Source organism: Triticum aestivum, chromosome 7D (genome assembly GCF_018294505.1).
Source record: "Triticum aestivum cultivar Chinese Spring chromosome 7D, IWGSC CS RefSeq v2.1, whole genome shotgun sequence".
NCBI lineage: Eukaryota > Viridiplantae > Streptophyta > Magnoliopsida > Poales > Poaceae > Triticum > Triticum aestivum.
This window is the reverse complement of record NC_057814.1, coordinates 520466564-520529850: the sequence shown is the minus strand read 5'-3', so window position 1 is coordinate 520529850 and position 63287 is coordinate 520466564. Positions and strand designations below refer to the sequence as shown.

The window sequence follows — 63287 nt, the reverse complement described above, 5'->3', positions numbered from 1 at the left end:
AAGTACTGATGGCATGAATCCTTTTGGCGAGCAGAGCTCCAGCCATAGCACCTGGCCCGTGACTCTATGCATCTACAACCTTCCTCCTTGGTTGTGCATGAAGCGGAAGTTCATTATGATGCCAGTGCTCATCCAAGGTCCAAAGCAACCCGGGAACGACATCGATGTGTACCTAAGGCCATTAGTTGATGAACTTTTACAGTTGTGGGCCAGACCTGGTGTACGTGTCTGGGATGAGCACAAAGGAGAGGAATTTGACCTACGAGCGTTGCTTTTTGTAACCATCAACGATTGGCCTGCTCTCAGTAACCTTTCGGGACAGACAAATAAGGGATACAATGCATGCACGCACTGCTTACATGAGACTGAAAGTGTACGTTTGGTTAATTGTAAGAAGAACGTGTACCTGGGTCATCGTCGATTTCTTCCCCGAAATCATAACGTAAGAAAGAAAGGCAAGCATTTCAACGGCAAGGCAGATCACCGGCCGAAGCCTGCGGAACGTACTGGTGCTGAGATATTTGATATGGTCAAGGATTTGAAAGTCATCTTTGGAAAGGGTCCTGGCGGACAATCAGTTCCGCGGGGAGTTGACGGGCACGCACCCATGTGGAAGAAGAAATCTATATTTTGGGAGCTAGAATATTGGAAAGTCCTAGATGTCCGCTCTGCAATCGACGTGATGCATGTTACGAAGAATATTTGCGTGAACCTGCTAAGCTTCTTGGGCGTGTATGGGAAGACAAATGATACAAAGGAAGCACGGCAGGACCAGCAACTTTTGAAAGACCCAGATGACCGGCATCCGGAATGGTTTCAAGGTCGTGCCAGCTACGCTCTTACCAAAGAAGAGAAGGTCATTTTTTTTGAATGCCTGAGCAGTATGAAGGTCCCGTCTGGCTTCTCGTCGAATATAAAGGGAATAATAAACATGGCGGAGAAAAAGTTCCAAAACCTGAAGTCTCACGACTGCCACGTGATTATGACGCAATTGCTTCCGATTGCTTTGAGGGGGCTCCTACCGGAAAATGTTCGAGTAGCCATTGTGAAGCTATGTGCATTCCTCAATGCAATCTCTCAGAAGGTAATCAATCCAGAAGATCTACCACGGTTACAGAACGATGTGGTCCAATGCCTTGTCAGTTTCGAGTTGGTGTTCCCACCATCCTTCTTCGATATTATGACGCACCTCCTGCTCCACCTAGTCGAAGAGATTTCCATTCTCGGTCCTGTATTTCTACACAATATGTTCCCCTTTGAGAGGTTCATGGGAGTATTAAAGAAATATGTTCGTAACCGTGCTAGGCCAGAAGGAAGCATCGTCAAGGGCTATGGAAATGAGGAGGTAATTGAGTTCTGTATTGACTATGTTCCTGACCTTAAGCCGATTGGTATTCCTCAATCGCGGCACGAGGGGAGACTAAGTGGAAAAGGCAAGATCGGAAGGAAATCCACGATATGTATGGACGGTCATTCTATGACTGAAGCACACCACACAGTTCTGCAAAATTCCAGCTTGGTGGCTCCGTACTTCGAGCAACACAAGAATATTTTACGCTCGGACAACCCGGGGAAGCCTGAATCCTGGATTAGAAAGGCCCACATGGAGACTTTCGGCAGTTGGTTGCGAAAACATTTAATGAATGACAATGATGATGTTGGAGATCAGCTGTACATGTTGGCCAAGAAACCATCTTCGACTATAACGATTTTCCAAGGGTACGAGATAAATGGGAATACATTTTACACCATCGCCCAAGATAAAAAGAGCACCAACCAAAACAGTGGTGTCCGCTTTGATGCAGCAACCGAGAATGGGCGAAAGGTCACATATTATGGTTACATAGAGGAGATATGGGAACTTGACTATGGACCCTCCTTTAAGGTCCCTTTGTTCCGGTGCAAATGGTTCAAGCTAACAGGAGGTGGGGTAAAGGTGGACGAGCAATACGGAATGACAATGGTGGATTTCAACAATCTTGGTTACCTTGACGAACCATTCGTCCTTGCCAAAGATGTCGCTCAGGTTTTTTATTTGAAGGACATGAGTAGCAAACCGAGGAAACGGAAAGATAAGAAAACGATCAGTACATCATGCGATGATCCAAAGCGCCACATTGTTCTTTCAGGGAAAAGAAACATCGTGGGAGTGGAGGACAAGACAGACATGTCAGAAGATTATAATATGTTTGGTGAAATTCCGCCCTTCAAAGTGAACACTGACCCAAGCATTAAGTTAAATGATGAGGATGCTCCATGGATACGGCACAATCGTAAGCAAGCAGGGACACAAGGGAAGAATTGATGTGTAATAATTTATTGTACCAAACTTTGTTGAATGGATCATGTGAATTAAAACGTACGATGGCGAATCCGGATGATTTGTATTTGGTCGATGAACTGAATGATGTATCAAACCTTTTGTCAAACCTTCAAGGGATCGATGAACTGAATTTTTTGATATATTATTTGTATTTTTAAGATTTTAAAATGAATTAGTTTTATTTTTCTGATTTTTTTGATATATTATTTGTATTTTAAGATTTTAAAATGAATTAGTTTTATTTTTCTGATTTTTTGATATATAATTGTATTTTTAAGATTTTAAAATGAATTAGTTTTATTTTTCTGATTTTTTTGATATATTATTTGTATTTTTAAGATTTTAAAATGAATTAGTTTTATTTTTCTGATTTTTTTGATATATAATTGTATTTTTAAGATTTTAAAATGAATTAGTTTTATTTTTCTGTTTTTTGATATATTATTTGTATTTTCAAGATTTTAAAATGAATTAGTTTTATTTTTCTGATTTTTTGATATATTATTTGTATTTTTAAGATTTTAAAATGAATTAGTTTTATTTTTCTGATTTTTTTGATATATAATTGTATTTTTAAGATTTTAAAATGAATTAGTTTTATTTTTCTGATTTTTTTGATATATTATTTGTATTTTCAAGATGTTAAAATGAATTAGTTTATTTTTCTGATTTTTTTGATATATAATTGTATTTTTAAGATTTTAAAATGAATTAGTTTTATTTTATATGAAAAAGGACCTTTAGTCGCGGTTGGGGAGGCGGACCGCGACTAAAGGTACCCTTTAGTCGCGGTTGGTGTCCCCAACCGCGACTAAAGGCTCTTTCTGCGCGGGAACGAAAGCGGCGCCAAAAACCTTTAGTCCCGGTTGGGGAGGCGGACCGCGACTAAAGGTACCCTTTAGTCGCGGTTGGTGTGGCCAACCGCGACTAAAGGGTACCTTTAGTCGCGGTCCGCCTCCCCAACCGGGACTAAAGGTCTGTCTATATATACAACACTTAGCAGTTTCCGCCACCTCCCATTCTCCTCTCGACGCCGAAGCCCTGCCCCGACGCCGATCGACGCCGAAGCCCTGCCCCGACGCCGAAGCCCTGCCCGACGCCGACGCCCTGCCCCCAGTGAGCTCCGGCGGCCCCCACTTCCCCTGCCCTGCGCGCCCCGCCCCCGCCCCCAGTGAGCGCCGCCGCCGCCCGTGCCCTGCCCTAGCGCGCCGCCACCGCCGCCGCCCCTGCCCTGCCCTGCCCTTGCTCGCCGCCCGCTGCCCGCCGCCCCTGGCCCTGCCCCTGCCCGCCGCCCGCCGCCCGCTGCCCCTGCCAAAGAAACCAAAAAGAAAAAGGAAGAAGAAGAAAGAAAAAGGAAGAAGAAGAAAGAAAAAGGAAGAAGAAGAAAGAAAGAAGAAAGAAACCAAATGAAAAAAGAAGAAAAGAAAGAAGAAAGAAAGAAGAAAGAAAAAGGAAGAAGAAAAAAGGAAGAAGAAAAAAAACAAAAGAAAACAAAAGAAACCAAATGAAAACCAAAAAGAAAGAAGAAAGAAAACCAAATGAAAACCAAAAGAAATAAGAAAAAAAGGAAGAAGAAAAAAAGGAAGAAGAAAAAAGGAAGAAGAAAAAAAGAAAGAAGAAAGAAAGAAGAAAGAAAAAGGAAGAAGAAAAAAAGAAGAAAGAAAAAGGAAGAAGAAAAAAATGAAAACCAAAAGAAAGAAGAAAGAAAAAGGAAGAAGAAAAAAAGAAGAAAAAAGGAAGAAGAAAGAAACCAAATGAAAACCAAAAAACAAAGAAAACAAAAACAAAAGAAACCAATGCAAAAGAAACCAAAACAGAAGAAAAGGAAAAACAAAATAAGAAAATGTTAAATGAAGAAAAAAAGAAGAAAAAAGGAAGAAGAAAGAAACCAAATGAAAACCAAAAACAAAAACAAAGAAAACAAAACAAAAGAAACCAATGCAAAAGAAACCAAAACAGAAGAAAAGGAAAAACAAAATAAGAAAAGGAAGAAGAAAAGGAAGAAGAAAAGGAAAAAGAAAAGGAAGAAGAAAGGAAGAAGAAAAGGAAAAGAAAGGAAGAAGAAAAGGAAAATAAAAGGAAAAAGAAAAGGAAAACAAAATACTTGGCAGTGCTCAATAATCTTATTTTTTAATTCCTCCTCCTCTATGTCCCCTTAATCTTATTTTTTAATTCCTTTATACTTAAAGAATTTTTACTACATGCAGGAGTGACATATGGCGGACGATAGAGCCGAGCCGCTTAGGGATCCGGAGGCTGAACGTTATTTAATGGGCATCATCAACAACGAGATTCCTTATGTGCCGGGCTCAGAATATGAGCAAGAAGAGGATGTAGTCTCTTCTTTTCTGAACCTTGACGGTGATCAAGAAGGCGATAATCAAGAAGGTGAAGGAACGGACATTGTCGACGGAGGTCAACCGTCAACAAACGACGATCTCGAATTGCAAGTAGCAACCACCTCCGGCGAGGTATATATATACATTGAGCCTCTCGTGATACAAACTTACTGAAATGTGAATACATATGTATTAACGCGCGCGACTCTCTTTCTTTTTTTAGCCCTCGGCCGGATCGAGTACGACAAAGCGTGGCAAATCCAAGGCGATGAAAACAGGAGAAACATATGCCATTGAGTTTGTCAGTGAAACCGGCAAGCCCCTACAGCACACCTCAAAGTTTATCAACCAATGCGGAGTCGTTGTTAGAGACAACGTCCCGATCACCGTCCAGGAATGGAAGGAGCCAAAGAAGGCACGTCTTGGTTTCAGTTTTGTCGACAAGAGAACGAAAAAGGATTGCTGGAGAAAGCTTATGGAACATTTCATTCTACCTCCGGAATACAACAAAGTCGATGAATTCGGTAATGAGGTTCCGGGTGGACGTGAGAGGAGGAGGCTAGTTAAAGAGTTCGCTCTTCAGAAGATGGGCGAAGCATTCCGGAACTTCAAGAAAAATTTAACCCGTGACTATGTCAACAAGGGCAAGACTCCGGATTTCAATGGACAACATGAGAAACTGAAAGATGATTGGCCAGAATTTGTGAGGCAAAAGCAATCGGAGCATTTCAAGGAAATATCGAAAAAAATAAGGATAATGCGAGTAAGAAAAAGTTCCATCATATTATGGGGCCAGGAGGATACCGCCTTTCGGAGCCTAGGTGGCAGAAGATGGAGGAGGACCTGAGGGTGCGAGGAATCCCTCTAGGTACAGAGGGATGGGACCCAAGGGCCAAAAGCTGGTGGTACGGGCATGGGGGATCGCTAGACCCGGAGACAGGGGTGTGTGTTCACCGGCAGAAAAAGTTTGCTCCCACCCAAGCCCTTATTGACGCAATGACCCAAGCTCAAGAGGGCTTGATCAAGTTCAACAGAGAGAAAGACGCACTGACAACAGCCCTCGGGAATGATGAACACGGAGGACGTGTACGAGGCAAAGGCAAAGTTCCGTGGAAAGTAGGGTTTTCCCAGGACAATGACCCGTACTGTTACAGAAGCCGTAAGAGAAAGACGGACCGGGATGCAGATCTTATGGCGAAGTTTGCATCGGAACTCCATGAGTTGAAGCAGACCGTGCATGAACTAGTAAAAGAAAAATCGGCTGCAGGGCCGCATGAAGATCATGAAGCGGATCGCGGAAGCCAGCAGCGGAGAAGCAGCGTGGCTTCCACGGATGCCCCGCCTGGTGCTAGTGCACCGATGATCGAGATTCGTGCACCGGAGCCTCACTACCCCGTGGATGATGTAAAGGAGATGAAAGAATGTGATCTGCATTATCCCGTGGGGAACGTTTCCACGAAGGTAGCTAGCGGCAGTGCTTTACCCTGTACACCTGGAGCACTCCACCACAACAACCCCATTGCATATGGCTATGCTCGTGTCACGGTGGAAGACATAGTCCAAGGGTTTGAGGACCTGGAGATTGACAAACCTACACCCGAAGGGGAGAGAAGACTTGGAGATGTCAAGCGCCAGATCATTCTATGGAAAAAGAAGTACATAGTGTTTCCAGGCGAGGCGCCAAGGCTAGCAAGTCCACCCCCCTCCGATGGTGGTGGTGGTGGTGGTGGCGGTGGTGGCGGTGGTGGTGGTCGTGGTGGTTCACCTACACCTCCTTCACGCCATTCGACGCCGTCCCCCGATCCACAACCTCCGGCGGGTACGACGCCCCCCAATCCTCCTCCGGCGGGTACGACGCCCCCCAATCCACCTCCGGCGAAGAAGCAGAAGCAGGCGGACAGCAAGGAAACCCGCTCCTGGACTATTAACCCGGACCCTTATGTACCTAAGACCACAAGGGTACCGGAGCCATCACTGAAGCCTCTCCTCCCAAGGCCTTGGGAACTTAGTGAAGCTGAAACCAAATTGGCCGCGTCTGCTGATTATGAGAAATGGAAGGCGGATATGAAGGCGATAAAAGAGCCTGAGCCCAAGCAAGTATTCACTGAGAAGCAAAAGAAGTGGGCTAAGGATTTTTTGACGACACCGTCCCAAGCCGAGCTGAATATGCCTGACGACTATGGACATGAACTTCGTAGGCAAGCAAAAATATTGAAGGAGGAGAAAGAAGAAAGTAAAAAAAGCGGGAAACAAGTTGACCAGCTCGGGATGCAGAAGAAACAATCGATCCCCCCGCTCATAGTGAAAGCCGGTCCGGAAGAGGACCCCGAGATCATAGCAGCTGCGGCAGCACTTGGATTGACTGTAGCGAGTGCCATGAAACAAGCGTCCGAGATGGGTTTGACTCTTCGTGCCTTCTTAGGCCTTGAGGATGCGCCAGTATGTGAGATAGCATTACAATATGTGCGGAATGGGCCTCTCGTCGAGCCTGCGCGGGAAAAGAGTCTACCACCACAAATGCGAAATCTGCTACGTTGGTACAAGCAATTCATAACATGGGCCGACAAAGAATATGTTTATGCGGATGTTACAGATGAGCATCACACCAAACGGTACTCTGTACAAGTTCATATGAGTGAATTGTTCCAGCTGTTCAATCTGCGCGACCTCGACAAATCTATGCTGAGTTGCTACGTTCTGTAAGTGATTTATTTCTACCTCATCTCGTTCTTCATTGCCTGCACTATATATATATATATTGTCCTAACTATATTGTTGCGTACGCTATTATGCAGATTGAAGATTTGGGAATGCAAAATAAGAAACATCCATGATGTTGGGTTCATTGACCCACATATCGTTAATGGACATGTGTTACAAAATCACCCCGAAGACGTGGAGAAAGACTTGTACAAGTTTCTTAGAAAGCATCAACTCAAAAGTCATATTCTATTTCCTTACCATTTTGGGTGAGTGTTTCTCTCTTGTGCCCATTCTCTTTTGTTTACTCCATGCATGGTATGTCTAATCGATGAGTTATGCATGACTGTGCATGTAACGTGTCCGCAGGTTCCACTGGATTCTGCTAAATATTGAACTTCACACCTCCAGAGTTCTAATCATGGACTCTATGGATTCGGATCCAAAGCGTTGGGCCGACATGAGAAAAATGCTGCAAAAGTAATTATTTTCAATCATTTGAGCTCTATATCGATCGGTCTCTTTCGTTCATTTCCTAATATCAAGTAACTAATAACTCCCTTGTTCATTTAATTTTCTTTGCCCTGTAGGGTTTGGAGACGGTTCTCAGAAGAAATTGTCGGTGAATTCAAACATGAGCTAGATTTCAGAAGGTTAGTTAATGTGGATAAGCAGCCACCGGGGACCAATCTATGTGGATACTATGTTTGTGAGAACATCCGGAGACACACCTCTGAGCGGAAGGCATCGGATAGCGTGCGGAACGCGACGGATAACTTGCGGAGGAGGCTTAGTCCAGAAGCTCGCTTCCGACCAATTCAAGAAGAATTAGCAGGATTTTTCATGAGGGAAGTCATCAATCCTAAAGGAGAACACTATACCGAGGACGAAGAAATTTATATGCATACCCGAGATTGAAACTTGTTCGAAGTTGTATATGGTCATCCATCCTAATTGTGTATGGAAACTTGTTCGAAGTTGTATATGGTCACCCGAGATTGAATATATATTATATATTCCTCTTGAATTCTTCTTGTTTGAAATTTCATATGCATGTATATAGTAGCGTAGAATATGTGTACTGAAACTTCATCAAAATTAAAATAAAACACAAAATAAAATATAAAAGAAATAAAACACTACAAATTAAAAAGAAACCAGGTTTAGGGGGGCTAAAACCCTAAACCTGCGGAGGAGGCCTTTAGTCCCGGTTAGCCACGAGAACCGGGACTAAAGGTCCTCCGCCCCGACGGACCCCTGGCGTCCACGTGGACGGGCCTTTAGTCCCGGTCAGCCACGAGAACCGGGACTAAAGCCTTTAGTCGCGGTTCGTAAGAGGCGCGACTAAAGGGGGGGGGGGTCTTTAGTCGCGCATATTTAGTCCCGGTTGCACAGCCGGGACTAAAGACTGTTGCGAACCGGGACTAAAGGGCTTTTTTCTACCAGTGGATATCATATCTTAATCTAGATACACTTCTTAGCAGCAAAATCAAAACAATCCATACTTTCTCTCTCACAAATACATTAAATCACAAATACATTAAATGAAAAACCTTTAGATACAACAATGAAATACTCCATCCTCCTCATTTTCTTTCCTGCCTTCGCCGCCGCTCCACCACCCCTGTCGGAACTCTACGTTCCCGTCACCTCCAGTGTTCCATCCGGGCTCCACCCTGCTTCTCCTCCGCTGCCATTTCACCCCTCTCCTCCGACCGCCCCGCAAGGCACCATCCGCTACTGCTATACTCACCATGCCCGACAACTGTTGTTGAATTGCCGGAGTTAAAAAAATTGTCCCTTCTTCTTTCAAGCAATGTATTCGGATTTGGTGTACATATTCAAGCACTATGTTGAGTCGTCGACGGCTCGTTTGACGAGGAGGACTATATGGATGAGACAGCGATGATGCAGGCAGTTCTTGAGGTCGTGGAACGTGCGAAGGAGCATGTTCTCAATTTCAAGGGTTCCACCAAGGGTCATCAAATGCTCAACCATAACAGGGCGCGCGGCCATTTGACACGGATGGACAACTACTTTGCCCCCAATGCACTCTTCGCTGACCATTTTTGCGGCATTTACGGATGCGCAAGACTATCTTCGATCGTTTGTACCATGGCATCCGGTCCTATGATGACTACTTCATCTTGAAGAAAGGGCACCGCGGGAACGATTGGGTTCTCTGGTTACAGAAGTGCACAGCTGCACTGCGGATGCTTGCATATGGCACGCCCGCTGATTCGTGGGACGAGTACATACGGATGTCTGAGAGCACATGTGGAGGTGCAATGGTCAGGTTTGCAACTACCGTGGTCGAGGTGTTTGGACCTCAGTACTTGAGAGAACCAACTATGGCAGACATCAAGAGGCTCTTGGCAATATCATAAGTAAGAGGATGGTCAGGTTTGCTTGGATCTCTTGACTACATGCATTAAAAATGAAAGAATTGCCCAAAAGCTTTACAAGTGCAATATCAGGGTCATGTTAAGAAGTCCACCATCATTTTTGAAGCAGTTGCACCACATGATCTTTAGATTTGGCACGCTTTCTTTGGCATGCCCGGGTCTCACAATGACATCAATGTGATGCAGCGATCACCATTGTTTGCGAGGCTAATTAAAAGAAAAACTTCTTGCCACTATACTGTCAATGGACATGAGTACAACATGGGCTACTATCTGGTTGACGGTATCTATCCTCCGTGGGTTACCTTTGGAAACACCATTTTAACCCAGTTAGCCAGAAAAAGTTTCACTTTGCCCAAAGACAAGAATCAGCTAGAGGATGTCGAGAGGGCATTTGGAGTTCCGCATGCCCGTTTTGTAGGTGTTTGTGGACCTGCTAAACAATGGGATCTGGAGGCCCTGTGTAAGGTGATGACATGTTGTGTGATCGTGCACAACATGATCGTGGAGGATGAGAGTGAGGATGTTGCCGCAACTCTAAAATTTGAGAACATGAGTGATCCTATTGAATTTCAAGACCAAAATCTGCCCACATTTGAAGAGTTTATTCAAACGCGTCAACAAATTCGGCATCGAGTAACTCACGAGCAGATGAAAGAAAATCTGATTGAACATATGTGGACGGTTGAAGGGAACAATAATCTTGGAATGTAATATTTGAACTTTTTAAAATTTAAACTACCGCTGTATTCAAACATTTGAATGTGTGTAGTCTATGTATACGGCTATTGAACGTGTGGACTTTTAAAATAATTAGGGAGACCAGATATATGCCGACAACATTGAATGGCCGGCTTCCGCATTCGTGTTTGTAGACTGGTCTCCTTATTCGCAGACGGATGCGGAAGGAAATTTGTGCATGGGCGTTGGAGATGCTCTAAAGCTGGTATGCTGCTTTTGAAAAGCATCTATGTCACCCGCAAAAAAGAAAAGAAAAAGAATAGCATCTATGTGCACAAGCTACGAGAGTTCACTGAGTGTATTTTTTTACAGCGATCCATCGAATTTAGACCATGTCCCTACATATAAAAGCTACAACAGTTCAGAATTTCAATCTTTTAGGTGACATTTGGGTGGTTCTCGCACACATGAAAACCAAATTCAGCATATCCGGCAGCTGAGAAATAAGATACTCCCTCCGTTGCATAATGTAAGACGTTTTTTGCTTGGACTTTGAAGGGCTGAGAAGACCACACGTTAGTGAACCTGCACACATCCCTCCCGCGCTGCCACCCGCGAGGCGGCCGGGGAGGGCGCCCCGATCTCCTCCGCTCGGCCCCCTCTCCCTCCCTACTCCCCCTCGCCGCCGCTGGAGGCGCAGCCGGGCGAAGCCCGGTCTGCGCAGGCGGCGGCGGGGCTTCCTTCGTCCCCTCGCGCGGGTGGTCAGGCGCGGGCCAGATCCGCCGGGCCTGGGCGCCGGACTGGTTGGCGGGTGCGGCGGCACGGCGTGCTGCGGAGTGGTCGGCGACGAGCTCCTGGCGGCGGTGCGGCGGGCGTCATGGTGGTGGTTCTCGCCTCTTGGCGCGCGGGGCTGACTCCGGGGCGGCGGCGCGGGCATGGACTCATCATCTGTTCCTGTGGGCGCGGCCTCGGCCTCCCCTGCTCGGCCGGCGGGTCTCGGTGTGGGGGGGGGCTTCTCCCTACTGAGATCTGGCTTGCGGGATCTTCCAGATCCCGGCAAGGATGGCGGCGACCCGTGCACGAGAGATGGAGGTCTTCGATCAGATCTGGGTGAAAACCTGCTATTGGCTATTGCCAAGGCCGGCGATGGCGACGCTGTCTGCGTCGTTCCCTTCCTGAAGGCATCGTTGTGGAGAAGTTCAAGGCCACTCTCTGCTACCTCCGGGGGAAACCCTAGATTAGTAGATCGGATGACGGCGGCTCTCTGTTGTCGTTTCCCCCTGGGGGCATCATTCTTGGAGGTGCACACGGGCTCGAGGGACTAGAGGACGGCGACTTTGGTGGAGCGGTGCTTCATCTTTCACATTGATGGTGGCGGATCTCGGCGGCATGGTGCTATGGAGACTCGGCGTCTGATGCGCGGAGATGGACTCGTGCAGGAGGAGGAAGCTGTCTGGCGTCATGGGGACGTCGATGGCAGAGTGGCCAGACAAGGTAGAAGCCTCAATATGATCTGAAGACGGACCTGTGAAAGATGGCGACGACGACACACGAGTGCGTCTGACCGGATTGTGCCCCAGACCCGGTATGTGGCTCGGCTGGGGCTTCCGAATGAGTTTTGGCTTCCGGCTTTTGATGTTAGGCTTAGGTGAGTGGTTTGGGTAGTGACCCAGCTAGCACCCCCTCATCATGTTGGATAGGAGTAGCGGCATATGTTGCCAAGATGGTGGATTCAGACACATTGTTGTAATACTTTGTACGGTCCTCGAGAATAATCAATAAAGTGGCCGTATGCATCTCCCAGATGCAGAGGCCGGGGGTCATCCTCCTTTTCTAAAACTAGTGCATTATGAGACGAAGGGAGTAGTAAAATGGTTAGTGTCCTCCATGGCGATAATAAAATGGTTAGCATTCCTTAATCTACGATTTTTCACAAAATTTACACGTTATCGTTTCATAGCAGTCTCTTGACCTATGGAATGTTTGATCACACCTTTGTTTCACATGATCAGCTATTCAAGGGCCAGAGGAAGCATTTCGGAATAAGTTTTTTGTTTCCATACCGGAGGATAAGATTTTCCAATTCAGTGGCCACTCTTGAAATCCTAGGAGCAATTGAAGTAGACATGCAGTTGGATCGAACAAGTGCGTGTAATTCAACCGCAATACCGTACTCATCGTATATATACTAGGGTTGTCAAAGTGACTGATGTGGAGACACATAGGACTGATGGCATGCATCACCATTCAGTTGACATTTGCAGTTAATGGGCAAAGCTTACGACATATAGTTCAGTAATGACCAAAGGAAAACTTTAATTATAACCCCGCGCCGAGGTAAACCATTTATTTTCTACAAAAGCAAAGTAAAAATATCTACATACAATATTTTAGCAGCTTAGGACATCACACACTAGCTGCTCTCCCCCACAGAAAAGCAGCATGGTATTGCTGAACACAGTTGATGGAGATTCCAACAGATCTGGAAAACATTAAAAAACAAACAAGATGTGTTATAAATAAGCTATCACAACTCCCACATGCCTTAATCAGGAAATAACCTTCTCTGACACTACCAGTTGCTGGTCAATTTTTAGCAACAACTAGGTTTCCTTTTGCAAAAGTGATGAGATGCGTTAGCATGCAGTACTACCTAGTACCCCGTGATTTGTTTAAAAACTGGGACCATTGAGTGATCTGTGCACTTCCTTCATATTCTAACATCATAGTACCACTTGCTGCTGCATGCATGCTTTGGCCCTAAACCAATGGATGTGATGAGAGAGAAAACAAGTGTATAACAAAGCCAAGATCTTTAGAGGGTATACAGTACAATAAAAGACCCAACTTCACAAGTGTATAATACGAGCATTTTTTTAGAACAGAGGCTCGAGATGAGCTCAGCTATAAATTAACAAAGCCATCAACCAGCCAGGTTTACAACGACCAACAACTTACGAAGAAGCAAACATGACGGCCAAAAGATACGAAGTGTTGTGCAAACTGCTAGTACTCCTTCCGTAAAGAAAAATAAGAGCGTTTAGATCACTAAAGTAGTGATCTAAACGCTCTTATATTTGTTTACAGGGGGAGTAACAAACAACAATCAGACAAGCAGCAAAAATCTGAAGGCTAGAGGACAAGCCCAGCTTGAAGTCAATGAAGCCTTCCACCGCGAACAGACCGCCGCGCAAAGACGGAAGCCGGGTCTTGAGGAGAAGAAACAACCAGCAGGTGAAGAAACGCCCTCGTCAGATCCATGGGCTCAAGCCGACTCAGTAATAACCTTCTCCATCTCCAAAGTCGGCTCTGGCATGAAGGGCGCCGATCCGTCTATGTGTCTGTACAGAGTTGTATAACTCAGACTAGTCTTTTAGAGTTGTATACAATCACTCTATAAGTACAGAAAAAATTGTATAATCCAGGCAAATCCTTTAGAAGTGTAATTCAGTACAACACAGACTTCCAGAAAAAAGATAGCCTTGGCAGAAAGATATCTTATGCAGCGGTCAGACAACTTTTTCTTTGAACATGATCAGACCACTTTGAAATGAACATACTAGCTGGCTGTCTTATTCAAGTTTATGCAAAACCAACTGAACATTAATAATGCATATAAAACAATATGATATGTTAATGCTTGACTACTAGGGTGGGAAAATATCAGGCAATTTACAGCCATAAACTGCTACAAGAGCTGTCACCAAAAGTTTGATACATGACGCCGCGGTTTTTAGTAGCAATACAATAGAGTTGCATTAGCATGGACTACTACCTAGTACACTGTGATTTGATTATGAACTGGGACCAGCAAGTGATCTGTGCACATAGTTGGCTGAAGTATTTTAAGAACATAGTACAGCTGCTGCTGCATGCTTTGGCCCTGAACCAAAGAGAAAAAGGTGTACAGCATAACAAAGTTCTTTAGAATTGTACGACAACCAACTTGTCTCTCTCACACAGAGAATGCAACTCAGTACAAGAAAAGAGACATCTATAAAATATAAAAGAGAGACCCTGGGCAACAATATTGACTATACTATGATTCTTTTAAATCCTTTGTGGCATGAATTTTCAGGGTAATTGCAAATGAAAACACTCGGTGAGGCAAAATAATTGTGGAAAGATCAGCTCACTTCGCAACAGGAATACAGCCATAAGAATGAAGTTAGGAAAATAGATGGTCGAGTACATAGAGCTCCAAGGGAAGTAAGAAACCAAACAATTTACAAACCTGTGTTGTTCTTTTTTGAGGGGGAAATGGCAGGTGCTCTGCCTTTGCATCATAGATTAGGAATGTACAAGAGGAAAACACAATGGAGAAAGAGAGGGAGGAAGCATAAGAAAAACGAAGAAGCAGTCACCCCAGGCGCTGCCTGTACATGGATGTTCAGCTAATGTTCCGCTACATTCAGCCGGATCAGCTGCAGATCACTGATAAGACCACCAACAACAAAGGCTGGGCATGACGCCTTGTTTGTGTATCTGTTCCTTCAGCAAAGTATGCCCCTATATTCTAAGGGCTTGCTTAACAATTATTTTAGCCTTGACCAATTTACACAAACTTAATGTTTATATTGAAGGTATTGTGCAACGGTTACATAGATGGATCCAGTAGACCAGTACCGAGCTAAGCTGTTCCATTTAGATGGGAAACCAAAGTGCCATTCACAATGGATCTCTTTCAACTTTACGTCATCATTGCAGGAAAACTTTCAACAAGCTCACATACACCTCCTCAAGTTTACAACATAGGAAGAGTAAAAAAAATCTAAAAGCAAACTGCTACAGATCAATAGGCCCTCCTCAGAGAACGGTAAGCAAAAGTTTTTGACGTAAGAGTGAAAGAAAATGCAGGCACAAGTTTCACTGGTGACAAAACAAATATAAGGGAAATAAAATCTCCCCTAGCGTCGATCGCATGCCTTATGCCTTTCGTAACAAACACACAGAGAATACACCAAAGGAGTATCATATACCAAGCTGCAAAGTCCTGGTATGGAACGAAGCAGCAGCTGGCCATCTCAGTTTGGTGGACTATTATGGCCAATGCTAGGGCTATGACCTGGAGTTGTCGACTCGACTTGCTCCGCAGGCGCCCCCAGAGTGCTCCTTCCAGTGCAGGGAGGACGCACGCTGACGATAGGCGCCTTCACTTCTAGCCTCCTTGCATCAGCTGGCACAGGAAGCTGCATGAAGGCAGTACTGAGCAGCAACATGAAAACCACGACCGTATTTGATGAAATGGCCATGGTATCGATGAGAGAAGTAGCTAGTGGTAGCTAGCTTGAACAATGGATGAGGGCAAGAGTAAGAGCTGAAGACACAAGTTACTCACTCACTACTAAGATGGCTTACCTCTAGAGCCAGCTCCCTTCTTTATATATGCAGATTGTGTCACTATTTTAGTTCAAGAAAGGTACTTTTGAAGGAGTCGAGTGATGGGAGGACCAGGGAGGTGATAACAACAATCTCCAGCCCATTGTTTACAATTTGGATGTCTCAACATATTTTCTTCTTTCACGAATTATATGCTAAAGGGAACACCTTTTCCCAATCCAGTTTTATTCTAAGAAACATCTAAGCTTCTTCTACCTGGATAAACACTGTATGAAGCGAGGGCAAAGGGCAGCCCGGTGCATGTAGCTCCCGCTTGCGCAGGGTCCGGGGAAGGGTCCGACCACTTTGGGTCTATTGTGCGCAGCCTTTCCCTACATTTCTGCAAGAGGCTGTTTCCAGGTAGTGAAGTGAGGGTTATTAAAAAGAGCAATGGCATGTGAATATGCCTCAAGTTTGGCCTGAACTCTGTGACAGCCTGACAGGTATCAGTGTGATATTGTTTCCATGACCAGTCGGAGTGATACTTTCATGTGAATTATCCTTCTTACCAGCATGGTAATTTACTAATCTTTTTGCCAGTGCATCAACCAAACAAACAGCTACTAACTTTTCTTTATTTAGTGTTACCAAAGACTGAAGAGGCAGTTATGAATCATCTAGTCACCAGCATATCATCCGTTATTCTAACGAAAGATCTCCTCGACAACCTAAGTTTAACGCACAAGTTGACCCAGTTGTACTAGTATGGCATACTTGGGGTTGGGGGGTCATGGAAGCCTCATTAAGCATGCAACTTGCAAACTTGAACTATCAAAGTGCCTCACTTGACATGTTCCAGTCAAAGTTTAAGGAAGAACAGCAAGTTGGATCTTCTATCAGAACTCATCAAGTCTTAGGTGGAGGGAACAAACAGCAAGTTGGAGCTTCTAATTGTGTTGCTCATAGCTGCATATAGAAAAGAGTAGCAAATGCCTAAAGCTATCATATATGTATAGGATATTGCACCACCAAAAATTGTTCCTTTTCTGTGGATCCCCATTTTCTAAAATTTCGGAAGCTTTGATTTGCATTTGGAAAAGGTGCTTTGAAGTCTTCTTTTGATTTGGAACCTTACTTCCTACTGGTTGGCTTGGAATTTAGCAAATAATTTATTTAAGGTTCTCTCATCCTATAATTCAACCAATCGCATTTTATTCACCTCCTTTAACTCAATAACCCAAAAAGTGTTGTGAACTTCACCATGTGACATAAAAGCATGGGAATTTTCATCATCATTGGCACAACTTTTTTTTTACAGTTGTTAGCAAACAGTAATAGCAACCTCTGTTCCAAAAATAGGAACTACCACGCCTTCTAGAAAAGGAAGTGCCAACTACCAGTAGTCATCAAGTGTGCAACCAACAGGATATGATTGAATGATGCTAAGAGTAGCAAATATTTAAGGTGAGAAGCACACCTCGCTAGATGCCGCAAAGAGTTGTGAACTTGGGGCCTCTTTGATTCACAGGACTCTGAAAACACATATATATGAAAAATGCTGGATTCCAATGGCATGCCTTCCTGAAACCTGCAGGATTAAAACCAATGGAAGTGACACCAAAGTGTGTTTATTTACAGTATTACACCATAGAGTTAACACAATAACTCGTCAGGTATATGAGTTCTTCCAAGAGCTTAGACTTGATGTAAAAATTTCTGTGGTATTTAATGCAAAGTGGCTCATACTAAAAATTCTAAAATTTCTCATTCTACAAATCAAACAAGCACTACCGGAAAAATTCCTCAGAAATGAAATCCTAAGAATTCCTTTTGATCAGAGAGGCCTTTAAGGTCAGAAACAATGAAATATATCACAAAAGCAAAGCATTCACAATCTGCATCTAATAAAGATGTCTTGGTCTCACAAAAGTTACAGAACTACTAAATAGTCCATATTAGTCTATTCACCGAATTGTAATATCAGATATTATTTTCCTTGTCAAAACTACAGTTAGCGCATAAATTAACCTAGGCTCTTATTCAAACTAAGTATATTGTAGTTTGTTTTGCCAGATAGTTACCTGAATCAGGCTACCCTAATTTATCACTTAGTAAGCAATTAGCTTCTGCAGGTTCATTTCATTGACAATACACATACACAAGAACAGGATACGCCAGCACCATCCATACATTAAATATGCACCATATTACTAATTTGATAAGCATCAACAGGGAGTTGTGAACTTGTGGTCAAATGACAGACCCCAAAAAGTGAGGATGTAGGAGCACTTCCATATCACTAGTGTTAGGAAGACCAAAGGAGAAACACATGTGTTGACTTACTAATGATTTGCAAAGCCAAGCGATAGTAATGATAATGATTTAAAAGCAGACGACTAATTCCAGTATTTTGCAGAAGACAACAGAAAATGTAACAAGAGGTTCCTTCTGACGTAAAACTAATTAAGTACTCCCTCCGTCCCAAAATAAGTGTCTCAACTTTGTATAAACTTTAGTTCAAAGTTGTACTAAAGTTGAGACACTTATTTTGGGACGGAGGGAGTACTCGAGTTCTCCATTTGTGATGTCAACATAAATCTTGACAGGCTAATCAGTTCAGAGGTTGCTATCCCTCTTTTTTGATTTGGAACATTGCTTCCTACTGGTTGGCTTGGAATTAAGCAAATAATTTATTTGAGGTTCCCTCAGCCTTGGTGACATAATACAGGTAATCTCATTTTATTCACCTCCTTTAATTCAATAACCCAGAAAGTGTTGTAAACTTCACCATATGACATAAAAGCATGGGAATTTTCATCATTATTGCCAAAACGTTTTTTACAGTTGTTAGCAAACAGTAATAGCAACCCCTGTTCCGAAAATGGAACTACCAGGCTTTCTAGAAAAGGGAAATACCAACTCCCAGTAGTCATCCATATGACATAAGAGCATGGGAATTTTCGTCATTCTTGCCGCAACGTTTTCTTTTACGGTTTTTAGCAAACAGTAATAGCAACCCCTGTTTCGAAAATGGAATTACAAGGCTTTCTACAAAAGGGGAATACCAACTTCCAGTAGTCATCAAGTGTCCATCCAACTGGAAATGATTGAACAATGCTAAGAGCCACAAATATTTAAGGTGAGAAACACACCTCGCTAGATGCCAGCAAGAGTTTTGAACTTAAGGCCTCTTTGATTCGCAGGATCCTGAAGATGCAGATATAGGAAAAACGCTGGATTCCAATGGCATGCCTTCCTGAATCCTGTAGGATTGGAAACCATAGGAAGCGGCTCCAAACTGTGTGTGATTACAGTATTACACCATAATAGAGTTTAACATAAGAGCTCATGAGGTACATGAGTTCTTCCAAGAGTGTTTAGACTTGATGCAAAGTTCCTGTGGAAATACAAAGTGGCCCACAGTGAAATTCCTAAGTTTTCTCATCCTGCTAATCAGACAACCACTATAGAAAAAATTCCTACGGATTGAAATCCTAGAAAATTCCTTTCACTCAAGGAAGCCTTTAAGGTCAGAAAAATACCTCAAAAGCAAAGTATCAACAATATGCATCTAATAAAGATGTCTAGGCACCTGGTCTCACAAAAGTTTTTGTTTTATACTGTCTCACAAAGGTTGCAGAACTGGTAAATCAGCTATAGTCTTTTCACCAAATTGTGATATCAGATTTTTTTTTTCCTTGTCAGAACTACAGTTGACGCATAAAGTAATCTAGGCTCTTATTCAGTAATCGCAAACATAGCAACCTCTGTTCCAAAAATAGGAACTACCAGGACTTCTAGAAAAGGAAGTGCCAACACCCAGTAGTCATCAAGTGTGCATCCAACTGGATATGATTGATCGACGCTAAGAGAGCAAAAATTTAAGGTGAGAAACACACCTCGCTAGATGCCGCAAAGAGTCGTGAACTTAGGGCCTCTTTGATTCGCAGGATTCTGAAAACACAGATATATGAAAAATGCTGGATTCCAATGGCATACCTTCCTGAATCCTGCAGGATTGAAACCTACGGACGTGGCACCAAAGTGTGTTTGATTACAGTATTACACCATAGAGTTAACACAAGAACACAAGAGGTATATGAGTTCTTCCAAGAGCTTATATTTGAGGTTTATTTTCTGTGGTATTGAATGCAAAGTGGCACATACTAAAAATTCCTAAAATTTCTCATTCTATAAATCCAACAATCACTACAGGAAAAATTCCTCAGGATTGAAATCCTACAAAAATGCTTTCAATCAGAGAGGCCTTTAAGGTAAGAAACAATGAAATATATCACAAAAACAAAGCATTCACAATCTGCAACTAATAAAGATGTAAAGTAATATAGGCTCTTATTCAAACTAAAATCTGTTGTAGTTTGTTTTGCCATATAGTTACCTGAAATCAGGATACCGCAATTTATCACTTAGTAAGCAATTAGCTTCTGCAGGTTCATTTCATTGACAATACACCTGCACAAGAACAGGATACACCATCACCACACAAGCACCATCGATACATCAAATATGCACCATATTAGTATATATTACTAATTTGATACGCCTCAACAGGGAGTTGTGAACTTGTGGTCAAATGAACAGACCCCAAAAAGTGAGGATGTAGGAGCACCTCCATATCACTAGTGTTAGGAAGACCAAAGGAGAAACATATGTGTTGACTTGCTAATGATTTGCAAAGCCAAGCAATAATAGTGATAATGATTTAAAAGCAGACGACTAATTCCAGTATTTTGCAGAAGACAACAGAAAATGTAACAAGAGGTTCCTTCTGATGTAAAACTAATTAAGTACTCGAGTTCTCCATTTGTGATGTCAACATAAATCTTGCCAGGCTAATCAGTTCAGGGATTGCTATCCCTCTTTTTTTTATTTGGAACCTTGCTTCCTACTGGTTGGCTTGCAATTAAGCAAATAATGTATTTGAGGTCCCTCAGCCTTTGGTGACACAATACAGGTAATCCCATTTTATTCACCTCCTTTAATTCAGTAACCCATACAGTGTCGTGAACTTCACCATATGACAGAAAAGCATGGGAATTTTCATCATTATTGCCACAACGTTTTTTACAGTTGTTAGCAAACAGTAATAGCAACCACTGTCCCGAAAATGGAACTACCAGGCTTTCTAGAAAAAGACTCCCAGTAGTCATCCATATGACATAAAAGCATGGGAATTTCATCATTCTTGCCGCAACGTTTTCTTTTACAGTTTTTAGCAAACAGTAATAGCAACCCCTGCTTCGAAAATGGAACTATCAGGCTTTCTAGAAAAAGGAAATACCAACTCCCAGTAGTCATCAAGTGTCCATCCAACTGGAAATGATTGAACGATGCTAAGAGTCACCAATATTTAAGGTGAGAAACACACCTTGCTAGATGCCACTAAGAGTTGTGAACTTAAGGCCTCTTTGATTCGCAGGATCCTGAAGACGCAGATATAGGAAAAACGCTGGATTCCAATGGCATACCCTCCTGAATCCTGTAGGATTAGAAAACATAGGAAGTGGCTCCAAACTGTGTGTGATTACAGTATTACACCATAATAGAGTTTAACATAAGAGCTCAGGAGGCACATGAGTTCTTCCAAGAGTGTTTAGACTTGATGCAAAGTTCCTGTGGAATTGAATGCAAAGTGGCCCACAGTGAAATTCCTAAGTTTTCTCATCCTACAAATCAGACAACCGCTATGGAAAAAATTCCTACGGATTGAAACCCTAGAAAATTCCTTGCACTCAAGGAAGCCTTTAAGGTCAGAAAAATACCTCAAAAGTAAAGCATCCACAATATGCATCTAATAAAGATGTCTAGGCACTTGGTCTCACAAAAGTTTTTGTTTTATACTATCTCACAAAAGTTGCAGAACTGGTAAATCAGCTATAGTCTTTTCACCAAACTGTGATATCAGATTTTATGTTTTCCTCGTCAAAACTACAGTTGACGCATAAAGTAATCTAGGCTCTTATTCAGTAATCACAAACAGTAATAGCAACCTCTGTTCCAAAAATAGGAACTACTCTTCTAGAAAAGGAAGTGCCAACACCCAGTAGTCATCAAGTGTGCATCCAACTGGATATGATTGATCGACGCTAAGAGAGCAAAAATTTAAGGTGAGAAACACACCTCGCTAGATGCCGCAAAGAGTCGTGAACTTAGGGCCTCTTTGATTCGCAGGATTCCGAAAACACAGATATATGAAAAATGCTGGATTCCAATGGCATACCTTCCTGAATCCTGCAGGATTGAAACCTACGGACGTGGCACCAAAGTGTGTTTGATTACAGTATTACACCATAGAGTTAACACAAGAACACAAGAGGTATATGAGTTCTTCCAAGAGCTTATATTTGAGGTAAATTTTCTGTGGTATTGAATGCAAAGTGGCACATACTAAAAATTCCTAAAATTTCTCATTCTATAAATCCAACAATCACTACAGGAAAAATTCCTCAGGATTGAAATCCTACAAAAATGCTTTCAATCAGAGAGGCCTTTAAGGTAAGAAACAATGAAATATATCACAAAAACAAAGCATTCACAATCTGCAACTAATAAAGATGTCTTGGTCTCAAACAAGTTACAAAACTGGTTAATCGTCCATATTAGTCTTTTCACCAAACTGCAATATCAGATATTCTTTTCCATGTAAAAACTACAGTTAGCTCATAAAGTAATCTAGGTTCTTATTCAAACTAAAATCTGCTGTAGTTTGTTTTGCCAGATAGTTAACTGAAATCAGGATACCCCAATTTATCACTTAGTACAAAAGGATGGTTACAAGCAAGTAGCTTCTGCAGGTTCATTTAATTGACAATATATACCCGCACAAGAACAGGGTACGCCACCACCACACAAGCACCATCCATACATCAAATATGCAAGAAGTGAGGATGTAGGAGCACTTCCATACTATTGTGTTAGGAGGACCAAGGAGAAACATATGTGTTGACCTGCTAATGATTTGCAAAACCAAGCGATAATACAGATAATGATTTAAAAGCAGACAACTAATTCCAGTATTTTGCAGAAGACAACAGAAAATGTAACAAGAGGTTCCTTGTGATGTAAAACTAATTAAGTAGTCGAGTTCTCCATTTGTGAAGTCAACATAAATCATGACAGACCAATCAGTTCATGGCACAACATATCTGTAATTGATCATGGACACCATCTAGCAGCAAGTTACAATATCAGACGATGTACATCACTATATATACCACTATATAGTGCCTAATGTCAATCCATACAAGCAGTACATGAGGCATACACAACCTGAAGTGCCGAAAGGACACACAACAGATCTATCTCTTATGAAGAAGATTTTCTGTTTCAGGCATGACTCCCTCCTTTGGTGCTACCGAGCTTGGATAGTAGGTAGAGGCAACCTGAAGAGAGGAAGATAGATCCAGCGAAGCAGAAGAGGTCAGTACACGACGTGATAGTCACCCTCTTGCTCTTCTCGGAGATGCCAACCAGCAGAACCAGGACGATTACATGACCCAGCTTTGTCTTGAGGTCGCTCACCGAGCGGATTTCCAGCCACTTGGGCCGTTCCTGCCGACAGAATCAGAGATATAAGAACACTGAATCGACCACATTATCTCTATGATAATTGAGAGGAGACCAACCGGAAGCTTGAACAAGCCAAAGAGGCTGGAGCGGTCATGGGACTGTTTTGCGATGTCCATGTTACTGATGAACAGCTCGTACAGGCCCGTCCCAAAGACAAACATGACCGTGCCGATGAGATACATATCTGAGGTGAGACAAGTAATGCACAATGGTCAGGCATCACAACTATATAAACTGATGGTATGCATCTAGTGATTATGTAAAACTGGTGACAATTGTGCCGACATGTAAAACTTATGCCAGTGGTGAACTTGAAGGTACTGGTGGTGGATTGTGCAAAGATTAATGAGATGAAACAGTTTGGTTACCAATGGCTTCAATCAGCATGAGCACGACCTTCGCATCACCGCGCAAGTAGTATTCCACGAAGGCGTCCATCACAAAAGTGCAGCCCTGGGTAACCAAAAGTGCACGGGTTAAAAGATCAGATGGGGAGGCACGGAGATGAACTTGTCGGGCTGATAAATTAAGCAGGGAAAGCACCTTGAGGAAGCAGAGGACAGATCCGGCGAGAGATCCGGCGATGCCGAGGAAGGCCATGAAGCGGCAGGCGTAGATGACCTTCTCGATGCCCGCCTCCAGGTCCGACCCGAATCCCGCGCGGGGCAGCCCGAACGGGCGGAACCGCTCGCCGTGGTGGGGCTCCGCGTGCACGGCGCTCGCCGCCGCGGCCGCGTGGGGGGCAGGCTCCCCCCTGACCCTCACGCGCTGCCCCGGCCGCGCCCTCGGCCTGGGCCTCCACGCCCAGCCGCCGCGGCATCCCGCGCCCACCGAAACCTCGGCCGCGGCCGCCGACGCCACACCGGAACCGAAGGGTCTGGGCCTCATCATCACTGCCGCTTCGATTCAGCCCTTCAGCGGCGCGGAGCTGGTGGCTAAGTAGGCAGCGGCGAGCGAGGGAGCGCCACAAGTGGGGCGCCACGTTCGGCGCACCGTGTCGGGTGCGGACGCGGAGGGCGACGGCGACGGCTCCGGCTCTCGCTCGTCGGGTTGCGGGCCGACGAGCCGACGTTGGCGAGGGACGGAGGGGAGTCCCCCCTTTCCCGCGCCGTGCATCCCGTCCGGCCGGTTGGTGAAAGGGACGGAGATAGTTCCGCGCTCGGGGCGATGATCTGGCGGCCTCGTGTCGTCGTCGTCTTCCCCGGCGAGCCTCGGCCACTCCTTTCCGCGGACTCTCTCGTCGGCGCCACAGGCGTGCACGGCTCGCGTCGTCACTCGCGAGTTCTTTTTGGTTTGTTGGGCCACGCCCGCGGGCCAAATTCCAACGTCGCAATTTTAAGAAGCTTTGTTCAGTCCGGCAAGAATGGGGGAACTCCCATACCGCGACTCAAATGGGCTGGGTCCAGCAGTGCAGTTATTTTTCTCTTCTTTCGTTTTCTTTTTTCTTTACATTTTTTGTATCTTTTTTCTCTGTTCTTTGAGTAAAATACACTAATATTTATTTTCACATAAATGAACACTGATTTTTGAATTATGTGAATATTATTTTTCAAATCATGATCTATTTTTCAAGCTATATGGAGATATTTTATGTACATCTGTTTTTGTAAAAAAAAATGTTTTAAAACATAAAGAACATTAATTTATATGAGTGAAAAAGGTTCATAATATAAATTTATTTAAAAATGCATATTTTTTTAGAAAAATACACTAAAATTTTAATACGAGTGAAAAATATATGAGCTTTATTTAACATTTTTGGAGGTGTTGGAAAATATTTAATGCATTTCAAAATTGTGTTTTTATTTGTTTAAAATGTTCATATATGTCTTGAAAGACATGATTAGATTTTCTAAAATATTAACATGTTGCAAGAACAGTGTTAATGTATCTCTAAATAATATGCATGCATTACTTATACCAAAACATAAAGAAAATAAAACATAAAATACACGAAAAGGGAAAAGTAACATCAAGGGAAAACAAAGCAACAAAAATAAAGTAAAATAGAAAAGAAAAGAAAGCAGAAACATAAAAAGAAAAACTATTATAACAACAGATGGAAATAGGAAAATGAAAAATGAAAAGAAAGGGCAAGGAAGAAACCCGGCACTACCCGGCGGACCAACGATGGAGCGTGCCTAGGCGACCGCTTGCTATTGCTCACAAAGAGTGGTATACAGAATTTGCTGCAAATAGATGATTTCTCAATGAAAGAGCTGGAGCCTGCTCTACCATCCTTCTCCAGGTTCTCAACAAATCCTGCATCGAGGTGCAGGTTGATAATGTTCCTAGCTGCCGGAGCTCCCCCCCCCCTCGCGTCGCCCCTGCTAGGGCGACTCGGGGGCCCCAAACCCTAGCTCCGCCGCCTCCCCTTTCTTCTCCCCTCCTCCTCGCCGCCGCCTGAGGCCGCCGCCGGGCAAGCCCGGGGTGTCGCCGAGGAAGGTGGCGGCGAGGCCTTGGCGCCCCTGCCTCTGCTGCGGGGGGCCGTGTTCCCTAGGGCGGCGGCCCTGGTCGGAGAGGCGTCAGCGGCCCGGCGGCAGGCGGTGGCGCGGGCGTGGGCCGGCGATCCTGGCCGTGTGGATGGCGGGTGCCCCGGTGGACGGGAGCCCTGGCAGCGGCTGCTGTGGCTCACGGTGGCGCCACATCTGACCGCCCCTGCCCCCCTGTTTTGAGAGCTCCGCCCCGGCCAGATCTGTCCGGCTTCTTTGCGGGCCGCCGGATCTTGCGTCGTTGGGGTGGTGGAGGCGGGGATTCGAAGACCGGGAGAAATTCCAGGCCGGCCTCGTCGGTCTTGGCGGCGGCGACGCTCGTGGCGCCGTTCAGGTCAGATCCGACGCCCCCATCCCTCTAGTCTCCCGGGTGAAAACCTCGACTCTGTTGGGCGGCGGCGCCGCCCTCGGCGTCGCGTCCTTCCTGAAGGTGCCGTTTTTGGGAGCTAGGTGGGCAGTGGGCTTCTCGGCGATGTGGTGGGTGTGCAGCGGCGGCAGTAGCTGGTCTTCTTTGTCGGCGGTGAGTTCTTGTGGCTCAACGCCTACAGGGACACTATGCTACTGCTCCTCCGTCCGTTCCGTTCCGGCAGCTCTTTCTCATCCGTGTCCCGTCCGTGGGTGTTGGGTGGTGCTCTGCTCCTTGAGATCATTCCGTGGCTAGTCGGGTGAGCTAGGTTCCTCTCCAGATGCAGCCTGCAGGTGTCTCTCCTCCCAGGTTCTAGGGTGAACCGCTACACTGTCAACGGTTCGGCGCCTTCGAGCCAGGCGAGGAGACAGGGGTCTTCTTTGATAGTGGAGCTGGGAGGACATGGCAATCCGGGGCCGCTGGTGATTTGGCGACGGCGTGCCCTTCCTCGCCGTCCGAAATGCTGCTCCTGTGCTGACATTCTCCTTCTCCCGGGTGATTGTATGCGAATGAGGACCTACACATCCCCGAGCTGCGTGTCTCCATGTTCGATCTTTTAGCTGGGTGTGTGTGAGGCTTGTGTGCTGCTGTCCAGCGCCTCTGTATCTTGTCGTTTTTTCGCTTTCTTGTGTTGGTTTCGAGTTTGTAATCCTGGCCGGTTGATGGCTTTGTTAATTCAAAGCCGGGCTCTTCTGGAGCCTCCGTTATAAAAAAAACAAATCCTGCATCTTCTTTCTACTTCGTGTTAATTAGTGAAATCTCTGGGGTTAAGTTGAAATATGTTGTCAAATTAGCAGACGTTTAGATGTTGAAGAAGCTGAAACAAAGACATGTGCTGTAGATTTGCAAATTGCTAATAACACTACTCAGGCACGTATTGTCCTAGAGTCTGATAATTCTGCTGCTGTTGGAGTCATCATAAGTGAAGTCTCGTCATGATAACTTTTTTGCGAGAAAGATTGGAGAGTGTGATTCTGTAGCTCAGCACCTAGCTTTGTTGGCTAGAAGCCAGGGCATAGATGAAATCTGGTTAAGACCATATTCCTGATCCGTTGTATGAGCTTGTTGGTTCTGACAATGTAACCTGTGATGCAATAAAGGAATGAAAGCACTCTGTCCCCTCAAAAAAAAAAATTTTGTTGCCGCTTGGTTCCTGTTTCACCTGGATGTTTATTTACTACGGTTACTCCATCAGGGATTCAGATTGTGCTTTTGATCTTTAGGGGGAGCGTGCTACACGGTAAATGGCAATGCTTTTACATGAAGTATACTTTTGGTGATGCTAAGAAAGAAATGCTATCGATAGCTGAATATAACATTCAGGTTAATTTGTTCAATCAGCTCAGCTGGACGGCTGCTCACAAGTCACAATGTTCCGGTGCTGGTTTCAGAACCGACAACTCTCATTGGATTACAGAGACATTTCACCGAATTACACGCTGCATCTTAATAATCTGCGCTATTTTTTACTGAACCTGATCGTCGCAACACAAGTCGATCGCGAGTGATAAATAAACGAAAAGTCTAACGCCCACACGTGTAGTGTGTAGCATCCCGCCCACACGCGTCATCTGTCGTTGGATCATTTTGCACGATTCTTGAAGCACTTTACGTTCCACGTCATCCCACAGCCTCGTCCGGGCCTGGACAAACTGTGCCGCACGTCCGGGCCTCGACAAACTATGCCGCACGTCCTCACTCCCGTTCTTCTTTCCCCACTCCGCCTCACCTTCTTCCCCACCTACCCGCACACCACACACAATATGGCCCGGGCGGCGGCGGACGGCAGGCCCGAGCGAAGGCGGGCGGAGGCCCCTGGCGGTGGCGGGCGGAGGCCCCGAGCGGAGGCGGGTGGAGGCCCCTGGCGGTGGCGGGCGTGGGCCCCGAGCAGAGGCGGACGGAGGCCTCGGGCGACGGCGAGCGGAGGTCCCGAGTGGTGGCGGGCGGAGGCCCTAAGCGGTGGCGAATAGGAGGTGGATCCGGCCGACGGCGATGGAAGGCGCGGCGGAGGAGGAAGGGCGCGCTCGCTGCGCGCCGGAGGAGCCGCGGCAGGATTGGGCTGCGGCTGGGAGGAGCCACGATGGAGGAGCCGTGGCGGGGAGGAACCGCTGCAGGGAGAGGAATGGCAGCGGCGGCGACGATGAAGAGGAGCTGCCGCAGGGGAGTGCCCGTGCGCAGCGGGGGAGGAGCTGCAGGGAGAGGAATGGCGGCGGCGGCGACGGTGAAGAGGAGCTGCCGCGGGATCCACGCTGGAGGAGCCTCGCCTCCGTCGATTCCCTTCCTCCGCGTCCATTCTACGGCGACGTTCGTCCTCACCTTGGATCCCGTCACCGGCGTCACGTCTGGCCACCCCATGGAGGAGGTCGTGGCCATGCCCGTTCTTGCCGGTGAGTCGCTGGTCCATTGGCTCGAATAGCAGAATTCGTGTGTATGACTAGTCCACATGATGGCAATTTTTTTATAGGATCTTATGGCAATTCACATGAGCTGAAATAGATTATACTGAATGTTTTTGCCATGGCAAATTTGTTTTTCTCATCAATCCAATGTTCAAATTAACATAACCATGGCAATTTTTCTGTAGCATCACATAGTAAATTCATACATTGTTGAATAGATGCTACAGAATGTGTTTTGCCATGGCAAATTCCATGTATCATGTACAAATTTTTCCCACAATTTGTTTGGTCACATGGCAAATGTAGGATTGCTCTTTTTTTGAACACACGACATTTTTGTAAAACATGGCAAATTCTGAAATTTTATACAACATGTCAAGCATACTTCAAATAACATGTCAAACTGAATGTTGGATCAATAGTTGCCATGGCAGTTTTCGTTATGAGTAGTTCTGATGGGGCAGAATTGCTGTGAGTTGTTGCCATGGCAAATTTCTGGAGTAATTGCCATGGCAAAATTATATAGTAGTTGCCATGGCCGAATTTGCTACGAATAATTGCCATGGGACAGAGTTGCTATGAGCTTCTGCCATGTCAAAATTCTGGAGTATTTTCCATGGCAAAAATATGTGTTTTTGTGTGATCTGCCATTTCATACTGATGTTAATGTGTCTACAATTCCACTTCTTATCAATTTGCCATGCTTCTAAATAAATACATGGCAACTATCCTACTGTTTGGCGCTGAAAATTGCCATGTGTTCTGATATGCCATACGCTACGGCAGTCAATGCATTTACATTTGCCCTTTCATCATTTTGCCATTCTACTGAATAAATAGATGGCAACTATGTGTGGAACTGTAAAAACTTGCGTTGTTTGCCATGTTTTTCAAACCACAACACATCCTTTTTTTTTCAAATTTCTGAGTAAATACATGGCAAATCCCTCTCTATAAAAGCCTGAATTTTGCCATGTTTCATGTTTGTTATGCCTGTTAACAGGTACCAAGCAATTGGTGTGCTACTGTACCAAATGCTTGGCAACTTCATCAGATCCATAACCCATCAATTGCCATGGCTGAACTGTTTCCTTTTGCCATGTTTGCCATCTTCATGCCAACCACAACCCATCATTCTGTAATGGTACTAAACATAGACATGGCAACTCCCCCATGTTCAATCAGTCTAGTTTTGCCCTGTTCGTTTCATGGTAGATGGCAACTCACCCATATGTATGTACATTTTCCTACTTAACAATTTGGCATGCTACACACTAACTACATGGCAATTTCAATGTTACTATCATGGCAAATTTAACTCATATAACATGGCAAATCTATCTTTTTTTTCATGTACCACAACATTATTACGCCATGTGCCATGGCATTTTGACTTTGCACTTGCCATGGAAATTTGTTTTTGATCATTTTGTTTGTGTTATTTTCACATACACGACAATTTTATTACGCAAAAGATGGCATTTTCGTTGAAACTAACATCGCAAAATGAAACATGCATTTGCCATGGCAACATTTGATCAATTTTTTATTACTTCACATTCTTGGCAATTTTCATGTAAAATTTGATTAAAAAAACACGGCAATTTTTGATACAATTCTGCCATGGCAAGTTTCTCGTTCATACTTGATTCCAACTTTTTGTGTTTTTTTACACTGGCTAAAATCATCATACAAAACACAGCAATTCTTGATACGAATCTGCCATGGCAATTTTTCTTGTTCATACTTGATTTTGAACTTTGTAAACGGGGCCATAACAATTCTTCTTCTTTTTTACAACATGGCAATTTCTTTTTGAATGGGACCATGGAAATTTTTTAGTGCATGCATCATGGGAATTATAGTTTATGGATCATGGCATTTTTTAGTCTATGCCTCATACAAATTTTCTATTTTTGAAAGGGACCATGGCAAATCTTCTTTCATGCCAGTTCGTGGAGCAGGGCAATTTTTCGTCCTTCTTTGTAACATGGCAAATTTTCTTTTTGAATGGGACCATGGCAAACTTAGTGTATGTATCATGGCAAATGTAGTTTACGGGGCATGGCAAATTTTCTTTCTTTTTTGCAACATGGCAAATTTTCTTTTTTCAATGGGACCATGGCAATCTCAGTGCATCTTTCATGGCAACGGTAGTTCATGTAGCATGTCAAATTTTCTTCCTTCTTTTACAACCTTGCAAATTTGTTTTCGAACAGGACCATGGCAAACTTAGTGTGTGTATCATGGCAAATGCAATTTTCGGAGCATGGCAATTTCCAATTTTAAGGACCATGGTAAATTTTCTTTCCTTTTTTTGCAACATGGCAAATTTTCTTCTTTGAAGGGACCATGGCAAATTTAACGGGACCATGGCAACATTAGATTTACTCATCTTTCAAAAATAGATACCATCGCAATTTTATTTGCACCATGGCAAATTAAGTTCAAGCATGGCAAATGTAGTTTAAGGATCATGGCAATATTCTTTTCCTTTAGCAACACGGCAAAAGCTACTTTTCATTTGACCATGGCAATGTAGCTCCTCCCCCGGCCTAGACGTCGACTAAGATGCCGACCAGGAGTCGTCCTCCGTGATGACAACCATGATTTTTTTGTTTTGTTTTTTGAAAACATGGCATTTGTTTGAATTTTTATGTGATGGCAAGTTGATATGCACCCCCGCTGCAAAACTTGTCATTTTTTAGCTTGGGAAACAACAATATTTTCCATGGCAAATTCATACAATTTGCCATCATATAGCAGTAGATATGTCATGGCAAATTTTCAACCAATTTTTTACCTTGGGTATATTCAATATGCAGTTTTTGATTTGGCATTATTTACTACTTAGACCATGGTAATTCCAGTACTTTTAGACCATATAATTTTCATAATCAGATCAATAACAGCAATTTTAATAGAAATCATTCGTATACAGCAACTCTATCAAACTTGTTGTGCCATGGTATTACAATATGTATATATATCATTTTGTACAATACTTTTCCATATACACTTTGCAAACTTGTTGCCATGGCAAAAAAATTCCGACACATGTCAAATTGTTTTTGTTGGCACCTATGTACTATACGGCAACTGTATTGTTTTAAATTTTTATAAACACATGTTTTTGGTGCTTTTTTTTGGCTTGTTTTAGTGAAGCAATAGGTAACTGGGCTGCACGTGCTTATTTTCGTTGTTGGGCTGGCTAGTTCAGCGGCATGTTGGGCCAACAGGAAATCATTCTGTCTCGGATCGATCCCGCACGGAACGTGTACGTTGACACAGGGTGTGTGGTAGGGTTCTCCTCCTGCCACACGTGTGGGCGGTTCTACTGTTCGCCCACACATGGCACGTGTGGGCTGTCTCCCGCTCACACCACACACGGTGTGTGGGCGGGTGTTGCTCCCACCACACGTGTGGCAGTTATCGGTGTCCTAAATAAAACAATATCAAATGAAGTGTAAACGGGAGGAGATGGAGTTGAACTTTGAACTGTTCCATACGCAATATATGTACTGTACAGAACCACAAATTAGCCTGGCTACAGATAGTTTTCCTCGCAGCGGCGGCTATTTACATACTCTACTACCGGCATTGTTTCCATTTATAAGTAATTTTCTTCTGCGGGGATGCCTGTATACGAATTGCATATGTACGTTCCTGTCGCTACCACGAATGAACCTATAATGAATAGCAGATACGCCATTGGCGGGCTAAGCAGAGCAGAGCAGGGCGGAGCAGAGGAGGAGGGCGAAGCAGAGCCCGAGGAGGAGCAGTGTGCTACGGCGACCTGGAGCGGCAGGTGTCGTGGTCGATGGCCATGACGCTGCCGGGGGGGTAGCTGAAGCTGAGGGGGCAGTTGAGGCGCGTCCAGAAGGCGACCTTGAGGAAGATGCCCATCCTCCACCGGGTGCGCGCCTTGCCGGACAGGGTGATGGGCACCACCCTGGACCTGAGCGCCTCCTCCATGGCCCGCATCCCGGCGAGGTCCAGCTTCGCCCCGCGCGACGCCCCGCTGTAGGGCAGCGTCACGGAGCTCTCCCGGGCGACGCTGAAGGTCTCGGCCCGCAGCTGCAGCAGGGTGGTGCCGTGGAACTTGACGTCGATGTTGAAGCTGGAGAAGGAGGCGTTGACCTTGGAGTTGGTGTTCCTGGCCAGCACGTCGGCCCTGACCTGGATGTCGCGGATGACGCCGTCGGCGGGGCTGTAGTCCAGCTGCTGGAGGTACGCGTTGGTCACCACCATGTACGGCATGTGGGGCTTGTAGATGAGGTAGACGGCGAACACCGCGGCGCCCACCACGATGATGCCGATGGCCAGCAGCGTGCACAGGATCACCGCCATCCACACCAACGGCGAGCTCCGCTGCCTGTCGTCCTCCGGGTACCGCCGCCTGTCGTTCCTCCCATGGCGGTGATGATGACCCGCGCCCGCCTCAGCCGCCCTCTGGTTCACGTGGTGGCGGTGGTGGTGGTGGTCGGCCTCCATCCTGCTGTCTCCGGCCCTCATCGCATGCCGCTGGCGCTTCGATCGAGCTGGGCTGGGTTGATATCGGAGGGATGGAGTGCGCATTAAGGAAGGGAATTGAGTTGGATGGAGCGGTGCATGTCCATGGATAATTGTTAAGCTTGGATGAGAGGAAGGGTTTTGGAATCTTCTTTGCTCTCTCTCACCGTCACGCCTCCTTTTTGAGTTCTGCATGCTCAACAGCTCAAGGCACTCATATGCGTTGCTTTGCTTCCTTGCTTTACAACTGAACTCTACTCTAGTCTACTAGCTGGCTAGTCATCTGGCCCTCTCAACTAGTCATCACTAATTAAATATCAAATCTTGGGTCATAATTAGGTTAGTTGCAGCCATGGGTCACCAAATTTGAAATGCATTCCAGACAACTCCATTACACAAAAACTGCATTTCAGATACAACATTTCCTTCCACACCAACCCACTAAGCGCAACAAAGAACAGGATAAAATCTCCTCCGAGGTACACCTGCCGCCGACCAAGCCCGCCCTCCTGGTCAATTCTTTGAAGAACCAATTGTGCCAATTCTGTTAGATAATTTTGCTACATTCAGCGAAGCATTTGTTTGCTATGCCCCGGGCCCTGGCGGGTCATAACGCAGGTAAGGAGAATATGATTGATCATTTCCTGACCTTGATCACAAAATGGGCAGCATGGACGGCGTGGGAGCCCGTGGTGTGCCAGTCGATCGGAAGTCCAACAATGATCACTATTCACTAAGAGCCAGCCACATGAAAAATGACATGTCAGTGGAACCCTTTGATTTCTAGGTGAAATCCGACGATGGGGCAACGACGGGAGCTCCTAATCGGTGCTCGGCGCCTTCAGCGCCAATTAGGAGAAGCGGCGCTTGCTACAGCGCGAACTGGGCCGGCCCACGAAGGGGCATTGCCACAAAATGATAATAAAATGCGCGAAAAGAATAAAAAAATCAAGGTCCCGCGGCGAATCAAACTCACGCCATACACTACCTACACGTCTTCGGTTAAACACTAGGGCAAGTGGTTGCAAGTGACAGAATGCAGCGCTAACACTTTAGAAACTATCATAGCCGCTCATACATGATTTTCTTTCAAAGAAATGAAACAGGACATATTTTAGAAAAAGATCATAAACATGCAAAAAAACGTTGCATTATTCAAGAAAAGTTCATCAATTTTTAAAAATAGTTCACAAATGTTCATCAAATTTTGAAAAAAATCCACCTTTTTGACAGAAGTCCATCAATCTTAAAGAAGTTCACAAAACTGAAAAAAGCTCATCAAATTTTAAAATAAATTCATCTAATTTGAAAAAAGTTCATTGAATTTGAAAATGTTCATCAATTTTAAAAAAAGTTCATCAAATTTAAAAAAATAGTCGAATTAAAAAAAGTTCATTGAATTTTAGAAAATCATCAATTGTTAAAAATAGTTCACTAAAAATAAATAAAAAATTCATTGATTTTTAAAACTAAAGTTCATCAAATTTAAAAAAAACATCATCAATTTGAAAAATTTCACGCATTGAAGAAAAAAAAGAAAATCAATGAGCGGAGAAACCAGGTAGACGAAAAAATAGAAAAAGAAAAACGAAAAAAAGCAAAAAAGAAAAGGAAGGAATAAAATAAAGAAACAGTTGAAGCTTAGCAGAACCCGCTCCGTGGCTGGGTGGTTATACCAACGAACCTTGACGAGGGAGGTTGCTGGTTCGGTTCGAAGCGAGCATGCTTTTTTTGCGGATTAAAATACACAGTAACGGGCCGGCCCATCACGGGGCGCTTCAGACGCACATTTGTGAATTTACCTATAACGGTGCCTGAAGCGCTAAATAGGAATCGCCAGCAACGACTTGACCCTAGAATTTATTGGCATATGCAGTTCCTGCCGAGAAGTTATCATTAGGCACGCTTCTCGGTTAAACTTAATAGTGGGCTCTTGAGGAGTTTTTTACCCTCTCGCGGTCTAAGACAGGATGGCCCTTTGTCACCTTATCTGTTTTTTTTTGTGCGTGGAGGGGTTTTCAGCGCTCCTAAAGAGGGCTCAGAATGATAAACAGTTAACGGGAGTGAAGTTCGGGAGCAATAGCCCCCATGTAACTCGCCTCTTGTTTGCAGATGACAGTATAGTTTTCCTAGAGGGCACAAAAGGAGAATATGAAGATCCTAAAACAGATCCTCACTAAGTATGAAAAAGCATCAGGTCAAAAGGTAAACTTGCAGAAGTCTTCCATTTTCTTTGGAAGGGGGAGCCAAGATAGGATGAAGGAACAAATGAAACAAGCTATGGGGATTCAGCCGAAGTGCTTAGTGAACGGTATTTGGGTCTCCTAACATTGGTTGGAAGATCAAAGGATGGCACTTTCAAACATGTCACTGAGTGCTCTAAAGGCAAGTGTAACATCCAAAAATTCTAAATTTTGGAATGTTATATTAAATAAATATTTATGATTGTTTGTTTGATTGTTGTGTGACTGATTGGGTGAAATTGGGTGAAATTTGAAACTTTTTGAAAGCTGAATGAGAGGGAATAAAATGACTTTCCCAAACTTTCACCCTTGCATTTATGATCTCCATGAATTCAAATTATTTCATCACAAAACCCTAGAGTGAAGATGATATGACTTCTTCCATTTAAATAAATGAAAAGGGTTTTGAAAGGATTTGAATTCCATTTGGAAATATTTCAAATTCGGAAACTTTATGCAACTCAATGATTTTCACGAGAGAAGATAAAATGACTTCTTCAATTATATGAAATACGAGTTGGAAGTTACAAAGAATCAAATTGAAAGTCATTGGAAGTATTTTGAAACTCCCTTTCAAATTTGGAATTTTTTTTGGATTTTATTCAAATTATTTTTCTCCTAAAAATAAATAAATGGAAATAAGGGTAAAATGATTCCCTTCAATGGAAAATTAGGAGAAAATAATTTTGAAAATCATTTTGGTATTTAAAAAATGATTTTTGTTGAGCTTTATTGCAACAGTAGCTCTGTTCGCTTTATTTAAAGTTTTGCTGATTTTATTTGGACTGGAAAATATGTTCATATTTTAGGATTTCTTTTTATGAAAATTTTGATATATTATATGCCTACTTTTTATTATTATTTGTTGTTTCTTTTTATTTTGTTGTCTGTGAAAAGAATAAAAAGTAAATCCTCGAACAGTACCAGGCCGAAGCCCAGCACTGTTCCTCTCTATCTCTCTTCCCGCACCGCACCGGCCCACTGGCCTTTCAGCCCACAGCTGCGCGCACGCCCGAAACGCCTCCGCCCCGGTCGCCCGATCCCCTCACACCCTTCCCGCGCTCACTGACGCGTGGGACCCCGCCGTCGCCTTCCTCCTCCGCACGCAACCGCCGCAGCAGGATCGCGCCGCCACCGCCGCCGTATCCCGGATTCTTCGGGATCTTCTCCTTGATCCGCCCCCTCCTCCAAGTCAACTCCCCCCCTTATAAATACCCCTCCCCTCACCCCGTTCCGCCTCTTCCCGACCCCCGAACCCCTCTCCGCTCGCTGCCATTTCTCGCCGGAGCCAGAGCTCCGCCGCCCGCCATTGCTGCTGCTAGCTCTCCAATACGACCACCTCATCGTCGTCCGAACCCACCACCAAACCCCCCGCGCTCGCCCGCACCTCCCCGTGCCCTCGCCCTCGCCCGAAACCCACAGGAGCACCACCAACGTCGACCACCCGACGTCATCTCCGCCTCGACCTCACCGCCGTTCGACTCCGTCGTCTCCAAGGCCACTACCGACCACCACCGAGCTTGCCATCGAGCGCCTCGTCATCTGGTGCTCTTCCCCGACGCCGAAGACCATGGGAGCATCGCCATCGTCGACCACAGCCACCACCGCCATCGCCGGAGTTCCACCGCCGCCCGCTGTGAGCTCTCCTTCTCTCCTCCCTGTCCGATCTTAATCTAACGGTGTAGATTAGATCCCGCGAACAGTTAGGTTTATTTTGTTAGATCGGGTTTTAGTCACGGTTTTTCTCCGGTTTAGATCTAACCGGCCAATCGGTTTAGTTTATTTGAGCTCCCGTACGTGTTTTACTTAGGAATCGGCCGAGCGCAGTTTAGCGTCGGATCGCACATCCTCTAGCCCAGTAGCAGCCCGACGCGTAGCATTTGTCCGATTTGTTTTTTTAGTTTATTTTAGTTTCTGTTTTAAAAACAGAAATAGTTTCTGTCTTAGATTGTTAATAACTTTTATGTTTTAGATCCAAATTGAGTGATTCTTTTTGCATTTTGTCACAAATTTGTTGAAGTTTCTGTTTGTGCCATTAGGTTTCAAATTGGAGTAGTTTAAACTTGAGTTTGATCAAATTTGTTCAAATCACTAATTTGGCCGTATCTTGAGTTTTATAAAATATTTTTGATTGATTCCTTTTGCTCCTGGTCACTAGGACCTTTAATTATCCAGTAGTGTTGAGTATTTTATTTTTAGTTTATTTTAAAATTAGGTTTTTATCAAAACAGTACGGTTTTAGTTATAGTTTTGTTTTAGTCTTTTCTTTATAGTTTTAATTGTTTTTTTTTCTTTTTGTCATTTTTGACAAACTCTTAGTTTTATTCTGTTGGTCAACAAAATAAAAATTTATATTTTTTTAAAATTTTATTTTATTTAGTTTTCGTATGAAAACTTGTTTAGGTCATAGTTAGTGTTTCTTAAAAGCTTTTTATTTGTTTCTTTTTGCAAATAAAAGTTTATGAAAAATGCTTTCTGTTAACTTAGTTGATTTAAATTTTATTTTTTTGTTAAAATTATTAATTTAGTATTTTCTTTGTTAAGTTTTACTTAGGACAAAACTATTTTTGTAGTTAAGGCAAAAGGTTTTCCTAGTAGGTTCTTTATAGTTTTCCCCTATTAGTTCTTTCGATGTGTTATTTGTTTTGTATTGGGTTTTCTTATTGAGTTTTTTTTTATTGTTAGATTTGCTTGCTAGAATTCTTGCTTATGTGAAGTCATGTTTGTTATTATTAGATTTCATCGGAGAGTTGCGTAGTCCTATCAAGTTATTTCTGAGAGCGTTGTTATCTTCATCAAGTAATACCAGGCAAGTTCACTTTGACCATGTTTTTCATACCTATGTTTTATTTGCATGTAGTAGCACCCTTTCAACAATCCCTCCAGTAGTGTTATTGAATCTTGTAGTTGAGTAGAATGCATGAGGTAGGAACCCATCTCCCTGATTACCAAGCCCGGGACGTTATATAGTTTGCTACGCTATAGTAGACGGGGTTTGGTATGAGTGCACGAGAGTGGTGTGAAGGAGGACTCTACGTCAATGGCGACAACTTCATGATGGCATCGGCAAGTACTGCATCTTCAGGACTCCAAGACCTCAAGATTTCGAGACTCGAGATAAGAATTCAATACACACTACTGGGTGAAGGACGGTTGACGGGCACCCTGGAGAAACCAGTGGATGGCCGGGATGCATGGAGAAGCGCCATGACATCTTGTGGAAAGCTTCACCCAGACTCAAAGAGACGGAAGAATACTTCATGCCCGGAAGCTTACCTGTGCAACCGCAAGTCACTATGGGCTCTGGCTTGGTTGACCTTAGTTGTGACTCTGGCTAGGACGGTGCTAGCAGATGTAGAACTACGGTAGGATTGGATGAGCACCGGACAGTGGTCAGGGAAACTCTTTGGAAGACCATGTTTCGGTCGTCTTGTTCTCAAACACCCTGAAGTGCGAGAACGTAAAAGAGGGATCGAATCTTGCGGGTAAAGTGTACAAACCTCTGCAGAGGGTTAAAACCTAATCGATTAGCCGTGTCCCCGGTTACGGACAATTTGAGCCTCTGGACTTGGATCTATCTCGGAGCTCTCAACACTGGACTGATAACTTAATTGTGGGCAAATTATGATGATTTTGGGCTATGAGACATCGGTTGGCGGAACCATGTCATGATAGAAAACTCCGTAGTACAGACTCCTGATGTTCCTTTGTTATAGGAAAATAAAACCAGCTTTTACGCAAACAAAACTCAGATACAGAGCCACAAAGCCATATTGCATATAGTATAGTTTATCATCTGTTTTTATTACAGTGATCTTGCCGGTACATTCAATGTACTGACCTACACGGCTGCAACGTATCATGTTGCAGGATTATTTCTACGACGAGTGAGTTTCATTGATTGGGGTACGGTCTACACTCAACCTGCCGATGGCGTTGATGGGGCTCCACACCCGATTGTTTGTTTCCGCTGAGACTTATGAGGTAGATATCAGTTTTACGTTATTTATACATGTGATTGCACTTTGATATATACATTGATGTACTGTGTGTGCCAGCATACCGATCCAGGGATGGCACAGATACACAGAGGCTTGACCATCTGAGGTCGGGTCGCTACAACAAGGTTTGTGGATGGAAGGGCCTAGGTTTGTCTAAAGCAGCTAGAGAAGTTCTTGTCAAATCTGTGTTGCAAGCGACTCCAGCTTACACCATGAGTTGTTTTCACCTCTCGAAGAAGATGTGTCAGAACCTGACTTTGATTTCTTCTGCAAACCGCCCGCATCCGTCCGAACCGCGGAAGCCATCCAGCGCCGACCTGTATTGGTCCGCGGGGTGGTCCGGACACGATTTCTCCTGCAAATTGGAGACAAAGTGGGGGAAGGTTTGCGGGAATCCGGACACGATTTCCCCCGGCCCACCCAATCCCCTTCTCGGTCCTATTTCCTTCCACTCTGCCCCTTCTCTCCCTTACTTTGCATCCGCACCCTCCACCTCCGCCGCCACCGCAGTACGTCTCCGGCCGCCACAGAGTCATTGCCGGATGTCCGCAACCAGCAGTGAGACGTCCGCTCGCTGTTACGACGGAGCTGTCCACCCTGGAGCCGTTTGTACCTAGGTCCACTCTGCCCCACGTCGACGACCTACATGGCGGACACCATGCCCGGCAGGTGTTCGGTCAAATGCCATTGAGCTATTTTCAAATGCTATGTCGTTTTTTAGAGTACAAAGGATGGTGAGCTACTCGACCATGGAGGATAAGTTGTTGTGTCATGCGTGGCTGGCCGTATCCGTGGATTACATAGGCAGGAGCAGAGGGGAGCCCTTCTGGGAGCAAGTGCATGAAAAGTTTCACGCACAAAAGAAGATTGCGCCCTACGACATGTACATCATTCAATCACGCAACGTGAGGTCGTTGTCTTATCGCTGGCACGCTATCCAGATCAATGTCATCAAGTTTTGCAACATGGTTCGTCAGCTCAAGGCAAGGTGGCCATTGCACGCGGCAGATGACGAGATGGTAAGTTTTATTTTCTCTTGCTCAGCTTGTTGATTTATTCATTCACTCAATGTTGGTCTACACATTATATGTAGCCCGCACGCGCCGTTGTGATGTACCACGGGACAGATGGATGGCCATTTACATGCACACAAGATGAAGTTGAACGGAAAGTATGTGTGAAGCAATTGTGGTACTCCGGTGGATCTCATAGTCGTAGGTGGTCAAAGTCACACGGGAAACCACAAACAAATCCTTCCCTAAAGGTAAACGCTTGCCACCGGCAGACCGGCCGAAGTTTCGGCCGGTCGAGCGCGCATCGTTCGATCTCTTTGGCGATGGAAGCTCCTGGTTTAGCCGCATCATCACACACAGGTACTAATTACTAAACGCGTGGCTGTTGGGGGCCAGGCACCGCCGGTGAGTCGCGTCTTCTTTTCCTTATCCATTCGATGCTCATCGCCATTCCTATCCAGCCGGCCGCATCTTCCTCCGCAGCCACGAAGCGCGTTCGTGGCCATGGCCGCCGGCAGCTCGATGCGCCTTGTTCGAATCGTGTGTGGATCGCCGACGCCGGATGCATCCCTTTCCATGGCCGTCCGCAGCCAGGGCGCACTCATCGCGTCGCCTTGTCTGCCTCCGGCAGCAGCTAGATGTGCGCCATCTCCATGGCCGCCACAGCCAGGGTGTGCCGGTCGCCATGGCCAAGCTACAACCGACCACGGCGACGGCGAGTTTGTGCTGGAACCGAGGGGGTTTGCTGGAACCAGGTATTTTTTTGCTAGATCCACCTTTTTTTTTTGCTACAACCCCTTTTATTTTTTGCTACCATCCCCATTCGATTTTTGATGAACATCTTCGTTTTTCGTTTTTTGCTGGAACTGGTGCCCCGCTGTGCTGCAACCAGCTGGTGTATGTGCTACAAAGTCAGTGCCTCACCGGAGGAAGCTACATCCAGCGGCGAGGAGTGTTGCATCCAACGCCGTTCGATGTCGGGGAGCTGCAACCGTGCACGCCGGAGCTGCAACCAACTACTGGGGGAGCTGCAAGAGGGGTGGCCGCTTTTTGTCCATGCTTTTTTTTTGCCGAACCAATTTTTTGTTTTTGCTGGAACCCATGTATTTTTTTGCTGGAACCGAAATGTTTTTTTGCTTCATCGGTGTAGAGCTCTCAAATGCTCATCTTGTTTTTTATGGAACCTAAGTTGTTTTTGCTGGAACCGTTTTTTGATTTTGCTTCAACAGACCACCGGACTTTGACCCGCTGTGAAGTTTTTTTGCTCGAAGAAATTTGTTGATTCCAGATTTTTGTTGCTTGACACTGACCCGCAGCGAGCCGGAGACACAGAGATGCTGCAACCAGCCACCTGAGTGCTACCATGGGCATCACCGGAAGTTAGATCAAACAAATTGTTTTGCTACCACTAACTCTTTTTTACTGGAAACAGCTCCAAAATTTTTGCTTCCACCATGTTCTATTTTTTGTTGGATCCAGTTTCTTTTTTTCTTCCACCATGACGGCGACCACCGGCAGCGACGACGGCGACCAGCGGCCCGACGGCGACCGGTGGGGAGGGCAGTGACAGGCGAGCGCGCGGGCGGTGCTTCGAGGCCGGGCGCATCGCTCATCCATGGCCACGGGATGAAAGTTTTTTGTAAAAGAAAAGACGTCTGATGGAAGATGAGGAGAGAATCGTGCGGCTACGCGTTGTTCGATCGAACGCTGCTGGTACGACCGGCTCAAAGTTGGGCTGGTGCGCCGGCGCCTAATAGTGCCCTTCCCTAAAAGGACGTGTGAACTGTGAGGGCTGATGAATCGATGGAACCACGGTCCACGGTCGAGATGAGTTTTGCACTGTTGCTACACCTACCATAAATCTCACACCGTTCATTAATGTAAGTCGTTTTGCCAGTTTAAATTCCCCCTGTTCTATTTAGAATATTTTTAAACTAAAGAGTTTGAATTTTTGAAGTATTCAAACTCAGCTCCATTTGGCATTTTCATGGTGGAAGAGGTCTCTAAACCACACGTGTAGGTTATTTACTTAGCACTCCCTTCGTTCCATAGTGTAGTGCATATAGATTTTTTCTAGAAAGTCAAAATTTGCATACTTTGACCAAGTTTATATCAAAGTACGTAAACTACTTTGACCAAGTTCATAGATAAAACTATTTGTTCTCCCGCAAAAAAGATAAAACTATTTATATCTACAATATGAAATATATATAATGTGAAAACACGTCTTATGATGTACTCCTTTCGTCCCAAAATAAGTGTCACGGGTGGAGTATCTAATAATATGTATTTGATATTCTAGATGTATATATTTTCTCTATAAACTTGGTCAAAGTTTATAAAGTTTGACTCCTTAAAAAATTTATACGCACTACATTATGGAACGGAGGGAGTATTTCTGTAGGTGTAGTATCCTGCACTCTTTGGTGGTGGAGTGGCAGCGAAGGTAAAAGAGAAAGAAGGAATGAAAGAAAATGGAGACAATGCAGGCGCAGGGTCCGAAAAAGGTTTTGGGTGGGCCAGGGCTGTCGAAGTCCTACGTGTTTGCTGTCGGACTCCTATAAAGCCCTCCACGTTTGTCTCGAATTTGCCAGAAAAAGTACGTCCAGACCGCTCGGCGGACCGATATAGTCCCGCGTTAGATGGCTTCCGCGGTCCGGACAGTGATGTTCAACATATGCGGCAGTTTGAGGATCCGCCCTAGAGATGCCCTAAGTGCCTCGCCCTGTGTAGTGAGAAATATTGCCCAACATAGGACCTCTCCTTTGATTAGGCATCTCCGCGGACCGTCAAAATGCTTGCGGATCGAGGTGTCCAGAGTCCGGGCGATGTAATCCATCCAACGAGGTGCCACAGACGTTTGCGGACCAGTCCACATGTTTAAATTTCCACAAGAGAAGGTTTATGGAAGTCGGGACATCCTAGCCAACCTAAAACCACCACGTACTCCTCTCTCCTCTCCATTCGGATGGCGGAAGGTCGTTGATGGGGAAGCGCTGCTAGCTAGTTGTATTTGGTGGAAGGGACAGATAACATGTTTGAAGTTTGATGAAGCCACTAATCACTTTGTCTCACTATTTTTTTCTTCAAATGCTACAAGATTTGGCGGAAGCAAGTCTTCAAGTGCTACAAGTTTTGACAAAAGCAAGTAGGCTACTGGCTAATAGGTTTGGTGGAAGCTACGCTAGAAGCACCATGATTAGTAGCCTTCCGCCAATCAAAAGGCTACAAAACACATAGCCTTTTTAAGGGAATCACGTCGATGTTGACGGAAGGCTATTTGGCATGTTTGGTGGACGGCTAGTTAGCTGAGCCCTGCTATTTGACGGAATGTCGTACGACGTTGTTCTTAAGAAATTAACCGAGGTGAACATTTGAGGTATAAAATTGGATGCCGGGCTCCCGTGTCCTCCACCAACATTTGTGGTGTCCATTTTGAGGCATTGCACACCTAGAAGTCGATGTCACCATAAAGCACTTATGAGTCACTGAGCAACTTCAACTGTTGCAGATCCAAGCTTAATTTGAAAGCTTTGGTTTGGTAAGTCACCAACTCTTCTGTAACATCTAACCCAAGACGGTATATTCTACTCAGTTTTGGTCTGAATGATCTAACAAATTTTGGGCCACACTTTGTTGGGGAATGTAGCAGAAATTCAAAATTTTCCTACGTGTCACCAAGATCAATCTAGGAGATGCTAGCAACGAGAGGGGAGGAGTGCATCTACATACCCTTGTAGATCGCGAGCGGAAGCGTTCAAGAGAACGGGGTTGATGGAGTCGTACTCGCCGCGATCCAAATCACCGATGATCCTAGCGCCGAACGGACGGCACCTCCGCGTTCAACACACGTACGGAGCGGGGACGTCTCCTCCTTCTTGATCCAGCAAGGGGGGAGGAGAAGTTGATGGAGATCCAGCAGCACGACGGCGTGGTGGTGGAAGTAGCGGGATCCCGGCAGGGCTTCGCCAAGCGCAAGCGGGGAGGAAGAGGTGTCACGGGAGGGAGGGAGGCGCCAGGGCTTGGGGTGCTGCTCCCATGCGCCTCCCCACTATATATAGGGGTGGAGGGGGCTGGTTTCTTGCCCTCCAAGTCCATTGGGGCGTTGGCAAAGGTGGGGGAAAGAAATCCCATCATTTCCCTTCCCCACCGATTGTTATCCCCCTTTTTTAGGGATCTTGATCTTATCCCTTCGGGATATGATCTTATTCCTTCTAAGGTGGGATCTTGGTGCGCCTTGACCAGGGGTGTGGGGCCTTGCCCCCACTACCCACGTTCATGTGGGTCCCCCCATGCAGGTGGGCCCCACTTCGAAACCTTCTAGAACCTTCCCGGTACAATACCGAAAAATCCCGAACATTTTCCGGTGGCCAAAATAGGACTTCCCATATATAAATCTTTACCTCCGGACCATTCCGGAACTCCTCGTGACGTCCAGGATCTCATCCGGAACTCTGAACAACTTTCGGATTTCCGCATACTAATATCTCTACAACCCTAGCGTCACCGAACCTTAAGTGTGTAGACCCTACGGGTTCGGGAGACATGCAGACATGACCGAGACGACTCTCCGGTCAATAACCAACAGCGGGATCTGGATACCCATGTTGGCTCCCACATGTTACACGATGATCTCATCGGATGAACCACGATGTCGAGGATTCAATCAATCCCGTATACAATTCCCTTTGTCAATCGGTACGTTACTTGCCCGAGATTCGATCGTCGGTATCCCAATACCTTGTTCAATCTCGTTACCGGCAAGTCACTTTACTCGTACCGTAATGCATGATCCCGTGACCAAACACTTGGTCACATTGAGCTCATTATGATGATGCATTACCGAGTGGGCCCAGAGATACCTCTCCGTCATACGGAGTGACAAATCCCAGTCTCGATTCGTGCCAACCCAACAGACACTTTCGGAGATACCTGTAGTGCACCTTTATAGCCACCCAGTTACGTTGTGACGTTTGGTACACCCAAAGCATTCCTACGGTATCCGGGAGTTGCACAATCTCATGGTCTAAGGAAATGATACTTGACATTAGAAAAGCTCTAGCAAACGAACTATACGATCCCGTTATCAATGACATCCAATGTCCATGGTCAGGAAACCATAACCATCTATTGATCAACGAGCTAGTCAACTAGAGGCTTACTAGGGACATGTTGTGGTCTATGTATTCACACATGTATTACGGTTTCCAGTTAATACAATTATAGCATGAACAACAGACAATTATCATGAACAAGGAAATACAATAATAACCATTTTATTATTGCCTCTAGGACATATTTCCAACAGTCTCCCACTTGCACTAGAGTCAATAATCTAGTTCACATCACCATGTGATTAACACTCAAAGTTCACTAGAGTCAATAATCTAGTCCACATCACCATGTGATTAACACTCAGTGAGTTCTAGGGTTTGATCATGTTATGCTTACGAGAGAGGTTTTAGTCAACGGGTCTGCAACATTCAGATCCGTGTGTGCTTTATAAATCTCTATGCCATCTTGTAGATGTAGCTACCACGCGCTACTTGGAGCTATTCCAAATAACTGCTCTACTATACGAATCCGGTTTACTACTCAGAGTCATCCGGATTAGTGTCAAAGTTTGCATCGACGTAACCCTTTACGACGAACTGTTTTACCACCTCCATAATCGAGAAAATTCCTTAGTCCACTAGATACTAAGGATAAGTTCGACCGCTGTCATGTGATCCATTCCCGGATCACTATTGTACCCCTTGACTAACTCATGGCAAGGCACACTTCAGGTGCGGTACACAGCATAGCATACTGTAGAGCCTACGTCTAAAGCATAGGGGACGACCTTCGTCCTTTCTCTCTCTTCTGCCATGGTCAGGTCTTGAGTCTTACTCAATACTCACACCTTGTAACACAGCCAAGAACTCCTTTGCTGATCTATTTTGAACTCCTTCAAAATCTTGTCACGGTATGTATTCATTTGAAAGTACTATTAAGCGTTTTTGATCTATCCTTATAGATCTTGATGCTCAATGTTCAAGTAGCTTAATCCAGGTTTTCCATTAAAAACACTTTTCAAATAACCCTGGATGCTTTCCAGAAATTCTACATCATTTCTGATCAACAATATGTTGACAACATATACTCATCAAAAATTCTATAGTGCTCCCACTCACTTCTTTGGAAATACAAGTTTCTCATGAACCTTGTATAAACCCAAAATCTTTGATCATCTCATCAAAGCGTTCATTCCAACTCCGAGATGCTTACTCCAATCCTTAGAAGGATTGCTGGAGCTTTGCATACTTGTTAGCATCTTCAGGATTGACAAAACCTTCTGGTTGTATCACATACAACCTTTCCTCAAGAAAATCTTCGAGGAAACAATGTTTTGACATCCTATCTGCAAGATTTCATAAATAATGCAGTAACTGCTAATATAATTCTAACAGACTCTTAGCATCGCTACGAGTGAGAAAGTCTTATCGCAGTCAACTCCTTGAACTTGCCGGAAAACATCTTAACGACAAGTCGAGCTTTCTTAATGGTGACACTTACCATCATTGTCTGTCTTCCCTTTAAAATCCATCTGTACCCAACAGCCTTACGACCATCAAGTAGTTCTTTCAAAGTCTATACTTTGTTTTCATACATGGATCCTCTCGGATTTTATGGCCTCAAGCCATTCGTCGGAATCCGGGCCCACCATCACTTCTCCATAGCTCGTAGGTTCATTGTTGTCTAGCAACATGACTTCCAAGACAGGATTACGTACCACTCTGAAGTAGTACGCATCCTTGTCGTCCTATGAGGTTTGGTAGTGACTTGATCTGAAGTTTCATGATCACTATCATAAGCTTCCACTTCAATTGGTGTAGGTGCCACAGGAACAACTTCCTGTGCCCTGCTACACATTAGTTGAAGTGACGGTTCAATGACCTCATCAAGTCTCCACCATCCTCCCACTCAATTCTTTTGAGAGAAACTTTTCCTCGAGAAAAGACCCGTTTCTAGAAACAATCACTTTTGCTTCCAGATCTGAAATAGGAGGTATACCCAACTATTTTGGGTATTCTATGAAGATGCATTTATCCGCTTTGGGTTCGAGCTTATCAGCCTGAAACTTTTTCACATAAGCGTCGCAGCCCCAAACTTTTAAGAGACGACAGCTTAGGTTTCTCTAAACCATAGTTCATACGGTGTCGTCTCAACGGAATTGTGTGGTGCCCTATTTAAAGTGAATGTGGTTGCCTCTAATGCCTAGCCCATAAACGATAGCGGTAATTCGATAAGAGACATCATGGTATGCACCATATCCAATAGGGTGTAGTTATGATGTTCGGACACACCATCACACTATGGTGTTCCAGGCAGTATTAGTTGTGAAACAATTTCCACAATGTCTTAATTGTGTGCCAAACTCGTAACTCAGATATTCATCTCTATGATCATATCATAGACATTTTATCCTCTTGTCACGACGATCTTCAACTTCACTCTGAAATTACTTGAACCTTTCAATAATTCAGACTTGTGTTTCATCAAGTAAATATACTCAGCATCTACTCAAATCATTTGTGAAGCAAGAACATAACGATATCCACTGCATGCCTCAGCACTCATTGGACTGCACACATCAAAATGTATTACTTCCAACAAGTTGCTTTCTTGTTCCATCTCACTGAAAGGAGGCCTTTCAGTCATCTTGCCCATGTGGTATGATTTGCATGTCTCAAGTGATTCAAAATCAAGTGAGTCCAAACGATCCATCTGTATGGACTTTCTTCATGCATATATACTAATAGACATGGTTCGCATGTCTCAATCTTTTCAAAAACGAGTGAGTCCAAAGATCCATCAACATGGAGCTTCTTCATGCGTTTTATACCAATATGACTCAAGTGGCAGTGCCACAAGTATGTGGTACTATCATTACCATCTTATATCTTTTGGCATGAACATGTGTATCACTACGATCGAGATTCAATAAACCATTCATTTTAGGTGCAAGACCATTGAAGGTATTATTCAAATAGACAGAGTAACCATTATTCTCCTTAAATGAATAACCGTATTGCGATAAACATAATCCAATCATGTCTATGCTCAACGCAAACACCAAATAACAATTATTTAGGTTTAACACCAATCTTGATGGTAGAGGGAGCATGCGATGCTTGATCACATCAACCTTGGAAACACTTCCAACACATATTGTCATCTCACCTTTAGCTAGTCTCCGTTTATTCCGTAGCCTTTTATTTCGAGTTACCAACACTTAGCAACCGAACCGGTATCTAATACCCTGGTGCTACTAGGAGTACTAGTAAAGTACACATTAATATAATGTATATCCAATATACTTTTGTCGACCTTGCCTACCTTCTCATCTACCAAGTATCTAGGGTAGTTCTGCTTCAGTGACCGTTCCCCTCATTACAGAAGCACTTAGTCTCGGGTTTGGGTTCAACCTTGGGTTTCTTCACTAGAGCAGCAACTGATTTGCCGTTTCATGAAGTATCCCTTCTTTCCCTTGCCCTTCTTGAAACTAGCGGTTTTACTAACCATCAACAATTGATGCTCCTACTTGATTTCTACTTTCGTGGTGTCAAACATCGCGAATAGCTCAAGGATCATCATATCTATCCCTGATTTGTTATAGTTCATCACGAAGCTCTAGTAGTTTGGTGGCAGTGACTTTGGAGAACCATCACTATCTCATCTGGAAGATTAACTCCCACTTGATTCAAGCGATTGTAGTACTCAGACAATCTGAGCACATGCTCAACGGTTGAGCTTTTCTCCCTTAGTTTGCAGGCTTAAGAAACTTGTCAGAGGTCTCATACCTCTTGACATGGGCATGAGCCTAAAATCCCAATTTCAGCTCTTGGAACATCTCATATGTTCCGGGACGTTTCAAAATGTCTTCGGTGCCTCAATTCTAAACCGTTCAACATTACGCATTGAACTATCACGTAGTCATCAAAATGTGTATGTCAGATGTTCGCAACATCCACAAACGACGCTCGAGGTTCAGCACACCGAGCGGTGCATGAAGGACATAAGCCTTCTGTGCAGCAATGAGGACAATCCTCAGTTTACGGACCCAGTCCGCATAATTGCTACTATCATCTTTCAACTAAATTTTCTCTAGGAACATATCTTAAACAGTAGAACTAAAGCGTAAGCTACGACATAATTTGCAAAGACCTTTTGACTATGTTCATGATAATTAAGTTCATCTAATTATTTAATGAACTCCCACTCAGATAGACATCCCTCTAGTCATCTAAGTGATACATGATCCGAGTCAACTAGGCCGTGTCCGATCATCACGTGAGACGGACTAGTCATCATCGATGAACATCTCCATGTTGATCATATCTACTATACGACTCATGTTCGACCTTTCGGTCTCTTGTGTTCCGAGGCCATGTCTGTACATGCTAGGCTCGTCAAGTCAACCTAAGTGTTTCACATGTGTAAATCTGGCTTACACCCGTTGTATGCGAACGTTAGAATTTATCACACCCGATAATCACGTGGTGCTTCGAAACAACGAACCTTCGCAACGGTGCACAGTTAGGGGGAACACATCTCTTGAAATTTTAGTGAGGGATCATCTTATTTATGCTACCGTCGTTCTAAGCAAATAAGATGTAAACATGACAAACATCACATGCAAATCATAAAGTGACATGATATGGCCAATATCATCTTGCGCCTTTGATCTCCATCTTCGAGGCGCGGCATGATCACCTTCGTCACCGGCATGACACCATGATCTCCATCATCATGTCTTCATGAAGTTGTCTCGCCAACTATTACTTCTACTACTATGGCTAACGGTTAGCAATAAAGTAAAGTAATTACATGGCGTTTTCATTGACACGTAGGTCATACAATAAATTAAGACAACTCCTATGCCTCCTGCCGGTTGTCATACTCATCGACATGCAAGTCGTGATTCCTATTACAAGAACATGATCAATCTCATACATCACATATATAATTCATCACATCCTTTTGGCCATATCACATCACATAGCATACCCTGCAAAAACAAGTTAGACGTCTTCTAATTGTTGTTGCATGTTTTACGTGGCTGTTATGGGTTTCTAGCAAGAACGTTTCTTACCTACGCAAAAGCCACAACGGTGATATGCCAATTGCTATTTACCCTTCATAAGGACCCTTTTCATTGAATCTGATCCAACTAAAGTGGGAGAGACAGACACCCGCTAGCCACCTTATGCATCAAGTGCATGTCAGTCGGTGGAACCTGTCTCACGTAAGAGTACGTGTAAGGTCGGTCCGGGCCGCTTCATCCCACAATGCCGCCGAATCAAGATAAGACTAGTAACGGCAAGCAAATTGAACAAATCATCGCCCACAACTACTTTGTGTTCTACTCGTGCATAGAATCTACGCATAGACCTGGCTCATGATGCCACTGTTGGGGAACGTAGCAGAAATTAAAATTTTTCCTACGTGTCACCAAGATCAATCTAGGAGATGCTAGCAACGAGAGGGGAGGAGTGCATCTACATACCCTTGTAGATCGCGAGCGGAAGCGTTCAAGAGAACGGGGTTGATGGAGTCGTACTCGTCGTGATCCGAATCACCGATGATCCTAGCGCCGAACGGACGGCACCTCCGCGTTCAACACACGTACGGAGCGGGGACGTCTCCTCCTTCTTGATCCAGCAAGGGGGAGGAGAAGTTGATGGAGATCCAGCAGCACGACGGCGTGGTGGTGGAAGTAGCGGGATCCCGGCAGGGCTTCGCCAAGCGCAAGCGGGGAGGAAGAGGTGTCACGGGAGGGAGGGAGGCGCCAGGGCTTGGGGTGCTGCTCCCATGCGCCTCCCCACTATATATAGGGGTGGAGGGGGCTGGTTTCTTGCCCTCCAAGTCCATTGGGGCGTTGGCAAAGGTGGGGGAAAGAAATCCCATCATTTTCCTTCCCCACCGATTGTTATCCCCTTTTTTAGGGATCTTGATCTTATCCCTTCGGGATATGATCTTATTCCTTCTAAGGTGGGATCTTGGTGCGCCTTGACCAGGGGTGTGGGGCCTTGCCCCCACTACCCACGTTCATGTGGGTCCCCCCATGCAGGTTGGCCCCACTTCGGAACCTTCTAGAACCTTTCTGGTACAATACCGAAAAATCCCGAACATTTTCCGGTGGCCAAAATAGGACTTCCCATATATAAATCTTTACCTCCAGACCATTCCGGAACTCCTCGGGACGTCCGGGATATCATCCGGGACTCTGAACGACTTTCGGATTTCCGCATACTAATATCTCTACAACCCTAGCGTCACCGAACCTTAAGTGTGTAGACCCTACGGGTTCGGGAGACATGCAGACATGACCGAGACGACTCTCCGGTCAATAACCAACAGCGGGATCTGGATACCCATGTTAGCTCCCACATGTTCCACGATGATCTCATCGGATGAACCACGATGTCGAGGATTCAATCAATCCCGTATACAATTCCCTTTGTCAATCGGTACGTTACTTGCCCGAGATTCGATCGTCGGTATCCCAATACCTTGTTCAATCTCGTTACCGGCAAGTCACTTTACTCGTACCGTAATGCATGATCCCGTGACCAAACACTTGGTCACATTGAGCTCATTATGATGATGCATTACCGAGTGGGCCCAGAGATACCTCTCCGTCATACGGAGTGACAAATCCCAGTCTCGATTCGTGCCAACCCAACAGACACTTTCGGAGATACCTGTAGTGCACCTTTATAGCCACCCAGTTACGTTGTGACGTTTGGTACACCCAAAGCATTCCTACGGTATCCGGGAGTTGCACAATCTCATGGTCTAAGGAAATGATACTTGACATTAGAAAAGCTCTAGCAAACGAACTACACGATTTTGTGCTATGTTTAGGATTGGGTCTTGTCCATCACATCATTCTCCTAATGATGTGATCCCGTTATCAATGACATCCAATGTCCATGGTCAGGAAACAATAACCATCTATTGATCAACGAGCTAGTCAACTAGAGGCTTACTAGGGACATGTTGTGGTCTATGTATTCACACATGTATTACGGTTTCCAGTTAATACAATTATAGCATGAACAACAGACAATTATCATGAACAAGGAAATACAATAATAACCATTTTATTATTGCCTCTAGGGCATATTTCCAACACACTTTACCTGCTTGTGTAGATCTCTCCATTTCCTGGAGGCACTCTCTTCGACTCTCTTCACTAACTTCCTGGTGTATTTATAGTTTTTTCCTTCTTTGAATTTTATGTTTATTTTTTCACACGTAGGGTGTGGTGTATTACATCATTCAGGTATGTGTTCTCTATGTGGTCAAACAATAAATGCAATTATTTCATGAAGGTGATTTTTTTACCACAGATGATTTATGCTCTTCGATTGAAGGGGTGGACATAACTTGTAGAAATATGCACACAAAACGGATGACATACGGTGCCATGCTCTTTAATTGAAGGGGTGAACATAGCCATATACAAATATATAATGAGTTTTAAATTTTGTTAAGTCTCCCTATCCGTAGCTTCTTGGGCTCTCTAATTTGACTTCCTTTTCATGCAAGTGCTAATTTAGAGCTGGGATCTCCATAAATAAGTGTACTTAGCAACAAGGCTTGCAAATATCAATCTTTCCCCCTCAAACTAGACATGTAAAAATGTTTCAAGCTTACAAATTGAATGTTTAAAGTAATTTTTTGTGAAAAAATAACATTATTTTCCAATAGATATGTACCAGCATACCTGTGAATCATATATTTTAGATGCTTAATTTGTCTTATATTTTTTCACTTCATTATATTTACTTCAAATGAGTTATTCATCTTCTGAGCAATTTTATTTCTCCTTATATAGCTTTTTTGTGTGTATGTATTACTCTGTTGCATTTAGTAGTTTTTGACTCGTAATTTTAACTTGGTTCCCCATTTGATGTACTACATGAAATGTGCTATTATTCTTGTTTTTCTAACATGATTATCCTTGGTTGGTGGCGCTTTTAGAATATGTGTGACATTTTCTTTCTAGCATGCTTCATTTCGTTTTCAGCCACGACAAAAGAACTTTGACATGGATCAATCATCGTACATTCGTACTACAAATTCTCCTATTGAACTATTTAACATTATGTCCATCACAAAAACAAAAAACTACTCACTCCGTCACATAATATAAGACGTAGCTTGAAAAAATGTTTTACATTATGGGACGAAGCGAGTAGTTAACATTGTGAACTTACATGCATTAGTGTATTAGATAGTTGGCATACGTAATTGAGAAATCTTCGCAACAATTTCCGGCACGACAAAGCGTGCATATCCGCACAGTGAAAGTAGTGTCAACGATGCCGTTTTCTTTAGGATCAAAGGACCAAGCCCCAAGCCCTACTCCACGGAAACCAAACCAGAACAGAGTTCAACATCCAAAGTGGTCTCATGCCTCCACGGGAGTGGTTGTTGTCGCTCATTTTGATGTACTCTGAACATCACATCATATCCAAAATGCTCTGTGTAGTTGTTGATCCACCCCCTTGTTCCGCCAAGTTTGAGATTGCAGGACCACGCCTTTCATTCCTTCTTTTTTTCTGCGGGTGGCCTTTCATTCCTTAATAGTAGTAGATCCATTAATTACATACAATTATTTATTCATTTTTTGCGGGAAAAATCCATACAAATTGCAGGGACAGAACATGCATGTTGTACACTGTTGGCAATTCTACATACCACACACGGATAAATAATAAGCACAACAGCAAAACTTAGTCAGTCAGAATATCACCCTCATCCATGGAGATGCACTTATATGGCCCACCAACGCGTTGCGTGGTACGTGACGATGTATGCTTTGTAGTATATGCGGCTGCAAGAGTACGTACGTACGTGGGCAGGTGGTCGATCGCGCCCAGCTTAGATCTCGGCGGTGAGGCATTCCACGTCGAGCTGGAACTTGTCCATGGCGTTCTTGGGCAGGCTGATGGGCACCACGGTGCCCTCCTCTCCCTTGCCGTTCTTGGACCTGGAGAAGTAGTTGGTCACGCCGGGGATCGGCCCCTCGCCGTCCTTGGCCGGCCCGCCGTACACCGCCTCGCCCCACCCGAAGTCCACGCTCTTGAACCCAGCGTGGCTCACGTCCGACACGATGTACGTCTGCGACAGCGTGAACAGTGGCCGCCCCCGAGCACCATCAGGTCCGCCATCGACAACAGGTAGTCGTACGTCACTGCCGACTTGGCCTTCTTCACCAGCTCCAGCGCGTAGCCCAGCCCGCGTGCGCACAGCTCCCCGGCCGTGATCGCCGCCACGGAGTAGGCGAACGCGTTCCCGTAGAAGCCCTCCAGGAGCAGCACATCGCGGCGGCCGCGCGCGTTCACGATGAAGGACAGCCGCACCTCCTCGTCGGCGCCGTACCCGAGCGCCGCCGTGCGGCCCAGCCAGATGCACGCCTGAAAAGATTGAGAAGAGGTGTTAGGGGGGGGGGTTGAATAGACACTTCGCAAGAAAAGTTGTAGTTTCTAATTTTTTTAAGTTGAAGTGAAGTTTTAGCACAAGTTCAAACATTCACAATACATATCAAGCAAGCATGACAAGAGTATATGAGCAGCGAAAAGTAAATCATGCAAGTTGCAAGAATGTAAAGGGATTGGATTGAAGTGTGCAAACGCAATTGAAGACACGGAGATTTTTTATCCGTGGTTCCGATAGGTGGTGCTATCATACATCCACGTTGATGGATACTTCCACCCACGAAGGGTAACGGTTGCGCGAGTCCACGGAGGGCTCCACCTACGAAGGGTCCATGAAGAAGCAACCTTGTCTATCCCACAATGGCCATCGCCCACGAAGGAGTTGCCTCACTAGGGTAGATCTTCACGAAATAGGCGATCTCCTTGCCCGTACAAACTCCTTGGTTCAACTCCACAATCTTGACGGAGGCTCCCAAGTGACACCTAACCAATTTAGGAGACACCACTCTCCAAAAGGTAATAGATGGTGTGTTGATGATGAACTCCTTGCTCTTGTGCTTTAAATGATAGTCTCCCGAACACTCAACTCTCTTTCATAGGATTGTATTTGGTGGAAAGATGATTTGAGTGGAAAGCAACTTGGGGAAGGCTAGAGATCAAGATTTATGTGGTTGGAATGGAATATCTTGACCTCAACACAAGTGTAGGTGGTTCTCTCTCAGAAAATGTATGTTGGAAGTGTAGGCATGTTCTGATGGCTCTCTCCACGAATGAAGAGTGGGTGGACGGGTATATATAGCCTCCACACAAAATCTAACCGTTACACACAATTTACCAAACTCGGTGGGACCGAATCAGAAAACTCGGTCGGACCGATTTAGTTCATAATGTGACCGTTAGGATTTTCGGTGGGACCGACATGTCAACTCGGTGGGACCGATATCATTAGGGTTAGGGCATAACGTAATCTCGGTTGGACTGATTACTCAAACTCGGTTGGACCGACTTTGGTAATAAGCTAACCAGAGAGTTGGTCAGGCAAACTCGATGGGACCGATTCGCTCATCTCGGTTGGACCGAAACGTTACGAAGGGAAAACAGAGAGTTTGCATTGCAATCTCGGTGGGACCGATCGCTCATCTCGGTTGGACCGAAACATTACGAAGGGAAATAGAGAGATTGAAATCCCATCTCGGTGAGACCGAGATCCCTATCGGTGAGACCGAAAAGACTAGGGTTTCTGGCAGTGGCTATGTCAAATGAACTCGGTGGCGTCGGATAGAAAATTTCGGTGGGGCCGAGTTTGACTTTTGGTTTGGGACATATGTGGATATGAGAAAGTAGTTGAGGGTTTTTGGAGCATATCACTAAGCATTTTGAGCAAGTAACCCATTAAGCAACACCTCATTCCCTTTTAATAGTATTGGATTTTCCTATGGACTCAATGTGATCTTGGATCATTAAAAGTAAAATGTAGAGTCTTGAGCTTTGAGCTCGAGCCAATCCTTTGTCCTCATCATCTTGAAGGGGTTCCACATCCTCTACTCCGTGCCACTCCATTGTTGAACTTATCTGAAACATACTAAATGAAAGCATTAGTCCAACAAGAGATATGTTGACATTAATTACCAAAATCACCAGGGAGCACTTTGTGCTTTCAATATCCCACTTTTTGGTAATTGATGACAACATACATCAAAGCTTTAGATAAAGATATAGAGAATAACAAGTAAAGCTTTGGAAAGACATGTAACATGCATAGGCTCCCCCTACATGTATGCAATCATGTAAATATGGAGCATGTGAATGCATAAGCATGACAGAGTAAGCAATGTGTTACATGTATCTTGGCTATATGCATCAGAGCAAATGATGTGAGTATAGAAAATGTACCTTCATGCTCATGAGTCCTTCTTGCAAAAAGTATGTACATCAGCAAGAGATCCTTATGCACATGAGTGTGATGCATATACTTACCTTGTGATCTTGAGTTGGCTTAGGAAGTAATGAACCTGAGTAAACAAGGTTAGATAACACAAGTACATCTACTAGCCAAAGCAACAAAAGGAACCACAAGAGTACCAAGACTGGGATGACATGTAGAGAGTGAGTACTAAGTACTCTATTGGATATAGACATGTCCCCAAAGGTAAAGATATGCAATGAATTCAAAGATTTCCTTCCCTTAGATGTCTTGCTCCCCCTGAATCTTGCATGGGATACTGGGTGAAGATAGGGAACAGAAAAATCAGAGCAAAGAAAGAAAAACATAGCAAATGCAAAACAACCAAATATGAACATGTATTTCCCCTCTTAAAGACATGTGACTTCTCTCCTCTTGAACACCAAGCATCTGGGGCCTTTAATTCTCCCTGTTGAAGAACTCTCTCCCCCTAATAAAATGATTAAGCTTTGATGTGATCTCTCTCTCCCCCTTTGACATCAATTTCCAAGAAGGGCTCTTCTGGATTTTGTTACAAATGGGTTTGGTCCTTGAGGCACAAAGCAGAGCAGTATGTTGAATGTGATGCTGGTAGAGGACAAGAATCATTGAGTGGAGGTTAACAAAAAAAACAGGAACAAGTAGCAAATTATCTTTTCTGGATAGAAGTCGGTGACACCGAGTTGTTTTCGTCGGTAGCACCGAAAGGATTTGGTTGGACCGAAAGCAACAGATCAGTGAAACCGAGTTTATTACAGAGAAAACACTTGTCACCTCAGCTCACTAGGCAAATAAGATCTCACATGGATTTGCAAGGAATTAACTGAAAGATTTGCAATAAATTGGATACATGGAATGCAGAACAAAACAGAGAAACGAAAATCTAGATGATGTTTTTTTGGAAAGAGAACAAATATGCAAAGGACAATATGCAGAAACTCAAGGGAACACTAGAGAACTTCATCTAGAATTTGGCGGTGACAAAGGCACCTATGTTAGAGTATATTGACTAAGGAGTCAAGTGAGAACACTTGATCATAAGTCATACTCATCATTTAAGCTCAAAATGGGGTTACCATTTTTCGTTTAAGCATCTTGATGTATTCACATCTTGTTGAGTTGCTTTGACCCATGACTTGGAGTAAAGCTTCTCTAAGATGAAATAACATACCTTGGGTGGCGGTATTGATCTTGATCATGTAGTTGAACTTGTGTGGGTTGCTCAAGGTTGATGAAGCTCATCAAGAGTTGGGAGCACCACTTGGAATTTGAGTTCATCTACCTACATGGGTTAGTTTTTGCAAGGAAGAGCACTTGTGTATCCAAAATGACAATCATGAAACTTGATACCAAATGAAATTTGATAGAATTTGTCAAAGGATATGTTGAAGATTTTCGTGCTTCCTTGTCATCAACCACCGTATTGTAGCGACTTGGTGATGTAGAGATTGCTCAAGATGTGAGTGATTTGCAATCTCATAGATTTAGATTCATCCAAGTACCTACAAGGGTTAGATAACATGCAAGGGTGCAAATATATCCAAGACATATGAAGATCATCATAAGAGGAAAAATCAAGGATTAGTCATAGATTCATGCCTTGCATGTATCCAAAGGAGTTCCTACTCCAAGTTTGAAGCATCAATAATGTTCAACCCACCTCTCAAATGAAAAAAGACTTTCTCATAAAGTGGTTTGGTGAATATATCCGTCAATTGCTTATCGATACGAACATGCTTAAGATCAATGTCCCCTTTAGCAACATGATCTCGAATGAAATGATGACGAACTTCAATATGCTTAGTTCGAGAATGCTGCACGGGATTATGAGCAATCTTAATAGCACTTTCATTGTCACAAAGAAATGGAACATGTTTCACATTGATCCCATAATCTTTGAGAGTTTGGGTCATCCAAAGTAATCGAGCACAACATGAACCGGTGGCAATGTATTCCGCTTCGGCGGTGGATAAGGATACCGAGTTTTGTTTCTTGGAAGACCAAGACACAAGAGATCTAGAAATTGACAAGTACCCGAAGTGGACTTTCTATCAACCTTGTCTCCGGCATAGTCTGAGTCGGAATAGCCAACAAGATCAAAAGAAGACCTCTTAGGATACCAAATGCCAAAATTTGGTGTATGTATTAAGTATCTCACTATCCTTTTCACAGCCTTAAGATGACATTCTTTGGGGGCCGCCTGATATCGTGCACACATGCACACGCTTAGCATAATATCGGGACGAGAGGCACATAGATATAACACTGATCCAATCATGGAGCGATAAACCTTTTGATCAACTGGTTCACCATCCTTAGTCAAGTCAAGATGTCCACTAGTAGGCATGGGAGTTTTCATACCTTTGCTTTCTTGCATGTTGAACTTCTTGAATAAGTCCTTGGTGTACTTTGTTTGAGAAACGAAGGTGCCTTCCTTAGTTTGCTTGATTTGTAAACCAAGAAAGAACTTGAGTTCACTCATCATAGACATCTCAAACTTCTTTGACATTAGCTTTCCAAACTTTTCACTAAAGTGAGGGTTAGTCGAACCAAATATGATATCATCAACATAAATTTGGCATACAAATAATTCACCATTAACCCTTTTAGTGAAAAGAGGAGAATCTATCTTTCCAATCTCAAAGCCTTTTTCAATAAGGAACTTGGTCAAGCATTTATACCATGCTCTAGGAGCTTGTTTAAGACCATAAAGAGCTTTGTGAAGTTTTTAAACATGATCGGGTTTCTTAGGATTGACAAAGCCGGGAGGTTGTTTAACATAAACTTCCTCCTCAATTTCACCATTCAGAAAAGCACTTTTAATGTCCATTTGGTATAAAGTGATATCATGGTGATTAACATAGGCAAGTAAGATGCGGATGGACTCAAGTCTAGCAACGGGGGCATATGTCTCACCGTAGTCCATACCTTCGACTTGAGTGTAGCCTTGGGTGACTAGACGAGCTTTGTTGCGGATGACTTGACCATCTTCATCTTGCTTGTTGCAAAACACCCATTTGGTACCAATGATGTTGTGGTTTTGTCGGGATTCTCGACCAATGTCCACACTTGGTTTCTCTCAAAGTTGTGTAGCTCTTCATGCGTGGCGTTTATCCAATCCGGATCTTCCAACGCTTCTTCAACCTTCATGGGTTCAACGCTTCTTCCAACGCTTCTTCAACCTTCATGGGTTCACCTCCGTTGGACGAACCTTGCCAATAGATAAGTCTTGGATTGCTTCCGAAGGATCTTTATCTCCTACATCAATTGGCAATGGCTCTACTTGCGAGCCGTTAGATTCATCAAACTTCACATCTACCGTCTCTTCAACCTTTCGGGTGAAATTGTTGTAGACACGGTAAGTGTGAGAGTTTGAGCCATAACCAAGTAGGAAACCTTCATGAGATTTAGGAGCAAATTTAGAACGACGATGCCTATCAAGAATGTAGCACTTTGAGCCGAATACTCGAAAGTATCCAACTTGGGGTTTGTTACCGGTGAGAAGCTCGTATGCCGTCTTGCCGAGTAGCTTGTGAAGATACAAGCGATTTGTTGCATGACAAGCTGTCTCAACCGCTTCCGCCCAAAAGTGTTTTGGAGTCTTGTACTCATCAAGCATCATTCTTGCCATCTCAATAAGAGTCCGGTTCTTCCTCTCAACAACTCCATTTTGTTGAGGCATGTACGTAGCTGAGAACTCGTGTGAAATCTCTTCTTCGCCAAGAAAGGTATCCACATTCGCGTTCTTGAACTCCGTTCCGTTGTCGCTGCGAACCTTCTTGATCTTCACTTCAAATTGATTTTGGGCCTTCCTAGCGAAGCTCTTGAAGATCTTTTGGACCTGCGATTTGTCATCAAGAAAGAACACCCACGTAAATCTTGAAAAATCATCAACTATGACTAGACCAAATGAGTTACCACCGAGACTCTTGTAGGCATTGGGACCAAAGAGATCCATGTGAAGTAGCTCGAGCGGTCTTCTCGTGGTCATGATGTTCTTCACGGGGTGGCTTCCTCCAACTTGTTTTCCTGCTTGACAAGCACTACAAAGTCTATCCTTGTCAAATATAACATCTTTTACTCCAAGGATATGATCACCCTTAATAAGCTTATCAAGATTTCGCATGCCCACATGACCTAACCTTCTATGCCACAACCATCCTTTCAAAGATTTAGCAATAAAGCAAGTTCTAGGTTGAGCCTTTTTAGTGAAATCAACAATGTAAAGATCACCTCTACGGATACCGGTAAAGACCATTTTATGATTATCTCTATGAAACACTTGGCAATCTACTTCAGTAAATAGGACGTTGAAACCAAAGTCAGCAAGTCTAGATACGGAAATTAAATTGTAGCCAAGCGATTCAACGAGCATAACATTTTGTATGGAGCTATCATGTGAGATGGCCACCTTACCAAGGCCAAGCACCTTACCCTTTGAGTTATCACCGAAAGTGACATACTTTCGAGGGCCGTCATTTTCAGCAGGCTCACGAAACATATCTTTGTCTCCGGTCATATGATCAGTACATCCACTATCAAGGACCCATTCCTTTCCTCCAGCCATGTAGCCGCGAAGATTAGCCATAAGACCAAAGTGTCTCATTGCATCATCAAGATCATAGTCACTGTCATCATCCTCATCATAGTATCCATGTTCAACATCGTCATGTGATGGATCAATTCCTAGAGAGAGTGATTCATTAGAAGTATGACCGTAACAATGTTCATCTCTATGAATTCTAGTGACTTCGGAAATGATATTGCTAATAATTCTAACATCTCCTTTGGCACGCATGAGATCACGAAGCTCAAATAGACAATCATCAAACTTAGGATCACTAGTACTCATCCTATTCAAGGCAATAGACTTATGGAGAATTTCATCTAGATTTTTCAAGGAATAATTTGGGAATCGTTCCTCTAGAAATCTCCATATGGTGTAAGCACAATCTAGAGTAGGTAAGCTAGCAATCAAATTTTTAGGCAATCCTTTTACAATGAGATTGATAGTTCTAAGATTGCGAATCATGTCAAGATCCTCATTGGGTGTGGGATGCAAAGGATCAACAATGCGATCACAAGGAGTAGTAATGTACTTGGTCAAATGATATTGAAAGTGCTAGTTATCGACTAGAGGGGGGTGAATAGGCGATTTTCATGAAAGTCTTCAAAATATGAGAGTTTCGAAGACGAACAGTAGAAACAACCTATTGATATGCAGCGAAAGGTAGACTACACTAGACAAGCCATAGTCAAGCAAGTAATGAAGCTAAAGCACGAAGACTATTAGCAGCTAGGTAGTATGGACCAAGATGGAAGATAGTATGAAGCCAAACAACAATAGTCATCACACAGTGAAGTCAAACAGATCAGGCAAGCTTGCAAATGACTTCACGAAGACAAACTGTAAATAAGTGAGGGAAGAGATAGAACCAGTTGCTTGGTGAGGACAAGGATTTGTTGGACCAGTTCCAGTTGCTGTGACAACTGTACGTCTGGTTAGGGAGGCTGAGATTCAACTCAGAAGACCGCGTCTTCACCTTATTCCCCTTGAGCTAAGGACACTTAGTCCTCGCCCAATCACTCTGGTAAGTCTTCAAGGTAGACTTCCAAACCTTCGCAGACTTCGTTCACCGGCAATCCACAATGACTCTTGGATGCTCAGAACGTGACGCCTAACCGGCTGGAGGATTCACAGTTCTCAAGAGTAACAAGTCTTCAGATCACGCGGACAGAAAGACTTCAGTGATGCCTAACACTCTTTGGCTCTGGGTGTTTTGGGCTTTGTCCTCGCAAGGATCTCTCTCTCAAAGGCTTCGGAGGTGGGTTGCTCTCAAACGACAAAAGCCGTGCACTAACTCTGAGCAGCCATCAATTTATGGTGTAGGGGGTGGGCTATTTATAGCCACTAGGCAACCCGACCTGATTTGTCCGAAATGACCCTGGGTCACTAAGGAACTGACACGTGTTCCAACGGTCAGATTTCAAACACACGCGGCAGCTTGACTTGGGCTACAAGTAAAGCTGACTCATCCAGCTCTGGATAAGATTTGCTCTCATTGTCTTCGCTCGAAGACATAGGATTTGGTTGAGCATCACTTCAGTCACTCTGACTTCGTTCACTTGGACCCCACTTAACAGTACGGTGGTTCCTATGACTCAACAAAGAAGAAAAGGAAACTACGAAACATCTATGTCTTCGCACTCTATAGTCTTCACGTGAATGTGTTCTCGAGTCATAATCTTCGTTGTGATTATCTTCACATACCACCATTGTCTTCAATGTCTTCACACATTTTTAGGGGTCATCTCCGGTAGGTAAACCGAAATGGGGGACTACTACCTGTGTTATCCTGCAATTCTCACAAACACATTAGTCCCTCAACCAGGTTTGTCGTCAATACTCCAAAACCAACTAGGGGTGGCA

At 44.2% G+C, this 63287-nt stretch overlaps 2 protein-coding genes, 1 long non-coding RNA gene and 1 pseudogene across 3 annotated transcripts; all 4 read right to left on the bottom strand.

Annotated features, from left to right (window-relative positions):
* Positions 1 to 13304: 13304 nt before the first annotated feature.
* LOC123166286 (uncharacterized) lies at positions 13305 to 18331 on the bottom strand. Its single transcript, XR_006483421.1, has 2 exons — positions 17245 to 18331; positions 13305 to 13789 (listed from the first exon to the last, which is right to left on the bottom strand). It is a non-coding gene; the product is annotated as an uncharacterized lncRNA (long non-coding RNA).
* A 4585-nt stretch (positions 18332 to 22916) lies between these two features.
* Positions 22917 to 24604, bottom strand: LOC123166285 (uncharacterized). Its single transcript, XM_044584060.1, has 4 exons — positions 23901 to 24604; positions 23726 to 23810; positions 23414 to 23541; positions 22917 to 23339 (listed from the first exon to the last, which is right to left on the bottom strand). Exons 1-4 carry the CDS (start codon positions 24246 to 24248, stop codon positions 23115 to 23117), a joined length of 786 nt encoding a protein of 261 aa, XP_044439995.1. The 5' UTR covers positions 24249 to 24604; the 3' UTR covers positions 22917 to 23114.
* Positions 24605 to 32140: 7536 nt separating this feature from the next.
* LOC123168124 (uncharacterized) lies at positions 32141 to 33285 on the bottom strand. The gene has a single exon (XM_044585992.1). It carries the CDS (start codon positions 33230 to 33232, stop codon positions 32441 to 32443), a length of 792 nt encoding a protein of 263 aa, XP_044441927.1. The 5' UTR covers positions 33233 to 33285; the 3' UTR covers positions 32141 to 32440.
* Positions 33286 to 54358: 21073 nt separating this feature from the next.
* The window catches only part of LOC123171222 (benzyl alcohol O-benzoyltransferase-like), a 12499-nt pseudogene continuing 3570 nt past the window's right edge, over positions 54359 to 63287 (bottom strand).

What these genes read in the sequence shown, in the direction of transcription:
- LOC123166285 (XM_044584060.1), bottom strand. Translation starts at nt 24,248, where the DNA reads ATGATGAGGCCCAGACCCTTCGGTTCCGGTGTGGCGTCGGCGGCCGCG. An exon ending in CTGTCCTCTGCTTCCTCAAG is followed by an intron (nt 23,811 to 23,900) that starts GTGCTTTCCCTG and finishes TTGGTTACCCAG; the next exon opens with GGCTGCACTTTTGTGATGGA. An exon ending in TTGGCTTGTTCAAGCTTCCG is followed by an intron (nt 23,340 to 23,413) that starts GTTGGTCTCCTC and finishes TTCTGTCGGCAG; the next exon opens with GAACGGCCCAAGTGGCTGGA.
- LOC123168124 (XM_044585992.1), bottom strand. Translation starts at nt 33,232, where the DNA reads ATGCGCACTCCATCCCTCCGATATCAACCCAGCCCAGCTCGATCGAAG.